This window comes from Musca domestica, unplaced genomic scaffold (assembly GCF_030504385.1).
Source record: "Musca domestica strain aabys unplaced genomic scaffold, Musca_domestica.polishedcontigs.V.1.1 4, whole genome shotgun sequence".
Taxonomy (NCBI): domain Eukaryota; kingdom Metazoa; phylum Arthropoda; class Insecta; order Diptera; family Muscidae; genus Musca; species Musca domestica.
The window spans coordinates 27512797-27581347 of record NW_026712328.1 but is presented as its reverse complement, the minus strand read 5'-3'; the positions used below and the strand labels follow the sequence as shown (position 1 = coordinate 27581347).

The window sequence follows — 68551 nt, the reverse complement described above, 5'->3', positions numbered from 1 at the left end:
AAGTATACGAAGTTCCTGCCAATTGCGAAGTATATGGCCATTTCTGAAGATATACTTGGATCAGGAAGATTCCATTGACAAATATGCCTTCCAGAACAATTCTGCCGATGCAATATGGATACCAACGGAAAGCTTCTGAAGCGTACTATCCATTGGCATTATGAAAAGTATACGAAGTTCCGACCAATTCCGAAGTATATGGTCATTTCTGGAGATATCCTTGGATTAGAACAATTCCATTTAACAATATGCCTTCCAGGAGAATTCTGCCGGTGTGGGTACCAACGGAAAGCTCATGAAACGTACTATCCATTAGCAGTATGAAAAGTATCCTTGGATCAGGATAATTCCATTGACTAATATGCCTTTCAGGATAATTCTGCCGATACAATATGGGTACCAACGCAAAGCTTCTGAAGCGTACATTGGCATCATGAAAAGTATCCTTGGATCAGGATAATTCCTTTGACCAATACGCCTTCTAGTACAATTCTGCCGGTACAATATGGGTACCCGCGGAGAGATTATGAAGCGTACTATCCACTGACATTATGAAAAGTATACGAAGTTTTGAGGTATATGATCATTTCTGGTCATATCCTTGGATCAGGATAATTCTATTGGCCAATATGCCTTCCGAGACAATTCTGCCGGTATCATGCACTCTATAGCAATGTTATTTGGCATAAAAAATACAAAGGTATCCGTCAAATTTGGTGAAAATCGATTCAGAATTACATATGGCTCCCATATATGAGTTCCCTCTGAAACTAAATTATAACTGCTCTAAAGCCAAAGGATGATAGGTTTTATGATCTACTTCAAATAAATGATTTTGTTACGGGAGCTCTACTAAATATGCATAGTGGTGTAGGTTATCACATAGTCGGCCTCGCCCAAATTTTGACTTTTCCTTAATGGTTTGTATTTGTTTTTATTTTTTCAACACAAAAAATGTTTCAATTATCAAAGTTGAAACTGTTCAACTTTGAAATTTTTTAACGCCCGACGTATTTGGGTAACATTAACATATATACATGTGTTTTACTGTTATACCAAATGGAATTATGGTAGCTCAGGCCGTTCATATAATACCAAATGGTATCAAATTTTTTTAGTACACTTTTAGTACACGGGATATTCATCTTACATCTCATCAGCCACCCTCGTTCCAAATTTCACAATTCAAACTCTATCGATTGGACGAATACAATGGATTCAATTTTTAATACATTTTAATACATTTAGTACACTTATATGTCGAATTTCAAAAAAAAAAAAACATGAGCCTTATCTCACTCCTATACATCAACCACCATTTCGCCTGGGCGTGGATGATTCGTCCACTTAGTAATCACGCTATTTTTTATATATAAAGATCAAAGGCAAAGTTAATATGTTTCTGGGGTGCAGAGGTCAAAAAACGGTGTATGGTTCCCTCCATCAGTACACAGTTTATTTGTGTTTTTGTGATAGCTTTATCAATTCAAGCATTTATATACTACGTCACACTGAGGTACAAGGTATTATGTCTTTCTGCATTTGTTTGTAACATGCAAAGATAAGGAGATAAAAAATAGTTCCTTTGGCAATTTGCATAGGTTTCTAAGAATTCACATTTATTATACGATTAAGGCCCTTACCAAATGGTCATCATAATCATTGTACAGCCGAATTAATCCAATACGCCAGGACCATAACTCCAATCAAATCAACCAAAGTTTAGAAATTTTGAAAAATAGTATGTGACCACTTATTTATATACCTTTTTGGGTGACATACCAAAAGATTGGACCTATCTGTCTTTTACTTTTCCATTAATATATAATATGAATAAAAACAAGTAAGCAAAGGCTATAGTCGTGCGGGGCCGACTATGTTATACGCTACAACACTACAATATGTTAGAAGCCCCCTTATGACCAAATCCATATTGGAAGATTTCGCTTTTGAAATTAGAAGTCTAGGGACATTTGCCCAATATATATGCACTCTTTCGGGCTGTTAGTTGTTGTGGTCCATTTTACAGCTAAATATAATCCAATTGTTATCCAAAATGCTAGAATTCTTCCCTGTCCTTAACTCTCTTCACAGGTGTGTCGATTGGCTTCAATTGTGTGATCGGAAAAACATTTCTGTTTTTGGTTAATTTGAACTCCTAAATATTTTGCAATCACCTCCAAAAGCAAGAAGCCCCTCTGTATCTCCAAATTTAGACTCATCTATATGATTTGCTTGTCTACGATATTTGCGCCTTTTGTGTATTTCGGATATCGCCAGAAATAATGCTGGTATTTTTTCACACAAAATTAATGGTCTCCTAAACTCTAACCTTTATAACGGCTGCAAAATCAGGAAAATTTTTAGTTTTTGGTCCATTTCAACACCTAATATATTGTGGACATCTTTGAAAACAATAGGCCTAGCCCTTCTGATCCCAACCCTACCCTACCTTGCAATATTTATATAATATCCCCAACCTGTGTTGTAAGGTGAAAAAATATTACAAAATATTATAAGTCTAACTGAAAAAATCGCATGCGATACAAAAAAATGTGAAAAAATAAAAATATGTCAGAAAATACTACAAAATCTACATTAACATCATTATTGGCATACTTTTCTGCGATTTTTATACTTTTATGTCAAGAGGGCATTCTGAATTGATACAATTTGCCAAAATCGGTCCAGCCATTCTTGAGATATAAGCATTTTAGGTAACATCCCCTTCCTTTGTATATACATATTGTATATATTTTGCTATATATAACCGATATATTTACTATCGGCATCTACGTAATGAATTGACCTTTTATTCTATTTGTGATTTCACCGGGATTAAAAATATTCGCGGTTTAATGGAAAATTTGACTTTTATTTAACACAAAAATTTGAAGGCTTCTGCCCAGCCCTAAGCTCTAGCCCCATGCTCACTTCCGCTTTGATTGGTCTATAATTGCGACCCGTAGAGCAACTGCAAAATCAGGATTTTTTTCCATTTCAACCCCTAAATATTGTGCGATCATGTCCAAAAGAAATAGGGTTCTATTCTGATCCTAGCCCCACCTCCATTCTAAATTTCGTGAAGATCGGGCCATAATTGCGACCTGTAGAGTGATTACAAATTAACATGGTATAGTCCCCATACAACTATACCTTCAGGTGATCTGTGTCAAACTTTTTACAGAAATATTTCAAATTTGGAATTTGAAATTCCTAATGGTTACTATAGCCTATGACAGAACATTGCACATGCAGGTCCACTTCTTTGTATGATCCTCATATGACCTCCATATATTCGGTATTTTGAGAATTTTAGCGACATTATTAACTGGAATTGTTTCAAAATTTGGTATTGTATGTTCGTAATAGGTACTAAAGGCTGTAACAGAAAATTACCTATGCGAGTCCATGTTTCGTATAGGTTCCATATCTCGGTACTTGTATGGGAATTCGCACTAACTTCCTCGTTGTGCAAAGTCATACTATGTACTCATTAGCAGTGATATTTGGTACACATAGGGTAAGTGTACCAGTAGTCGGCACTTTTAGGATTTTCGATTTTTCAATCTTTCATCATTCTGAGTGCAATCCTTCAGTTGCTAAAAAATAAAGTTGTTCAGATTCCAAATTTTGTTTAGTTTTCCAAATAATAAACAAAAATGAATTTGTTTTTATTAAATTGGCAAAATTTGCAATTTCAATAAAATAGTAGTTTTTTGCCAGTAGTCGGCACCATTTTCCAATGCTCGGCATGTCTATTTGCCAGTAGTCGGTATATGGTATTTCAGTAAAAAAAAATATTATTTTGTATATTTTTTTTTATTTCAAATAGTATAAAACAATGCTATATTACTAATTCACAGTTTAATTCAGAATTTGAAATTAATTTCGTTTTTAAATAGTGTTTTATTTAATTATCATTACTTTCAGTAACGTATGAATTTTCAGTTAAAATAAAAATGAGATTTAATAAAAAAAGTACATTTCTTATATTTGGAATTTGTGAATTGATCTTTTTCCTTTAGATAGCCAACATTTTGTTTTCAAAAATGCCACCGCCATTTAAAACGTCAAATAGCTGATTTTTTTTTTGTTCCTAATGTCGGCATTAAATAATATAACAGAAAAATGCTTGATTTGTATGTTTTTATACCCTGCAACACTATGTGTTGGGGGTATTATAAGTTTGATTGGCCCAAAAATTATGTAACACCTCGAAATATTGGTTTCCCACATAGGAAAGTATATATGGATCTTCCTAGCTCGCCGAGCTGAGTCGATCTAGCTATGTATGTCCGTCCGTCCGTCTGTCCATGTTAATTTGTAATCACTCTACAGGTCGCAATTATGGCCCGATCTTCACGAAATTTAGAATGGAGGTGGGACTGGGGTCAGAATAGAACCCTATTTCTTTTGGAGATGATCGCCAAATGTTTAGGGGTTGAAATGGACCAAATACTGAAAAAATGTCGGATTTTGCAGTAGCTATACAGGTCGCAATTATAGACCAATCGACGCGGAATTTCGCATGTAGCTAGAGTTTAGGGCGGGGAAGAAGCCTACCAATTTGGGTGGTCATCGGATAACATTTAGCGGGTAAAATGGACCATATCTTTTGTGTTGAAAAAATTCAAAATTTTTCATTAATATTTTTTTTAAATATTTTAAATCCCGGCGAAATCACAAAGCCATGACAAGGTTACTTCTGATCTTTACACTGATGTTAACATCCAACAAAACGGATATATAGCAAAATATGTGCGATATATATGTTTATCAAAGAAGATATGCTTGAAAAATCTCTTATATGTCGAGAACGGCTGAACTGATTTCGAAAGTTATCATTAGTTTAGAATCTCATAAAAATATCTCTCTAAAGATGAAAATATTGATTTTGTAAAATTTTCTCATATTTTTTCAATTTTGTCATATTTTTGGCATATTTTCATTTTGAATTAAACATTTGGTAATATTTCTACAGCTAACAAAACTAAGTAGTTAGGATATCAGGATATCATATGCAGATCGCATTTATGGCCCGATCCTTACGAAATCTTGCATGGAGATAAGATGAGGGTCAGAATAAAAGCCTACTCTTTTTGGAGATGATCGCCATATATTTAGGGGTTGAAATGGACCAAAAAACTGCAAAATTGTCGCCCGATCCTCACGCACATTTGAATGGGGGTTACCGGACATTATAAAAGCCAAGCAGTTTTGGATGGCCATCCAAAAATATTCAATGTGTGAAATAGTTTGCCAAATTTTGTAGACAAAATACGAAAATGTCGATTCCAGTGACTTTTTGGAGAATTCACAAATACAGGAAAGACGCACTTCTGACTATTTCGTTAATGCTGATTTCGTTGAAGAATATAGTCAAATGTCAGTTTCTCATTTTTTTGGGAAATATTGGTTCCAGATCTAGGAAGACCATTTACGTGCAACATCTACCAATAAATTGGAAATGAGCAAATTAGTTTAAGTTGCTATCATTCGAAAATTAGAGAACGAAACCTGATGGTTTTCTTTTATTATTTGTCACAAAATCTTGTGGAATTCTTTCGAGTATCTCGCCTATATCAACTGTATGGTTTATTATAGTGTCGTAGGGTATTCAACGGTCGGCCCCGCTCGACTGTAGCCTTTGCTTACTTGTTAAGTTATAAAATGATCTTTAGACTGTTATTTACTATTGTAAAATATTTCTGATTCCAAAAGTATTAAATTTAATTTACTTAAATCGGTTATTAAGTTGACGCCACCACTATTTTTTTCTTTACAAACAAGCACTATCGCACGCGTTGGAAGACACTCACTGACGAAAACCGTTATTCGCTCGTAATAAATGATCGGAGGTCATTGTTTTTTTTACAGAAAGAGAGCAGAGAACACTGTTGAGTTTTTTTTTGCATTTATTTCATAATTTGGTCAATTCTATTCTCAGTTATTTAAGTTTAAATTTCAAAACTGGCGACTACTATGACATGTCGAACTTAGGCACACTTACCATATAGCTCTGCCAAAATTTAGTGGAAATAGAGTTCAACTAAAGTCGTAATATGCATTCAATAACTCGCATTGTTGTTACGATTAGTTAAAAATAATTTCCAATATAAACGCATAGAACTGTTAAATACAATGCTTAGTGTAGGTCGTATCATATAGTCGTCCTCACTCAACTCTTGTCCCTAACTTCACTGCCTTCAATATCTATTCCTTGGTACTCACAAAGTTCGCAAGTTCGTACAAACACACATACGTTGAGCACAAATAAATCCATTAACATTGTTGGGTTCAAAGTTCGTTATCAACAACGACATCAATACGACCGTTATGCACTTCTTTTTCGAAATTCGAAATGTGGGTGTTTGTCACAGGAAAACATGGTTCAATTAAATGTGGTATCTACCTACCTACCCGTCGACACATATATATATATACATACAAACATAAGCATGTATTTATTAGCTTGTTCGTTTTTAGCGACACGACTGCCTCTTTGGCAAAATCTTATTCCCATTGTTTGGAAAGTCTGTCCAAAAACAGTTTTCTTTTTGGCTTTAGTGAAATTTCTGCATTTGCATTTTGTGTACCGTTAGAAAAAGGGTAACGTTTCCGGTTTTATGAATACGCCACAATATCTACTCCTTTTGTCTTGCTTGGTTTTGCTGACTGACTCCTTGCCAATTGGCAATGTTTTATTTTTAGGTTTTGGGTGATTTTTTGTTGGAAACAAAGCTGCCGATCGTGTGCTGTTGATTTTCGTTTCCCAAAAAACCTCTAGTTGTACAACCACACGGTGTAAGGGTATGGGCAAAACCTTTGACTGCTATTGAAGTTGATAGGCGTTCTTGTTGTTGTTTTGTGTATTCTCTTTTCTAAAGAAATTGTTGCTGTTATTGGAGTTGTTGTATTCTATTCGTGATTTGTGTATTTTCTTGTTATTATTCTTGTACTAAATTCGGTCGTTTGTTTATGTTTTGATAAGGTGGCCATATCAAAGATGTTTGAGCAGTAATCACTTGGCTGTTGGAAATAAATTAAAACCAATGAACATGATTACTCGTAGAGCCATATGCAATCGTTATCAGGAAGATAAGACCTCTCTTTCTTGCCAAACTTTTGGATATGCTAAACAACTTTGGTTTTCTAAGGTCTGATGAAATATTTAAAAAAAAAATTAAAATTGTGGTACGTTTAGTCCACGGATGCTAAATAATAAAAAAGTGTCGTTCCACCGTTCGCGGAAGCATAGCTATGTGATATCGGGTGCGTCCACAGGGTGCGGATAGTGGAAAACCCAATAGATATATTGCGAATGAAATAAGCAAAAGAGCACAGCTTATCGGTTTCCAGGGGAATGCAGTTACACGCCTTTGTATAGCCATCAAATAAAGATACCTCCCGATATTATGTATATTGATGATTTTAGAGTCATTTGTCGGGGGAATTGTTTCCGACTTCGTATTTAAAGTTCGTATTGGATTCTTCCATCTATGACAGAAAATTGTCTGTGCAGGTAAAGTTGCAAGTTCCTTCCAAATGGTGGAGGGTATTAAAACTTCGGCCAATCCGAACTTAGCTGTTTTTTACTTGTTACTTTTGCTTGGGTTTACCTAACTAAAAATTCGTTCCCCATTTGCCATGATTCTTTGTACCAATTTAGACAAACTAGAAAAGCGAAAGTGGAATCACCACGTTTTATAACCAATTTAACTTTTTTAACTTTTAAATTTTTTTTGTAAAAAAATTTCTTCAAAACTAATAAAGTTTAACTCCGTAAGCTTAGGTTCTAAAGATTGTCCACCAGTTTCTAAAAGTGAGGACTTTTTTTTTTAAATAACATCAAATTTTAGAATAAGTTTAGATTTGTTCGAATTGGTCACCTTTGGCACGAATTATGGCCATCAAACGGTCAATGAAACCGTCACACGCTGCCCGAATGTAGCTCTGCGGTATTTTGGTGTATTCCCGGCGAAGCGCTTGCTTGAGATGATCGACTCGAATGGTATTTTTAGTGCCAACCTTGCTTTCCAGAATACTCCAGACACAATAGTCCAACGGATTGGTATCCGGAGATTTTGGGGGCCTTTGTGCGCTGGAAATGAAGTGAGGAACCTCATTTTGTAACCATTTTTGGGTGGCGCGTACTGTGTGCGATAGTGCTGAGTCCTGTTGGAATGTCCAAGGTCTGCGGCCAAAATGTTAGCGTGCCCAAGGCTTTGATACACCCTCCAGAATATTTTCGCGATAATATTCGGCATTTATTCTGATGCCAAGGTCGATTAATACGAGCGGAGAGCGACCATCGGCGGCCCACACCATCAACATGGCCGGCGCTTGAGTTCTGGTGGCGAAACCGATCATTTCGTTTGTTTACAAACTGCTGCACAACGAATGTTTTCCCATCGGAGAAAACCAAATTCGGCAGTTCACCACTTTCGGCCAAGCGCAGCAATTCCTTAGCTCGTTTGAGTCTATTTTCTTTCAGTTGCGGTGGAAGCTCTTGCACTTTTTAGAATGTCAATGGCTTTACACCGAGCTCATTTTTCAATAATTGCCCAATGGAATATTGCGATATGTTCAGCTCACGAGACTCTTTAGGGCCACTGCGATGCGGGTTCCGATCAAGTCGCTTCTTTACTTTTCGAACCATTTCTGCTGATGTTGCTGTTTTCCTCCGTCCACTTCCTTGACATCGGGCTACGCTACCAGTATCACGGTAACGAGCGATGGTACGAGACACAAAAGATTTATTCACATTTAAATGCTGGAGTGTTCTAACGATAGTCACTAGTGGTTTTCCAGCCAAATATAAAGAAATCAAACTATCACGCTTAAATTTCATCACGAATAACTTTTTTCTGGAAAATTCTCATCAAAATGCTTTTGTACGCTTGTAAATCAAAAATAATGAGATATCTCTGGAATAATTTTAACAGCTGTCGGAGTGGTTTTGGAAATGACAGCAGTCTGAAATTGGCTGCAATTTTTCATCTCACCCTTGATCGGCAAAAAATTCTATGTCGATTTAACGATGTGTGTTAGGTCTGCAGGACGTTTCGTATTAAAAATGGGCTATATAGGTCCACGTTTTGGTATAGACCCATACAACGGTACCACTGTTTTTTTGGTTTATGGGTGTTTTTGTCACAATTTTAAACCGAATTTGCAGCAACTTGGCAGTATATTTTCCCATTATGTAAGAAACATAGAACGGTCAATATAGGTCTTAGTTTTGGTATAGACCCCATATAACTGTACTTCCAGATACAGCCCATGCCAGAAAATTGCATATCTAGGTCCAGGTCTTCATATAGCCCTCATACAATGGTACCTCCCTATATTCGATATGTTGATATTTGTACGACATTATTCACCGGAATTCTTTCAAGTTTCGTATTTGAATGTAGTAATGGCCTATGACAAAAATTGCCAATGCGGGACCACGTCTTTGTGATTTCGTACTTTTTATAATATTCAAAATAATTTCGAATTTTTTTCTTTTAAATTAAAATCTAAATGTACAGCTCATGGTAGAATTAAGAAGGTAAAAATATTTATTTGACAACATCTAATTGTCAAATAAATCCGTTGTATACACCTAATTTTTAGATTGGAACCTAATTTTTATTTAGTGAAATTTAACAAGATAAATTGTAAAAACTGCAGAGATTGATTTACCTATTTGAAATGGCTTCACCTTTTTTTTAACTTTTACCATTTGTGAGAATCGATACAAACAAAATGTGGTGTTTTACAATCCAATTCCAAAAAACATACACATCTGGTCACCTTATATATCACAGATATTAACGTTATTTCGGTCATAAGTACCTTATATTTGTTCTTTTGCGCAGCTGTTGTTGTTGTTGTTGTTGCTGGTTTTGTTTTGTTCATATGACTTGCCTGAAAAAAAAAAACAAAAACAACGAAGCGGCGGTGTTTCGCTACAGATGATGATAATTATGAAAACAATAAGAAAATCGTAAAACGACGAAGAACATTTTAACAGCCAACGGCCAAGTTAAGATGATCAAGAAGAAGAAGACAACTAAGACGGCGAAGAACTCTCATGCCCATGGTAAGACACAAAAACACATCAACATTTATTTATGTAGTGCTTGCTGTGCGATCTTCATTTGGTTCGGTTCGCCGCCGCTGCTGCTGTGGCTGTTGTTACTGTTAGTCAGTCTGTCAGTCAGTTAGGTAGATAGATCTGTTTGCAGCCGCCACCTTGGTTGGGTGAAATAAAAAAAGGAAATCTCATCGAAATAATAAAATATAAAATAAAATCATCATCGCCGTCGATGTCGTCGTCGTCGTAGTCTTCTGTGTGCCGTATGACACACACAGTCAGAAAAACCGTCAACAGCTAGCAGCTATAATAAAAACAAACAACAAACAGAGAAAAAGAAACAACATACAGAAGAGAGTCAGTCGGAACAGACAAACGTACACAAACACACGAACCCCCCATACAAACAGCTAGCCAGTCATTCATGAGAGTTCGTAAATGAAATAAAACTAAATGAAAAGTAAGTAAAAGACGACATTAAGTTTGGAGTGAGTCGAACTTTAGGTACGCTTCACTATTGGAAATTAATGGCAACATTGATTTCCAAATTAATTTGCTTTTGTCGTATGGTTAATATTATCGTCTCAATATAATATTATGCATACGCAACAGGGAACAGAAAAGAGGGAGGGCTAGATATTTGTTAAATTTTACTTTAAAGAAGTTCGGGGAGATTTACGTTTTATCTGGGCGAACGTTAATTTTCGGAGACAATTAGAAAACGCCGTTTATACCTCTGTATAATTAAATTACACCAAATGAAGTAATTGATTGTCGATGAGGGAAAGAAGAACTTGAAATTTCTTATGAATATCACCTAATAGGACAAAACACAGTGTTATCGGAACTAAACTTCTGTCTTTTGAGAGCTATCATTTAGAATTTACATGTATGTAGATCAATTCATTAACTATTCGGTACCGTGTCATATACCCACTACAATTATGTTATGATTATGTCAAAAAAAAAAAAAAAAAAAAAAAAAAAAAAAATCGGTCATAGTCCCCAGAAATCGCTCGTTACCGTGATACTGGTAGCGTAGCCCGACGTCAAGGAAATGGACGAAAGAAAACAGCAGAAATGGTTCGAAAAGTAAAAAAGAGGTTTAATCAAACCCGCGTCGTAGTGGCCAAAAATGTCTCATGAGCTGAATATATCGCAATATTCCATTAGGCAAATATTAACCAGAAAAGAAAGTTTTAAAGTCGGGCGTGGCCGACTTTATGATACCCTACACCACTTTGCTGCGCATAACAATTAAAAGTTTTTATGGGAGAATTCAATCATACACGCTATGATTATAATTATAATAATAATAATAATGATAATAATAATAATAATAATAATAATAATAATAATAATAATAATAATAATAATAATAATAATAATAATAATAATAATAATAATAATAATAATAATAATAATAATAATAATAATAATAATAATAATAATAATAATAATAATAATAATAATAATAATAATAATAATAATAATAATAATAATAATAATAATAATAATAATAATAATAATATAATAATAATAATAATAATAATAATAATATAATAATAATAATAATAATATATAATAATAATAATAATATACTAATAATAATAATAATAATAATAATAATAATAATAATAATAATAATAATAATAATAATATAATAATATAATAATAATAATAATAATAATAATAATAATAATAATAATAATAATATAATAATAATAATAATAATAATAATAATAATATAATAATAATAATAATAATATAATAATAATAATAATAATAATAATAATAATAATAATAATAATAATAATAATAATAATAATAATAATAATAATAATAATAATAATAATAATAATAATAATAATAATAATAATAATAATATAATAATAATAATAATAATAATAATAATAATAATAATAATAATAATAATAATAATAATAATAATAATAATAATAATAATAATATAATAATAATAATACTAATAAGAATAATAATAATAATAATAATAATAATAATAATAATAATAATAATAATAATAATAATAATAATAATAATAATAATAATAATGATAATAATAATAATAATAATAATAATAATAATAATAATAATAATAATAATAATAATAATAATAATAATAATAATAATAATAATAATAATAATAATAATAATAATAATAATAATAATAATAATAATAATAATAATAATAATGCCGAAGCATTTGTATCTTTTAAATTCGGACTTGTATTGCCATTTGGTGCACAATTAATTTAAAATCTGATGAAAATGTATATAAAATTTGGCAAAGATATTTCTGAGCTGTATGTGATATATTTCCCTGAATATCGTTGTTACGGAGAGCATATTACGGCTGTGGGTAACAAATATGACAAATCGGATGAACAGTATATATGGGAGCTATAGCTATATCTGAACCGATCTTCACCAAATTTGACATACTAGCTTCTAGACTCAATTCGGTCGTAAGTGCCAAATTTGGGCAAATATTAGACGTTTGGTGCACAATCAAAAGTAAATCGGATGAAGTTATATATGGGAGCTATATCCAAATCTGAACCAATCTCGATAAAATTTAGCAAATGTATTTCTGAGCTGTATTTGATATATTTCCCCAAATATTGCTTTTGCAGAGTGCATATTATGGCTGCGGAGGACAAAAATAACAAATCGGGTGAACAATATATACGGGAGTTATATCTGAACCGATTTTGATCAAATTTGGCATACTTATTTTCAGGTCCAATCTGATCGTACGTGCAAAATCCAATACTATTCGGACTGATATTACACGTTTGGTGCACAATAAAAGCCAAATCGGACGAAGATATATATAGGAGCTATATCTGAATTTTGACCGATTATCTCCAATTTCAATAGGGTTTATCCTTGGGCCAAACAAATGATTTTTGCAAAATTTCATCTGGATGGGACAATAAATGCGAACTGTACTTTGTTTACAAAAATACATGGACGGACGGACGGACATGCATAAATCGACTCAGAATGTGATTCTATGCAGATCATCAAAAGGAACTATGGGTCTATCTTGTTTCCTTTTGCCTGTTACAAACAAATGTACAAAGACATAATACCCTGACCACCTTGTGGTGTGGGGTATAAAAATGAGCTCGGGGGTGCAAGATCAGAAAGAAAATAGACTCAAAAGAGCTAAAGAGTTGCTTCGCTTGGCCCAAAAGTGGTGAACTGCCGAATTTGGTTTTCTCCGGTGAGAAAACAATCGTTGTCCAGCAGTTTGTAAACAAACAAAATGATCGTATTTACTTGCCAAAGAGGTCAGCTGAAAATGCGCACCTTCGGTTGGCCACCAGAACTCAAGCGCCGGCCATGGTGATGGTGCGGGTCGCCATAACAGTCGATGGTCGCTCTCCGCTCGTATTAATCGACCGTGGCATCAGAATAAAGGCCGAATATTATCGCAAAAATATTCTGGACGGTGTGTGTATTAAAGCCTTGGGCACGCAAACATTTTGTCCGCAGACCTTGAACATTCCAACAGGACTCAGCACCATCGCACACAGCACGCGCCACCCAAGAATGCTTACAAAAAGAGGTTCCTCCAATACCAATCCGTTGGACTATTGTGTCTGTAGTATTCTGGAGAGCAAGGTTGGCACTAAAAAATACCAAAGTGTCGATCACCTCCAACAAGCGCTTCGCCGGGAATGGGCCAAAATAGCGCAGAGCAACATTCAGGCAGCGTGTGACGATTTCATTGGCCGTTTGAAGACCATAGATCGTGCCAAAGGTGACCAGTTCGAACAAATTTAAACTTATTCTAAAATTTGATGCTACTTCCGACATTTTTTTCTTTCATTCAATAAAATAAAAAAATGTAAAACTTATGTCGTTTGACGTTGTTGCAGATTTTTTTTTATTTCACCCTGTACAAAAAAAAAAATTACTTTTACTTTACCAAGTAATGAGTAACAACGCCGCAGGGGTCACACCTCCGAATGCATAAGGTCATTGGCTGAAATCCCCGCGTCAGTAAACAAACAAAAAACAAGAAAACACGAAGAGAAGTTAAATAACAATTCACGTTCGGTACAGTGGCTGAGTGCCAATCAGAAGATCACATGTTTAGCCCTTCGGTGTCAATCAGATGATCTCATGTTTAACCACTCCAAAAATTCAAGTGTGGATAATTTAAACTTATTTATTTGCTCTTGGGGACAGTGGGGGTAAATACTTCCTGCCAAATGTCGATGATAAGATAAGGAGTTTGTTTGGCAGCTTTTTTTGTCAAAATGCAATTTTCTATAAAACCATTTATAACTCCTTTTGAGTAAAGACAACCAAACAACATGAGTAACCAGATATATTCCCTAAAAAGTTATAGCTCATCATACAATCAGACTAAAAACAAAAACAAGGTAACAGCAAGAGCAAACAACAATAACAATACATACAATCAAAACGTTCGCATTTAGAGTGCACTCAACAGAAATCAGTTATTGTGGTATTCGTCGTTGTTCGGTGTCATTCATAAAAGTGCTTTTGGTTCGAACGGATACGGTTACTTACAAGCAAGCTAACCAAAGTTATCATTTTCGCTGCGACCGTCGTTTGTCGTCTTCGTTGTTATTATATTTTTTTATCTCATTGTTTTTATTTTTTCGTGTTTACTACCACCAAAAAAAAAACACAAAAAAAGCCCTTTACCACCTCCCCCTCAAACAACAATAATACCGACAAAATACATAGAGAGGTACCTACAACATAGTGTAGCTTGCTATTGCCGGAGCTGAAACAAACAGACAAGCAGCAACTAAAACAACAGCAACAACAACAAACACACACAAAAGCCTACCTAAGAAGATAACCGAAACCAAATGTTCAAACTGCTGTGGCGCTGAACCAAACTTTTTGTTGGTGGCTGGATGGCTTAAACGGACTGACTGACATATAGTCTACACTACTTTATAAAGAGTTTATTGTTGTTATTTTGTTACCGTGTTCTTCTCGCATGCTGTTTGTCGGAATAGTTAGTTAGTTAGCTGGCTGCTTGGCTGGCTGTTTGTTTGACTGGTTGCCTGCCTGCCTGCCTGCCTGCCTGGAAGTTGTATTGTTTGACAACAAAACCAAAGTGGTACAAAAAAGTTTCTTTCAAATCACAAAAAGCTAAACAAAAACAAAACCAACAGCAACAAATCTAAGGCAACACACATCCAACAATAATAACAATAACAACAACAACATAAAGTGTGAGGAGGATTTGAGTGAGATTTTGTTGCGGCCTCTGCCACCACGGCTGTTGATGTTGCTTGCCGAAGTTTGTGTTGTAGTTGTTGTCTCGAGGAGAGACCTCCAAGCTACGACAAACAAAACAAACAATAAAACATAAAAAAGACAATAATAACAACAACAACAACACCAGCAAAAGCTACGAAATTGCATGAAATGAACTTTAGACTCCTCCAATGTCTGTCTGAACACGATCGACCGAGAGACCAAAACCAAGTTCTTTATTACAATTTCGGAAACGAAAACATTAGTGTTTAATGGCAATTGCTAACCAATGGTTGGGAAAACCGAACCGAACCGAAAGATAGACTGACAGACTCTTAGCCAGCCATCAGAATGGTAAGCAACAAATGAAACGATTTGAAAAGAAACTGCCCCGAGATCCACGAGACCAACCATCATAACCGGAGCATTTGTTATGATCGATCACTTGATCGGTTGAAAGAATACTACAAAAATAACAATAACATTAACAATTACACCAGCAATAAAAGAAAATAAACGGAGCGGAACTGAATGGATCGTATCGACTGACCGAAAAAAAACGATATTCTTCATAACCGAACAAAACAAACAGACAAGTATTGAAAAAAAGTGATTTCAAAAAGTTTTGAAATCCTACCTACTGTTGTGAAGTTTAAATCAAATGTTAACATTCTAAATTTAATTAGTGTAACAAACAACTCCACCACCAACAACCACAACAACAATCAATCAATTATCGCCAAACACAAAAAAGTGACACAAGTCTCAAGTTAGGCGAAGTGAAGTGTGAAAAGTGATAAATTAGCGATAAAAAATAAGGCTTTTACTTTTTCCTGATTATTTCTGGACAAGTTTGTAGTCAATGTCCGGCAATTGGAGTTCGTGCTAAAGGAAAGTCCAAACATTATTATTAGTGTTATTATAATAATAATCATAAGAAACAAAAACGAAAGGTGGTCTGGTGGTGCATCCATCTAAGCGCCGTTAAATACAAAACAAACAAACAAACAAACTGCCAAACTAACCTCTCTCTTAGTGTGTCTCACTCTCTCTCTCTCTCTCTCTCTCTCTCTCTTTGACTCGTTGTCGCGGCGGTTACTTGAAACTTTCAATATTTTTGTAACGTTTGACTGCTACCGTTTATTATAACTGTCTGCCAGCCTGAGATTATTATGAGCAACACAATGACCGCTCATGAACCCATAAACTATCTGGACAGCATCCTTAACGAAGAGGAGAAACGTTGCGAGTACAGTCATCAATGGCGGAATTTCACCATATCACGTTCAGGTCGTTTCAAATCGAAAAACAAACATCGCAATGTTGTCGATGGCAAAATGTTTGATCGCAGCACTGGCTCATCATCATCCACATCGTCGTCGTCGTCGTCGTCATCGCCATCCATTAACAACAGCTCACAGCAATCATCAGCATCAGCCGGTGCTTCAATGACATCCTCATTTGATAAGGATAAAAAGGTAAGTTAAGTTTGAAAGGAAACGTTTGATGTGTTGTTTCAAAATTTAGGAAGATAAATGCAAAAATGAAGGTAATAATAAAAACTCCAGAATTGCCAGCTGTAGTTTTTAATTTTAAAATATACAAAAATGTTAAAAATTGTTCACTTAGAAATACACACATTTAGAACAGGGTTAAACAAGATACCATGGGGTAGTTTAAATTCTTCAGATACTCTGGACAAAAGTAAAGGACGTTGTGCAAAAATAAAGGACGTTGTGCAAAGTAACCAGTAAGGAAAGGTGAAAAGTCGGGCAGGGCCGACTATAACATACCCTACACCACTATGCGTATTTATTAGAGCTTCCGTAGCAAAAAAAATATATTAGGATATTATGTGAAGTAGATCATACAAACTATGAAATAAATGAACTAAACCATATTTATGGGAGCTATTACTATTTCTGAACCGATTTTCTCCAAATTTGATGTACAGGGTGAGATAAAAAAACTGCAACTAAGTCAAACGCCCTAATTTTTACTTTTTTTTTCAATTTTATTGTATGAAAGCAAACCATATCGGAAATAGCATTAAATTTTAGAATAAGTTTAGATTTGTTCGAATTGGTCACCTTTGGCACGAATTAAGGCCTTCAAACGGCCAATGAAACCGTCACACAATGCCCGAATGTTGCTCTGCGGTATTTTGGCCCATTACCGGCGAAACGCTTGCCTGAGGTGATCGACACTTTTGGAATTTTTTAGTGCCAACCTTGCTGTCCAAAATACACAATAGTCTAACGGATTGGTATCCGGAGATTTTGGTGGCCATTGTGCGCTGGAAATGAAGCGAGGAACCTCATTTTGTAAATATTCTTGGGTGGCGCGTGCTGACTGCGATAGTGCGGAGAGAGACCATTGGCTGTTATGGCGTCCCACACTATCACCATGGCCGGCGCTTGAGTTCTGGTGGCCAACCGAAGGTGCACAGTTTTAGCTGACCTCTTTGGCATATAAACGCGATCATTTTGTTTGTTTACAAACTGCTGGACAACGAATGTTTTCTCATCGGAGAAAACCAAATTCTGCAGTTCACCACTTTCGCCAAGCGAAGTAACTCTTTAGCTCTTTTGAGTCTATTTTCTATCTGTTGCGGTGTAAGTTCTTGCACTTTTTGGAATTTCAATGGCTTTACCCCGAGCTCATTTTTCAATATTTGCCGAATGGAATATTGCGATATGCTGAACACTTCACAAGCCATTTTTCGGCCACTGCGACGCGGATTTCCATTAAATCGCTTCTTTACTTTTCGAACAATTTCTGCTGATGTTGCTGTTTTCTTCCGTCCACTTCCTTGACAACGGGCTACGCTACCAGTATCACGGTAACGAGCGATGGTATGAGACACAAATGATGTATTCACATTTAAATGCTGGAGTGCTCAAACGGTGGAGTGCACTTGAGGTTTTCCAGCCAAATATAAAGAAATTACACTATATGACTTCCATCACGAAATAAAAAAAAATTCTCACCAAAATGCTGTTGTACGCTTGTAAAAAATATAATGACCTGTCTCCGGAATAATTTTAACAGCGGTCGGACGAGTGGCTTAGAAATGACAACAGCCTGAAGTTGATTGCAGTTTTTTCATCTCACCCTGTACTTGCTTCTAGAATGTATTCGGTCGGATGTGTCAAAACTCAGGTCATTTGGACTGATTTTGGCCATAAATCGACTCAGAAAGTGATTCTAGTAACTATGAGTCTATCTCGCTTCCTTCAACATATTACAAAAAAATGTACAAAGACATAATACCTTGTACCGCTATGTGGTGCAGAATATAAAAACTGCCGAATTTTGTTATTAAATAATTGTGGGAGAAACCTTCAAAATATCGAAAGTCTTGAGGTATCGCTATATGGGGACTGTACCTATTAGTGGACCGGAATCGCAGATTTTTTTCCAAATAGAGAATTGACATACCGAGAAGCTCAATGGCCAAGTTTCAGCTAATTTGGTTTGAAATTGTGGCAGAAGCCTTCAAAATACCGAAAATCTGAGGCAACGTTACGTTATCAATAATAATCACTCACAATCAGCGAACCTTACTAAATCGACTTACAGGAATGACAAATTTAATATACCCTCCATTGTATAGTGGCAACTCATTTTTTTGATGTCTTGGCTCTGGAATCTTTCATAAAAAAACAGTAAAATTGAATTCATAATAAAAGTTCCCCGGCGGTACCTAGAATCATTTTTCCATTTTGATTTGGTTTTAGTTAGCAAAGACAGTGTGAGTTGGCAACTCTAAGAGCCACAATCATTAGCGAGATAGATCATTATGAAATTACCAATTTTTGAATTTATTTATTTGATCTAAATTCAAATTATCTAAAATAGCAATTATACGAGACAAATCAATTTTTGATGTCTTGTTTGATCAAGTTTTTTTGTTTTTTGATTCCAACTCTCAGTTTTTGGTTATATTTAGCATATATTCAAACTTATGTGTGTATTAATTCACATGAGAAAATGTGTGCGTTTTTATGAGAGTATATTCATACACACATATTTGCATAAATACAGTGGTGAGCGATGTAGAAGCAGAGATAACTGGAGCGAAGAAAGAGCGTTTGACTTCGGTGTAACGCGAATAGGCATTCGAAGTTAGTTCAATAAGACTTAGGAATCTACAGGGTGAGATAAAAAAACTGCAACAAAGTCAAACGCCATAATTTTTTTATTTTTTTTTAATTTTATTGAATGAAAACAAAAAATGTCGGAAATAGCATCAAATTTGAGAATAAGTTTAGATTTGTTCGAATTGGTCACATTTGGCACGAATTATGGCTTTCAAACTGCCAATGAAACCGTCACACGTTGCCCGAATGTTGTTCTGCGGTATTTTGGCCCATTCCCGGCGAAGCGCTTGCTTGAGGTGATGGACACTTTGGTATTTTTTAGTACCAACCTTGCTTTCCAAAATACTCCAGACACAATAGGCCAAACGGATTGGTTTCCGGAGATTTTGGTGGCCATTGTGCGCTGGAAATGAAGCGGAGAACCTCATTTTGTAACCATTTTTGGGTGGCGCGTGCTGAGTGCGATTGTGCTGAGTCATGTTGGAATATCCAAGGTCTGCGGCCAAAATGTTTGCGTGCCCAAGGCTTTAATACACCCTCCAGAATATTTTTGCGATAATATTCGGCATTTATTCTGTTGCCACGGTCGATTAATACGAGCGGAGAGCGACTGTCGGTTGTTATGGCGGCCTACACTATCACCATGACCGGCGCGTGAGTTCTGGTGGCCAACCGAAGGTGCACATTTTCAGCTGACCTCTTTGGCAAGTAAACACGATCATTTTGTTTGTTTACAAACTGCTGAACAACGAATGTTTTTTCATTGGAGAAAACCAAATTCGGCAGTTCACCCCTTTCGGCCAAGCGAAGCAACTCTTTAGCTCTTTTTAGTCTATTTTCTTTCTGTTGCGGTGTAAGTTCTTGCATTTTTGGAATTTTAATGGCTTTACCCCGAGCTCATTTTTCAATATTTGCCGAATGGAATATTGCGATATGTTCAGCTCACGAGCAACATTCGGACAGTGGACTTCTTGTGGTTTCATTGGCCATTTGAAGGCCATAATTCGTGCCAAATGTGACCAATTTGAACTAATCTAAACTTATTCTAAAATTTGATGCTATTTCCGACATTTTTTTTTGCATTTGACTTTGTTGCAGTTTTGTAATCTCACCCTGTATGTAAGTGTGTGACATCAAGAATTATAACAATTCTGATATGCACACACGAGAATGCACAAGGATAATAAGAGTGACAACATATATGTAAAAGCATATCGACTGATAGTAATTTTAGATTAACCATTCGATTGATTTTCCCTGACGTATTAGTGACGTATATTTGCAAATTTTTAAGTAAGTTTCAGGTGGAAAAAGCAAATATCTGTTTTTACCTGAAAATTGTCATAATATTGATTAATTGATATTAGTTTTTTACCTTTTTTTATTAGAGTATCTCCACTTAAACACAAACAAGTAAAAAAGCAGTAAGTTCGGCCGGGCCGAACGTTGAATACCCTCCACCATTTGGAACGAATTTGAAAATTTAAAATAAATAAAATCCATTGAAAATTCTGTTACAATCTTTTAAATACCTAAAATCGGAAGGCGCCGATATATGGGGGGATATACGATATTGTGGACCTATATAGACAAATGTATGTCTGGGGTTAAAGTAGTCACAAGAACTCCTTGTGTGGATTTTCAGACAATTCCGTTGAAAAATGTGGCTAAAATCATCAAAATACCGAATATCGGAGGTACCGTTATATGGGGGCTATACGATATCGTGGACCGGTATAGCCCATCTTCGAACTTGGCCTGCCTGCAGACAAAAGAGAAATCTGTACAAATTTTAGCTTCCTTTCTTAATTCGTTTAGACTGTAGCGTGATTACAACAAACGGACAGACGGACGGACAGGGCTAAATCGTCTTAGAATTTTACGCTGATCAAGAATATATATACTTTGTTGGGTCTAAAATGATTATTTCGATGAGTTACAAACGGAATGACGAACTTAATATACTCTCCATACTATGTATGGTGGGAGGTATAAAAATAACATGAGCGAGTTCCGATTATTGAGTTCTAATTGATTTAACTTAGTTTCAGAATTGACCATGTGTCGCCTATTTATACAGTATTTTTGCAAACTATTCGTACATATTTGCTAGCGACTGTAGCTTAAGATGTCGTTATGTTGTTGTTTCTGTTTTTATAGAGTTTATTTCTTTATTTGTATGATCAGTTGTGTTTTTTTGTGAGATTTGTCGGTTCGGTTGCTGTTTAGATGTGAAACAACTAAAAAGGGAGTTTTATGCAGATTTATATGGCTTCTGGTATAAACCGACAGACCAACATACCCTGATACAAATATAACAACTTTTTTTTCGTATTTCTTTTTCATATATCTTTTTTTTGATTTCGTTTCGATTGGGTTTTGTGGAATATGCACAGATGTACGTACGTACGTTCGCTCGCTCGCATGTCCGTCCAATTGATTGGCTTGTCCATAGATCCAATATGAGTGAGTCACCAATTTTTCTCGAAAAATATAAAAAGACAACACGGAGACATTATCATTATTAATAATATTATTTACATGCAAATGTCTGTCTGTCGGTCTATAAATGAATTGGCTAAGAGATTGAAATGAGTTTTTAAGCCTCATAAAAATCCACAATATTAGCACAACATTTGCAGTTTACTACTGACTTTGCTGCTGCCAGTTGATTCAAACCTAATGCGATTATCATTGTTGTGGTTGTTGCTGCTGTTTTGATCTTGAAAAGATTTTTATGTATTCCTCCCTCATTGTTGTTTCAGCATGGAAACAAATCTGTTTGTTTAGTTTGCATTGCTTTTTATTTAGTTTTTTTTTTTTTTAGATTGAGTTCATTAGAATATATGTGGAAGTGTTCGGCTTGTTTTGAGGTTATTGTTTTGATGATCCAAATAAAGCGTTTTGAATGAGCTCATTTAAGATAAGTTTAGTTTAGCTGTAGTTGTAGGAGTGTGAAAGTTTAATATATTGCAGGAACAAATGTTTATGGGTATAGTGTTGACAAATTGTTTGCGCTTCAAGTTAATTTGCATAATTTTAAAACAATCTCGTACTTATATGGGGAAGAGATTTAAAAAGTAAAATTTTCTTGAGAATTTTTGATTGAGCAGACTAGAAGCGATCGTAGGTAAAATATTCTCGCAGAAGATCAACATGGAATATTTTTAATTGAGGATTTTCGGTTAAAAAATTGGGAATAACATGCAGTGTCAGGTTATTGTTTTAAAAGGTGTCAGGAGTTGACCTTTTTAGAAGACCAATAGATCCAGTGAATGGTCTTATTATAGAAGATTTGTTTTTGATTGGTCTACTCACACGGGACCAATAGAAAACCAGTAAGGAAAGGTCAAAAGTGGGGCGGGGCTGACTATATGATAACCTACACCACTATGCGTATTTAGTTCATCTACCTTAACAAAAAAATATTTATAAGGGGGGTTTATGTAGATCATATCAACTATGAACCTTATTGGAATGCGTATCACGGCTTTAGAGTATTTGGGAAATATATCCAAACGAAACGATTTTCAACAAACTTGACGGAGGCTTTTGTACTTCTAGTACCATATAACATTACTGTATAAGTGCATGATACTACTTTAATAAAAATTATATTAAATAATACTTATTGGAGCAATATACCGGACCGAGTTTCAGCAAATGGAAAAATTCAGTTGAATACGACAAAATCTAACCAATTTTGGCTGATATTACACATATAAAATCGTGTGAAGATGTACTGGGTGAGATAAAAAACTGAAACAAAGTCAAACGCGCTTGAGTTCTGGTGGCCAACCGAAGGGGCACATTTTTAGCTAATCTCTCTGGCAAGTAAACGCGATCATTTTGTTTGTTTACAACGAATGTTTTCTCCAAAAAAAAAAATCTTTATCTCTTTTGAGTCTATTTTCTTTCTGTTGCGGTGTATGTTTTTGCACTTTTCGCAATTTCAATGGCTTTTCCCCGAGCTCATTTTTCAATATCTGCCGAATGGAATATTGTGATATGTTCAACTCACTACCCATTTTTCGGTCACTGCGACGCGGGTTTTCCAACAAGTCGCTTCTTTATTTCTCGAACCATTTCTGCTGATGTTGCTGTTTTCTTCCGTCCACTTTTCTACCAGTATCACTTTAACTTAGACACAAAGATTTATTCACATTTAAATGCTGGAGTACTCTAGCGATAGCCACTTGTGGTTTTCCAGCCAAGTATGAAGAAATACCACTATTACGCTTGAATTCCATCACGAATAACTTTATTTTCTGGAAAATTCTCACCATACTGTTTCTGTAGGCTTGTAAACAATATAATGATTATTGGCATATTTTTAAGCGATTTTTTTAGATTGCATTCTTTTATGTCAAGAGGACATTCCAAATTGACAAAATTTGTCAAAATCGGTCCAGCCATTTTTTGTATATACATATTGTATGTATATCGGTATATATATCCGATATATTTATTATCGGCATCCACGTAACTGCCTGAATTGGCCCTTTCATCTATTTGTGTTTTCGCCGGGATTAAAAATATTTGCGGTTTAATTAAAAATGATACTTTTATTTAACACAAATGTTATGGTCTATTTCACCCACTAAATATTATCCGATGACCATTAAAATTGGAAAGCTTCTGCTCAGTCCTAAGCTCTAGCCCCATGCTAACTTCCGCATCGATTCATCTAGAATTGCGACCTGTAGAGCAACTGCAAAATCAGGAAAATTGTGCGATCATTTCCAAAAGAAATAGGGTTCTATTCTGGCTCTAGCCTCACCTCTATTCTAAATTTCGTGAAGATCGGGCCATAACTGCGACCTGTAGAGTGATTACAAATGTACATCGACAGACGGACATACGGACGGACGGACATACATAGCCAAATCGACTCAGCTCTCTTTCTCCCTTTCTCTCTGAAACCAGTTCAATTAATCCCATAAAGTCTTATCAATGTTATTGCCGAACATACATTTGGATTTGATATATAAATTGGAATTAAGCAATTCAATATGAGTTTGTTGATTTTCGATTCATTTGATTAAGAAGGGCTTCGTTTACATTTATTGCTATTTATTTGCAATTTATTGCTAATTGATTGTCAAGTGAATCTTCATTAAATTAGAAAAAAAACTCGTTTTTTTATTTCTCTACGATAAGCATTCGAGTTTAATTGGTTATTCGTGTTTAGAATATTTATTCATATATAACGATTCTAAGGCGCAAATTCGATTTTATATTCACACTACTTTTTTTTACACATGAAAGAATGATAGATTGAGGTACGTATATTTGGATCGTTCATAAATCATCCAAAAACTCTTTTAATTACGAAACAATAGTAGGATATAAGAGTGATATTGTCATAGAACATCAGATAGTCGTCCTTTTAATAAAAAACAGTAAGACGGTTTCTTTAATAAAATCCAAGAAGTGACCCTTAAACAGAAGAGTAGTACACTGTTTTCACACAATATAATATAAGGCTATTCTATTCTATTCTATTCTATAGATGATCTTACTAAACTCTTTTGCTCCACTCTGTTTACTCTATATTCATCTATGATATAAATGTGAATTTTTCCACCAACTTTATGGTACTTTATAAAAGATAAGCCTTTTATTTTTCTTCACACCAATTTGTAACATTGTCATAAAAATAATATATATATATAAATATATATAAAAATAATATATGTTTTATTATGACGTCTTTGTCGGCTAAGGTATATAGGGGACAACTTTATTTCCACTAAATTAAAAAGGTATGAATTTAATTAAAACAGCTATGCTATTTACGTGTGTACGTTAGGGTGTACCAAAAAAATAAAAAAGAAAATACAAGGTGAAAAAAATGCATAAAAGTCAAAATTAAATTAAATTTTATTAAATAAAAGCAAAAAATGTCGAAAATATCGTCAAATTTTAGAATAAGTTTAGATTTTTTCGAATTGGTTGCCTTTGGCACGATTTATGACCTTCAAACGGCCAATGAAACCGTCACACGCTGCCCGAATGTTGCTCTGCGGTATTTTGGCTCATTCCCGGAGAAGCGCTTGCTTGAGGTGATAGACAATTTGGTATTTTTTAGTGCCAACCTTGCTTTTCAAAATACTCCAGACACAATAGTCCAAGGATTGATATCCGGAGATTTTGGTGGCAATTTTGCCTGGGAAATAAAGTAAACCTCATTTTGTAACCTTTCTTATGTGGCGCGTGCTGAGTCCTGTTGGAATGTCCAAGGTCTGCGGCCAAAAAGCGTGCGCGTCCCAGGCTTTAATACACCCTCCAGAATATTTTCGCGATAATATTCGGCGCTTATTCATGGTCGATTAATACAAGCAGTGAGCGACCATCGGCTGTTATGGCGGCTTACACCATCACCATGGCCGGGGCTTGAGTTCTGGTGGCCAACCGAAGGTGCACATTTTCAGCTGACCCCTTTGGCAAGTAAACACGATCATTTTGCTGGACAACGAATGGTTTCTCATCGGAAAACCAAATTCGGCAGTTCACCACTTTCGGCCAAGCGAAGCAACTCCTTAGCTCTTTTGGGTCTATTTCCTTTCTGTCGCGGTATAAGTTCTTGCACTTCTTGTACCCTCCACCTTTGAAAGGAGGGTATATTAACTTTGTCATTCCGTTTGTAACATCCTTATATATTCGTTGTAGACCTCATAAAGTATATATATTCATAATCAGCATAAAATTCTAAGTCGATTTGACGATGTCCGTCTGTCTGTCCGTCTGTCTGTTGTTGAAATCACGATACAGCCTATATTATTTGACGACGATCACCAAAATTTAGCAGATCAATTTGTATTTGGATTGTTGGTATTGAAAATGACATATATCGGTCCACGTTTTGGTATAGTCCCCATATAACGGTACCTCCTGATATTCGGTATTTTGATGATTTTTGCCCCATTTTTTTCTCGGATTGGTCTGGTATTTGTAGGTTATAAGGGGTCCTAGTTCATGTGGCGAGTCATTGTATGTATAGGTCCAAGCTTTGGTATAGCCCCATATAAAGGTAACTCCCGATATTCGCTACTTTGATTATTTTTGCCGAAATATGTCTAAAAATTTGTATTTGTGGGTCATAATGATCTCTAATGTTTCCTTTACCCTAAGGTGGAGGGTATTAAAAGTTTGGTATGGCCGAACTTAATGTTTTTTCAGAGTGCTGTTTTTGGAGTGCTCTAACTATAGCCGCTTGTGGTTTTCCAGCCAAATATAAAGAAATCACACTATCACGCTTGAATTCCATCACGAATAACTTTTATTCTGTAAAATTCTCACCAAAATGCTTTTGTACGCTTGTAAATATAATGAGCTGTCACTGGAATAATTTTAACAGCTGTCGGACGAGTGGCTTAGAAATGACTACAGTCTGAAGTTGGTTGCAATTTTTTCATCTGACCCTGTTTATTCTTTGTGGCGTCTAAAATGTATATTTTGAGGTGTTGGAAATGGAATGACACCAGACAATGGCGGAGTGTATTACAAATGATGAATAAGTCGATTCAGTTACATGAGTATACTTTTAACTGGATGTTTACTTTTTTTTCAACATAGTAACTTTGTCATATGGTACAATATTTTCCCAACATCGTTTGCTGTTTGTGTTTCAGTCCATCTTTCGAGATGCTATTCCTTTTTGCATGCTTCGTTGCATTAAATGTCTTAAAATTGCTCGTAAAAGTTTTTAATTTTAAATTGGAAACAAATTAAACCGGGATATTTTTTGTACAAAACTTGTTTTGTATTTTAATTGGCACATTGTTGTGGTGTGTGTGTGTGTACACACCGGTGCTCACCGGACACAGTGTGTTTTTATGGTGCAATTACATCTGTGATAAAAAAAAAACGCATTTGCAATATACTTTTCCACAGTTCACTCAAATCCTTTTAATGAAGTAATAAAGTTGGTGCGACACTCTTATCGGCAGCTAGGGTACGTTACCTTTTCAGAATCTGTTTTTCTTTCTTTCTGACTAAAGTACTTTGTATTTTTTTTTTGATACAAACTTATTTGTTAATTAAATTTTATTACAAGCCATAAAAATTATTATTCTCAATAAATGTTATAATATTTTTTTGCTGAGATTAAATGTGTTAAAAAATTTCTTTTGTTTAAGCGCAAGAAGTGTCAGATTTTAGGACTAATGAAAAAACATAACAAAATTTCTGTTTACTGTCTTATAAAGACATTCATCAACCGCGATGGGCAATTTATAATTGTTGTATTCATAAATTACTCTCGATTTTAATTTTGCCTTTACCGCAAAATTCGGTGATTTTAAACGCGAAATGTTCATATTAGATGTGAACAAAAGCAGGGAACATTGTTTTTATCGCTAGGCCGTATCGACTACTTTATTTTTGTCGCTAGACTCACAGGCAAATGGTCTTTTCCAGACCTGCAAAAATGTAAAAATTTTTACTACGATAACCGATTTCCCCTTTATGATATCGAAGAAAATTGCTAAACTAGTAGATTCTTGCAGGTACTGGAACGGGTCAAAAATTTGTGATCTCAAAAACCTACTGATAGGTAACAATCGACCATATTCTGTTTGGCGTCGCCGTCAATTTTGAGATGATATCACATGTTGTCGACGTTGACACTAAGTTGATATTTCGAAACGGTGTCGACTAATTACCGATATTTTGAATCTGTCATCTCTAATATTTGCGACAGCTGATTTACTTTGTTTACAATTTTTGTTGAAAAACTGTGTTTTGTTTCTGAATGTAATTTTGAATCGAATGCTAAAGAATAAAAAAGCAGTAAGTTTGGAACGAATTTGGCAATTTTCAAAACAATAAAATCCGTTAAAAATTCTGTTAAAATCTTAAAAACACCAAATGTAGCAGTTATATTAGGTTCTATATGAAGACATGGACCTGTATAGGTAACTTTTATCATAAGCCATATTCAAATATTCAAATGCGAAACTTAAAAAAAAAAATCATCAAAATACCGATATCGGGAGGTATCGTTATATGCAGGCTAAACGAAGACGTGGAGTTGCACAGACAATATTCTGTCATAGGCTGTAGCATCCATTTCGAACTTCAAATACCAAATTTTGAAACAATTCCGGTTAATAATGTCGCTAAAATCATCAAAATACCGAATATTGGGAGGTACCATCATATGGGGACTACATATAATATACATTTAATTAAAATTTTATCAATCGTTCGGAAGCTAGAGTGATTTCCACAGCCGGATAGGCGGACGTCGCTAAATCGACATAGAATTTTATGCTGATCAAGAATATATATATTTTGTGAGGTCAAAAATGTATATTTCGAGGTGTTACAAACTGAATGACAAACTTAATATACCCTCTATACTATGGTGGAGGGTATAATAAAAGAAATTCGATAAGGACAAGAAGACTTGTGGTGCAGAAATGGAACGTATTTGAATTTCCGGATGAAAAGTACGCAGCAAAATCAAGGTTATCTAAAGGTTCGAAATCTATTTACGACTGAACAAGGCTGCATTTAGGCACATATTGGAGACAGTATCATCTCATTTGGATCAACGTTTACCATCATATTGGCAGCAACGTTGCGTTTTTTTTTGCCTTGGGATTGGAAAGGATTTCAACTTGGTACTATCACAGCCAGTCGTGTTGAAGATTCTGTCTGAGACTCTGCATGTCATGGAAATTACAGTCAGCCGTTTCCAATGCTAATGCAATGCTAAATGCTCAGATTCGGGGTATAGGCTTTGACATTGCCCTCGATGAAGAGATTCCTCATGTTTTATTTGTTTCTGGAATTGGAGCAGATTAGCCACAGCTTTCTCTAAGGGACTGAATGTCAGGATATTCCGCCTCCAGTAGCCTTGATATGGAAAACAACTTGGCTTTGTTGGTAATGAATTTTTGTTGAACTTAACATTTTAGATTCCGCCAAAACTGTACGAAGAACTTTATTAAACGACCTATTTTTCTAAAACATAATTTACTTTGGTGGCTCCTTGAAATCATTTGGAACGGAACCTCTGCAAAATCCCCTTTGTAAGAGGCGTATTTTTTCCAACTCTTTAACTAATATATTAAATTGACCTGAAATTGTTGTTTTTATTTTGGAATGTTCATTTCTATTTAATTCTGGAAACCCATAACTGCAAAGTCAGAGCCAATACAAGCCCACGTTTTCCTAAATAATTCCCAAAAAAAAAACTCACAAATATTGATAAATAGTCATATTGACACCAATAATACCGATTCGATAGAAAAAAGGCGAGAATACATAAAAAGCCTTTTTCACTGGCTTAAGTCATTGGCTGGCTTCTTCGGAAAAGAACAAAGGAGCGGGGAGACATAATCGAACTAAGTCAACCTTAAAGTCCATTGTTCCTCTACGAAGAAGCCAGCCGATGAAATAAGCCAGCCAAATAAGCGATTTATGTATTCCCACCTTTAAGTCATCTTCATCTAAGTAGGCAGGTTAAGTTCGTAAATGGGCCATGTAGGTCCACGTTTTCATATAGCCTCCATATAACTGTACCTCCCATTGTTCGGTATGTTGATGATTTTAACGACATTATTCACCGAAATTGTTTCAAATTCGGTATTTAAAGTTCGAAATGGATACTACAGCCTAAGACAGAAAATAATCTGTGCAGGTCCACTTCTTCGTATAGCCCCCATATAACGGTACCTCCCTATATTCGGTATTTTGATGATTTTATCGACATTATTCTTCAGAATTGTTTCAAATTTTGTACTTGAAGATCGTAATAGATACTTCAGCCTATGACAGAAAATTGTCTGTGCAGGTCCACGTTTTCATATAGCCCCCATATAACGGTACCTCCCAATATTCGGTTTTTTTGACGATTTTAGGTTTACTATTTACCGGAGTAGTTTCAAATTATGTATTTATAGTTCGTAATGGGAACTACAGTCTGTGACAGAAGGTAGGTCCAGGTCTTCGTATAGGCCCCATAAATCAGTACCTCCCAATATTCGGTATTTTAACGATTTTAGGTTTATTATTCACCGGAGTGGTTTCAAATTACGTATTTATAGTTCGTAATGGGAACTACAGTCTGTGACAGAAGGTAGGTCCAGGTCTTCGTATAGGCTAGGTCTTCGTATAGGCCCCATAAATCAGTACCTCCCTATATTCGGTATTTTGACGATTTTAGGTACAATACTCAACGAAATTGTTTGAGATGTCCTATTTGAAGTTCGTAATGGATGCTACAGCCTGTGACAGAAAATTATCTATGCAGGTCCGATATAACGGTACCTCCCTATATACGGTATTTTGATGATTTTAGCTACATTATTAACAGTTTATTGCAAGTTTCGAATTTGAATATAGTATAGTAATGGCTTATGACAAGCAAAGCCTACGTAGGTCCACGTCGTATAGACCCAACATAACGGCTATATTCGGTATTTTTAAAATTTTAACACAATTTTTAACGGATTTTTTTTTTTTTGAAATTGCCAAATTTCTTTCCAAATGGTGGAGGGTATTCAAATTTCGGCCCGGCCGAACTTACTGCTTTTTTACTTGTTTTTACATGAAACCGATTTTTATCTGTAATGAAAAATGTTAGAGATTCCCATCACTATTAGAAATTTTATGTAATGATTTTCAAATCTTAAACGTTGCAGCATTTCCTAGGATAAAATAATTTAAAAAACAAAAATAAATTACAGCGTTTCCCACAGTATTTCCGGAAGTCTCAAGATCATACAAATGTGGGTATATATGTTTGTGTGTTTATTTTTTTTCACGCAACGTATATGGTTTGGTCGTGTGTGTCATACTTATATATCGATAAGAATACAAAATTAACATTGTTTTTAATGCTGTTGTTTTTTATTTTTTTTTTTTTTTTTGAACAAATAACGACAACGTGATATTGAACTTAAATGTTCTTTTTCCCATTGTTCGCGCAAAACAGCATTTCGGTTATAAAAGTACCGAAACGAAGAACAACAAAATACACATTATGATATTGTTACTGATAAGTGATTTCGAAATGGAAAAGAACGACAGACAGATAAATTGAAAATGGTACTATAAAATAAAAAAAAGATCCGAGAAAAGGAAATGCAATTAAGTGATATCAGAATATCAGTCAAACGTCGAAAACTAGCACACACACGCAAATATTGATATTTAGAGAGAAGGGGAGAGGAGAATGATCATTAAAAAGTAGAAAGGCAAAATAGAATTTAACATTTGAATGTTATTCCATAGGAAAACATGGACCCGGACTCGGGGCCAATATTCAAAATCATGGTATAAGAATATGAACTGCAAGTGTACAACAAGTGTATAACAATTCGAAAGTGGTAATACATAAAAGTCCCTTTGACTGGCTCATGCCATCTGCTGGCTTCTTCGGAAAAGAATATGGAAACGTAGGGTCAAAATCGAACTCAGTAAACTTAAAACACCTTTTTATACCCTCCACCACAGTATGGAGAGTATATTAAGTTTGTCATTCCGTTTGTAACACCTCGTAATATAGATTTTAGACCCACTAAGTATATATATTCTTGATCAGCATAAAATTCTATATCGATTTAGCGATGTCCGTCCGTCCGTCTGTGGAAATCACTCTAGCTTCCGAACGAAATGAAGTAGATTGATAAAATCTTACTCAAATGTATATTATGTCTGCAGGCATTGAAAATGTGCCATGTAGGTCCACGTTTTGGTATAGCCCCCATATTACGGTACCTCCCGATATTATTTATTTTGATGATTTTAGCGACATTATTCATCGGAATAGTTTCCAATTTGGTATTTGAAGTTCGTAATGGATACTACAGCCTAAGACAGAAAATTATCTGTACAGGTTCACGTCTTCGTGTAGTCCACATATCAAGATATTCGGTATTTTGATGATTTTAGCTACATTTTTCACCGATTTTTTTAAGTTTCGCATTTAAATATTGTAATGGCTTATGAAAAAAGTTACCTATGCACAGAATTTTAATTTTAACGGATTTTATTATTATTATTATTTTTTTTTTTTTGAGAATTGCCCAATTCATTCCAAATTTTGGAGGGTATTCAAAGTTCCGCCCGGCAGAACATAAAGCGTTTTTACTTGTTTCCTCTAGGAAGAAGTCAACCAGTCAAGAAAGCGTTGAATGTATTCTCACAATAACTCTTAAAGAGTTAGCACTTGATGGCGCCAAGGAGGATACATCAAAAATTTCAGGGCATTATCACAGTTATATTTTTATACCCTCCACCATACTATGTCATTTCGTTTGTAACTCCTCGAAATACTCATTTAGCCATGTCCGTCTGTCTGTTGTAATCACGAACAAATTGAGACAGAAGGCTAAAATTTTGCACACATGTATATTTTGCCAGCAGGTTAAGTTCGTAAATGGGTCATGTAGGTCCAAGTTATCATATAGCCCCCATATAACGGTACCTCCCGATATTCGGTATTTTGATGATTTTAGCGACATTATTCACCGGAATTGTTTCAAATTTGGCATTTGAAGTTCGAAATGGATACTACAGCCTAAGACAGAAAATTATCTGTGCAGGTTCACGTCTTCGCAAAGCCCCCATATAACGGTACCCCCCGATATTCGGTGTTTTTATGATTTTAGCCACATTATTTACCGGAATTGTTTCAAATTTGGTATTTAAAGTTCGTAATGGATACTACAAGTCAAAAAATGAGCCATGTAGGTTCACGTCTTCATATAGGCCCCATATAACGGACCCCCCCGTTATTCGATATTTTGATGATTTCAGCGACATTATTTAACGGGATCGTTCCAAATTTGGTATTTGAAGTTCGTAATAGATACTGCAGCATAAAACAGAAAATGGGCCATGTAGGTCCACGTCTTCGTATAGCCCCCACATACCGTACCCCCGATATTCGGTATTTTGATGATTTTAGCGACATTATTTACCGGGATTGTTTCAAATTTCGCATGTGAAGTTCGTAATAGATAATTCAGCCCATGCCAGAAAATTGTCTGTGCAGGTCCACGTCTTCGTATAGCCCCCATATAACGGTACCTCCTATATTCGGTATTTTGATGATTTTAGCTACATTATAAACAGATTTTTATGACATTCGGTATTTTTAAGATTTTAACAGAATTTTTAACGGATTTTATTTTTTTTTGGAAATTGCCAATTTTGTACCATATGGTGGAGGATATTAAAAGTTCGGCTCGGCCGAACTTACAGCTTTTTTACTTGTTTTGTGTGTCTTCCATACGAAAAGAAGCGATTGATTACACTTATTTAAGAATTGAACACATACTTTACCTGAGAATTATAAAACACTGTAATACGTGCGTTGACTGACTGACTGAAAAAGTACAAAAGAGCGTTGGTCCATAATCGAACTAAGTTAACTTAAGACCCCTTTGTTCCTATGTTCCAGTCAAAAAAGCGTTTTGTGTATTCTTACCTTAAAGTCTATGAAAGCGAAGTTTGGAAAAAGAAACAATAACAAGTAAAATAGCAGCTAAGTTCAGCCGAACCGAAATATTAATACCCTCCACCATTTCGAAAAAAAATTGAAAAATTTAAAAAATAAAATCCGAAAATTAAAATGAAACCGTTATATGGGGACTATACGAAGACGTGGACCTGAAATACGAAAATTTTGTCATAGGCTGTAGTGCCCATTACGAACTTCAAATACGAAATAATGTCGCAAAAATCATGAAAATACGGAGCATCGGGAGGTACCGTCATATACGAAGATGTGGACATGCATACGATTTTTTTGCCATAAGTTGAAGTACCCATTAAGATCTTACAATACGAAATATTGAAATGATTTCGATGACTTATGTTCCTGAAATCGTCAAAATACCGACTATCGGAAGGTACCATTATGTGAGGGCTATAGGAAAACGTGGACCTTCTTATAAAAATGATTGTCATAGGCAGTAGTACCCGTTACGAACTTCAAATACGAAATTTTAAGTAATTCCGGTAAATAATGTCGCTAAAATTATGAACTTACCGAATATCGGGGGGTGGCTATATGAAAACGTAGACCGACTATTTACAAACTTAACCTGCCTACTGGCAAACTATGCATGTATGCAAAATTTTAGCCTTCTATCTCAATTCGTTCGAAAGATAGCGTGATTACAAAAGACAGACAGACGGACATTGCAAGATCGTCTTAGAATTTTACGCTGATCCAGAATAAAATTTGTAGGGTCTATAATGCATATTTCGAGGAGTTACAAACGGAATGACAAAGTTAATATACCCTCCATAGAATGGTGAAGGGTATAAAAATAAGATGAGATGGAAAAACTGCAACCAACTTCAGACTGCTGTCATTTCTAAGCCACTCGTTCCAATGACAGCTCATTATATTGTTTAAAAACGTACAAAAGCATTTTGGTGAGAATTTTCCAGAAAAAAAGTTATTCGTGATGGAATTCAAGCGTGATAGTGTGATTTCTTTATATTCGGCTGGAAAAACTCACTTAGAGCACTTCAGCATTTAAATGTGATCAAATCTTTTGTGTCTCGTACCATCGTTCGTTTGCGTGATACTGGTAGCGTAGCCAGACGTCAAGGATGTGGACGGAAGAAAACAGTAACATTTACAGAAATGGTTCGAAAAGTAAAGAAGCGACTTCATCGAAACCCGCGTCGCAGTGGCCGAAAAATGGCTCGTGAGCTGAACATATCGCAATATTCCATTGAAAAATGAGCTCGGGTAAAGCCATTGAAATTTCAAAAAGTGCAAGAACTTACACCGCAACAGAAAGAAAATAGACTCAAAAGAGCTAAAGAGTTGCTTGGCTTGGCCGAAAGTGGTGAACTGCCGAATTTGGTTTTTGTTTGTAAACAAACAAAATGATAGTGTTTTCTTGCCAAAGAGGTCAGCTGAAAATGTACACCTTCGGTTGGCCTTCAGAACTCAAGCGCCGGCCATGGTGATGGTGTGGGCCGCCATAACAGCCGATGGTCGCTCTCCGCTCGTATTAATCGACCGTGGCATCAGAATAAATGTCGAATATTATCGCGAAAATAATCTGGAGGATGTATTAAAGCCTTGGGCACGCAAACCTTTTAGCCGCAGTCCTTGGACATTCCAACAGGACTCAGCACCAATGGCCACCATAATCTCTGGATACCAATCCGTTGGACTATTGTGTCTGAGGTATTTTGGAAAGCAAGGTTGGCACTAAAAAATACCAAGGTGGAAGACTTAGGCCCAGCCCTAAGCTCTAGTCCCATGCTAACTTCTGCGTCGATTGGTCTATAATTGCGACCTGTGGAAGAACTGCAAAATCAGGAAATTTATCAGTTTTTGGTCCATTTCAAAATATTATGCGATCATCTCCAAAAGAAAATAGGCTTCTATTCTGCCCAAGCCCCACCTCCATTCTAAATTTCGTGAAGATTGACCTGTTTTTAACATGGATCGACGGGCATATCTAGATCGACTCAGCTCGGCGAGATAGGAAGATCCATATATACTTTCCTATTTGGGAAACCAACATTTCGAGGTGTAACATAATTGTTTTCCAATCAAACTTATAATACCCCCAAAACATAGTGTTGTAGGGTATAAAAATATCAATATAGGTCTACCTTTTTATACAACCCTTATATAATGATACCTTGATTTAAGTTATTATTTCTCCTACATTACGCTTTAGATTTGTAAGATTACAAATTCAACCTTGAATTGAAGAACTTGAGAGAATGACAAACACCACACTTATGAATCATGCTAACATTATCCCACCCTTCAAATTTCCGACTGACACTTATTCTTGTTACAAATAGAATATAATTTATTGAATTCATTACCCAATTGGAGATATTCAACTTTAAATCTCTAACGAGAACTTCATCATCGACGACGCAAACAATAGAACGAGTCATCTACCCATCCGCACTACCTACACTACTTTTGCAAGGAATTAAATAAGTTGTATAATTTATTGATTTACGATTTAACAACAACAACAACAATAACCAAAGAATAACAAACATTCGTAATGCAATTTGTGGAAATAAAAGGACAAATAAATAAAAATAAAAACAATAAAGTGTTAAAGTTTAAAAATAAACTATTAACAATACAAACGTCGTTATCTATATCAGAGCACAAGCAAAACACGCTGACTTAAAGAGGCATTAAGCATTTCCAAAAAAAAAAAAAAAAAAATTGAAAAAAGTAACCAGACAAAACAACGAAAATAAAACAACGAAATTGAGCAATCATTTATCGGGATTAACTAAAAATATAAATGAATACAAAAAGTGTGACAGACGCACAAATACATTCATCGATCCATCCGTTCATCCAACCCACCATATATCGAATATCAATTCACCAAAAAATAAATATATATATGTATATGAATGGAAAAATATTAATGTGGGTCATTTTCAGTACATTTTACATATAAAAACAAGTAAGCAAAGGCTACAGTCGTGCGGGGTCGACCGTTGAATACCCTACAACACTATAATAAACGATACTGTTTATATAGGCGAGATACTCGAAAGAATTCCACAAGATATTGTGACAAATTATAAAAGAAAACCATCAGGTTTCGTTCTCTAATTTTCGAATAATAGCAACTTAAACTAATTTGCTCATTTCCAATTTATTGGTAGATGTTGCACGTAAATGGTCTTCCTAGATCTGGAAGCAATATTTCCCAAAGACCTATAATCTCTCAGAAGTGGCAAAAGATTAACATTTATTATTGGTGTTTGACTGAAACGCATCTATATGAGATACAGACATTTGACTATATTCTTCAACGAAATCAGCGTTACCAAAATAGTCAGAACTGCGTCTTTCCTGTATTTGTGAATTCTCCAAAAAGTCACTGGAATGTACATTTTCGTCTTTTTTCTACAACAGTTGGCAAACTATTTCACACATTGAATATTTTTGAATGGCCACCCAAAACTGCTTGGCTTTTGCAATGTCCGGTAAGCCCCATTCAAATGTGCGTGAGGATCGGGCGATAATTACGACCTGCTAACAATTTTGCAGTTTTTTGGTCCATTTCAACCCCTAAATATATGACGATCATCTCCAAAAAGAGTAGGCTTCTATTCTGACCCTCATCTTATCCCCATGCAAAATTTCGTAAGGATCGGGCCATAAATGCGACCTGTATATGATATCCTGATATCCTAACTACTTAGTTTTGTTAGCTGTAGAAATATCACCAAACGTTTAATTCAAAATTAAAATATACCAAAAAATATGACAAAATTAAAAAAAAATATGAGAAAATGTTACAAAATCAATATTTTCATCTTTAGAGAGATATTTTTATGCGATTTTTTTAGAAGTTTTTTCTTTCCTGCCAAAAGGCCATTCTGAATTAATGAGAACTGTCGAAATCAGTTCAGCCGTTCTCGACACATAAGAGATCTTTCAAGCATATCTTCTTTGATAGGCATATATATCGCACATATTTTGCTATATATCCGATTTGTTGGATGTTAACATCAATGTAAAGGTCAGAAGTAACCTTGTCATGGCTTCGTGATTTCGCCGGGATTTAAAATATTCGCGGTTTAATAAAAAATTTTGAATTTTTTCAACACAAAAGATATGGTCTATTTTACCCTCTAAACATTATCCGATGACCACCCTAATTGGTAGGCTTCTTCCCCGCCCTAAACTCTAGCTACATACGAAATTTTTTCAGTATTTGGTCCATTTCAACCCCTAAACATTTGGCGATCATTTCCAAAAGAAATAGGCTTCTATTCTGACCCTAGCCCCACCTCCATTTCAAATTTCGTGAAGATCGGACCATAATTGCGACCTGTAGAGTGATTACAAATTAACATGGACAGACGGACAGACGGACAGACGGACGGACGGACATACATAGCTAGATCGACTCAGCTCGGCGAGCTAGGAAGATCCATATATACTTTCCTATGTGGGAAACCAATATTTCGAGGTGTTACATAAATTCTGGCCCAATCAAACTTATAATACCCCCAACACATAGTGTTGTAGGTTATAACTAAACAATTGATCAGAATGGAGGTTCAGATATATTTGGACTATATCGTCTACTTCCTACACTTTATATGAGATATGTGCAAATTTTTAGAAAGTGTGGAAATATACGTGAGATGCCAGATATAGCGGAGAAATATTTAGATATAACAACTGGTATAGAGTCGCCGAATTGTTCCACAAGTTATGACAGATATAAATATTGGAAATTGTGACACTTTGTGGGTGAGGTACCAGAAATTGTGGCCCTTTGTGTGTGAGGTACCAGAAAGGGGTTGGCAGATTTTGCGTTAGCAATAGTGTTTCGGATGTGTGAAATTTGGAGAGACCTGGATGCTTATTTCGCATTTTATGAGGGTTTTGATTTTCAAAATGTTGAACCCTTTGTGGGAGAGGTACCAGAAGGATTGGACCGATACATTCAATCTTCACAGCAGATCTTGTGTTAGTAAAAATAATGAGATGAGTGAAATATACAGAGATCCGGATGCCTATTTCGGATTTTTTTTATCGTTTTGGTTATTCAAAGCTTTGACCCTTTGTGGGGGAGGTACCAGAAGAAATGGTCCGATCTCCACAACCTTTAAAACAGATCTTGTGTTGATGGAAATATTGAAAGGTGTCATGTCTGAATGGAAACGACTGTTAATTTTGCGATTTATGAGCTTCATGGATATTTAAAATTTTGATCCTTTGTGGGAAAGATACCTGAAGCAGTGGACCGACATATATCATCTTTACACCAGACCTTGAGTTAATAAAAAATATTGTGATGTGTGTAATTTGAAGAGATGGATGCTTATTTCGCGTTTTATGAGCGTTTTGCTTTTTAACATTTTGAACCCTTTGTGGGAGAGGTACCAGAAGGATTGGACCGATACATTCCATCTTCACAGCAGATCTTGTGTTAGTAAAAATAATGAGATGTGTGAAATATACAGAGATCCGGATCCCTATTTCGGATTTTTTTTTATCGTTTTGGTTATTCAAAACTTTGACCCTTTGTGGGGGAGGTACCAGAAGGAATGGACCGATCTCCACCACCTTTAAAACAGATTTTGTGTTGATGGAAATATTAAAAGGTCGCGTTTTATGAGCTTCATGGATATTTAAAATGTTGACTCTTTGTGAAAGACATACCTGAAGCAGTGGACCGACATATACCATCTTTACATCAGACATTGGGTTAATAAAAATATTGTGATATGTGTAATTTGAAGACAATCGGACTCTTACATCGCATTTTATAAGACTTATAATTATTCACAATTGTGATCCATTGTGGAAGAGGTACTCTCACCTGACCTAGCATTAATGCAAATACTAGAATTTGCAAAATTGGAGCACAATTCGATTATCCTTTCTCTTACTGTGCAGTAAAATATTTTATTGAAAATTTCGACCTTTTGTGGGGGAGTTACCAGAATGAGTACACCGATATTGCTCATCTCCGAACTCGATCTAAGTTTGATTATAATATTTCGATGAACCAAGTTTGGACCAAATCGGATAGTCCCTTCCAGAGTTATAGACATCACTAGATAGACTCCAAATTTCCTGAAACGGATTTCATTAAGGCACGTTTTGGCCGTATCATTTATTCTGATGCCACGGTCGATTAATACGAGCGGAGAGCGACCATCGGCTGATATGGCGGCCCACACCATCACCATTGCCGGCACGACAATTTTGTTCGTTTACAAACTGCTGAACAACGAATATTTTCTCATCGGAGAAAACCAAATTCGCCAGTTCACCACTTTCGGCCAAGCGAAGCAACTCTTTAGCTCTTTTGAGTCTATTTTCTGTTCGTTGCGGTGTAAGTTCTTGCACCTTTTGGAATTTCAATGGTTTTACCTCGAGCTAATTTTTTAATATTTGCCGAATGGAATATTGCGGTATGTTCAGCACACCCACTGCGACGCTGGTTTCGATCAAGTCGCTTCTATACTTTTCGAACCATTTCTGCTGATGTTGATGTTTTCTTCCGTCCACTTTCTTGACGTCGGGCTACGCTACCGGTATCACGGTAACGAGCGATGTTACGAGACACAAAAGATTTATTCATATTCAAATGCTGGAGTGCTCTAACGTTAGCCGCTTGTGATTTTCCAGCCGAATATAAAGAAATCACACTATCACGCTTGAATTCCATCACGAATAACTTTTTTTCTGAAAAATTCTCACCAAAATGCTTTTGTACGCTTGTAAACAACATAATGAGCTGTCACTGGAATAATTTTAACAGCTGTCGGACGAGTGGCTTGAAAATGACAGCAGTCTGAAGTTGGTTGTAGTTTTTTCATCTCATCATGTATATACCCACTCTAGCCATATGGCTGAAGGTATACATATTTTTGAACGGAATAACGAGATATTTTCTTAAACATTAGCTCAGACTTCTTTCAAGAAGTTCTCCAATATCTAACTTGGGTGTTGTCTGAGATACCTTAAGAGTGGTTTAATTTATAATAAGGGTTCAGAAAAAATTTTTACCCTAAGAAAAGTTTCAATTTTACCGAAATATTTGAAAACTTACACCAAGTTGAAGTACACATACATTTCATGGCTGTAATACCAAATATAGACATGAATCTGAGGCGACAACATGGCATGCATCATCATTACTCATTATTAGTCAATGAATTAATGAATAATCAGAACAATTGTTTTAAAGAAACAATGGAAAATGACTTTGTTTCACAATCACAGCCACACTCACACACACAAAAGAAAGAAGGAAGTACGCTTAACACAATAAACTGGGTAATTTCCGTATAAATTTAAACCTTACAAAAGATGTGGAAATAACAGGAATACCAGTTCTCGCACATTTCACCTATATATTAATTAACACATATTGAGAAGATGAACACGTCAAATCACCTTTAAAGTCGGGTAATGTGTAATTTGCGTTTTACTCAGCAATTCTCGTATATTTTATATACTATATAATCTCTTTATATATAAAAGAGTAGTGAAATAACTGGCTGGCTGTGAAACGACATTCAGACGAAACGGCTGAAACTAGAATCTGAAAAATTTGCACGAGTGTCAGTCTTGGTCGTAGGCCTGGGTTTTTGTAAATTCGTTCTAAAATGTTACGAAAAAAAATTAAAATGTACCAAAAAATATTGAATACTTTGTATTGGACAAACGGAATGAGCTAAAATTCTGAAATTTGGTATGAGAATCATGGTTGAAAAGTAGTTTTGTGACATGAAGATGGTGTTTTTTGGAAATGTGTACTAAGTGTACGAACTGTACTAAATGTTACTAAGTTTGGAACATTTTGATTTAGGGTAAACGGAGGGAGCAAATATGTATTACAAGTGTAAGAAAAGTTCTAAATCGTACTATGTTTGGTACAATTTGGTATTGGGTGAACATGTAAAAATTGGTATAGTATGGAGAGCATATTAAGTTTGTCATTTCGTTTGTAACACCTCGAAATATACATTTTAGACCCCATAAAGTAAATATACTCATGATCAGTATAAAATTCTATGTCGATTTAGCGATGTCCGTCCGTCTGTCCGTCTGCTTCCGAACGAATTGAAGTAGATTGATAAAATTTTGCTCAAATGTATGTAATGTCCGCAGCACTTTTGGTATTGAAAATGGGCCATGTAGGTCCACGTCTTCGTATAGCCCCCATATAACGGTACCCCCGATATTCAGTATTTTGATGATTTTAGCGACATTTTTCACCAGAACTATTTCAGATTTGGTATTTGAATTTCATAACGAATACTACAGCCTATGACAGAAAATTGTCTGTCCAGGTCCACGTCTTCGTGTAGCCCCCAAATAACGGTACCCCCGATATTCGGTATTTTGATGATTTTAGCGACATTATTTACCGGAATTGTTTCAAATTTCGCATTTGAAGTTCGTAATGGATACTACAGCCTATGCCAGAAAATTGTCTGTGCAGGTCCACGTTTTATAACCTCCATGGTACCTCCCTATATTCGGTATTTTGATGATTTTAACTACATTATAAACAGATTTTTTTTCAAGATTCGCATTTGAATATTGCTATAGCTTGTGACAAAAGTTGCCTTTGCAGATCCACCTCGTCGTACAGACCCTAATATACGGCTACATTCGGTATTTTTAAGATTTAAACAGAATTTTTAACGAATTTTATTTTTTTTTTGAAAATTGTTAAATTTGTACCAAATGGTGGAGGGTATTCAAAGTTCGGCCCGGCCGAACTTACAGCTTTTTGGAAATGTGGACTGTAAAGCACAGAATGGTATTTGTACGAAAAGTATTAAATTTGGTATTGGGGAAATGGATAGGGCTGGAATCCTCAAATTTTATATGGAGGTCTCTGTTGGTATCTAGAATTGAGATATGTAGGTGGTTTTAAAAATGTGTATGTACAATAATTGTACGAAAAATACTATGTTTGGTATTGGAAAAAGGGATAGAACTGAAATTTTGATATTGGATTTGCATATGGGGACATTGAAACAGTTTAGGACAGAAAATTGGATGTTTGTCCATTTTGCAATGGTTTACGAATATCCTCCTCGGTTTACTTCAAAGTGAAAAATTTTGAAGACTTTGTTGGTGTAAAAGGTCAGCATTTTCCTATTTTACTTTCCGAATATCTTGTCCCGAATATCGTTGTTATGGATTGCATATTAAGGCTGTGGTGGATTTAATTTCATATAAACATATATTGGATATCTGAACCGATTTTTACCAAATTTGACATACTCGTACCTACAATTGTAAAACCATGCTATTTGGGTTAATATTACACATATGGCGCCCAATAAAATCGAAATCGCGAAATGTGAGCTATATCTAAATTCAATTCAATTTTTGCCAATTTCAATAGGGTTCGTCCATGGGCTAACCAAATGATTTGTAACAAAATTCCATCTCAATCGAAGAATAAATGCGACCCGTAATTTAACACAAGGAAATGCATACATTGTTTCAGAATGTGATTATATGGATATCATACTGATAAAAATGCCTATACGAAGACCTGGACCTGCACAGACAATTTTCAGTTACAGGCTGTAGTATCCATTACGAACTCCAAATACCAAATTTGAAACAATTCCGGTGAATAATGTGGCTAAAATCATCAAAATACCGAATATCGGGAGGTACCGTTATATGGGGGCTATATGAAAACTTGGACCTACATGGCCCATTTACGAACTTAACCTGCCTACTGTTAAAATAAACATATGTGCAAAATTTTAGCTTTCTATCTCAATTCGTCCGAAAGATTACAACCGACAGACACACAGGCAGATAGACAGACATCGCTAAATCGACTTAGAATTTTACGCTGATCAAGAATATATATACTTTTTTTGGTCTGACATGAGTATTTCGAGGAGTTACAAACGGAATGACAAAGGGGAGGGGGGCCTTTATATGGGGGCTATACGATATCGTGGACCGATATAGCCCATCTTCGAACTTAACCTGCCGGCAGACAAAAGACTTATTTTAACAAGTAAAAAAGCAGTAAGTTCGGCCGGGCCGAACTTTGAATACGCTCCACCATTTGAAACAAATTAGAACATTTTCAAAAAAAAAAAAAAAAAAAATAATAATAAGTAATAAAATCCATTAAAAATTCAGTTAAAATCTTTAAAATACCTAATATCGGAAGGTGCCGATATATGGGGGATATACAATTTTGTGGACTTATATAGTCAAATCTATGTCTGGGTGTAAAGTACTCACAAGGAACTCCTTGAGTGGAATTTCAGACAATACCATTGGAAAATGTGACTTAAATCATCAAAATACCGAATATCGGGGGGTTCCGTTATATGGGGGATATACGGTATCGTTAACCTATAAAGAAAATTCTCTGTCAGGGGGTAAAGAGCTTACAAAGAACTCCTTGTGTAGAATTTCAGGCAATTCCGTTGAAAAATGTGGCTAAAATGATCAAAATACCGAATATCGTGGGGTACCGTTATAGGGGGGCTATACGATATTGTGGCCTACGTAGATAATTCAAGCAATAAACCGCAAGCAACTCCTTGTGTGGATTTTCAGACCATTCCGTTGAAAAATGTGGCTAAAATCATCAAAATACCGAATATCGGAAAGTACCGTTATATGGGAGATATACGATATCGTGGACCTATATGGACGATTCTCTTTCAGGGAGTAAAGTGCTCACAAAGAACTCCTTGTGTAGAATTTCAATTCCGTTGAAAAATGTATCTAAAATCATCAAAATACCGAATATCGTGGGGTACCGTTATATAGGGCTATACGATATTGTGGACCTATATAGATAATTCTCTTCCAGGGGATAAGGTATCCACAAGGAACTCCTTATATGGGTACCGTTATATGGGGGCTATACGATATCGTGGACCGATATAGCCCATCTTCGAACTTGACCTGCCTCCAGACAAAAGACAGATCTGTGCAAAATTTTAGCTTCCTATCTTAATTCGTTTTGACTGTAGCGTGATTACAACAGACGGAAGGGCGGACAGGGATAAATCGTCTTAGAATTTTACGGTGATCAAGAATATGTGTACTTTGTTGGGTCTAAAATGATTATTTCGATGAGTTACAAACGGAATGACGAACTTAATATACCCTCCATACTATGTATGGTGGAGGGTATAAAAAGAAATTTGTCCAGCAAAAATTTGCCTTCTTTCATTCCAAGAACAAAAAAATCTATCTCGAGTCGCCTTCTTTTGCAGAACTTTTGTTTTAACAGACGACCTTACTACAGAATTAATATGTAACGCTAAAACTCTAGACTTCGGTCAAACTTAACTACTGTTTCATGTGTCTTCCATACATTCCTGCAACTTTTATTTGGTCAGGATCAATTTTTAAAATTAGTTGTACTACATATAAAATAGTTATTGGTAAAAAAAAAAGAATACGTCTATTTTATTCCATCAAAATAATCAAATTTCACGAAAAAAAATCCCTTATCTTAACAAGTAATAAAATGGCTATATTTTTGCTATGTTAAATTTGTTTGTTTAGTTGTCATTTTTAAATAAAAATTTATTGTTCAATTATTTTTAATTTTTTGTAGAAACAGACTTTTTTTGGAAAGGTTTGCATTATTTTATGTCAATAATGTCAATTTATTGTTTTTCTTTTTCTATAAATTTCCATAGTGCTTTTTACCTTTTCTTTTTTTTTTTGTGTTCTCTTTTTGATTGCAGCTGCGATATTGAATTTGTTGTACATTTGCTGATAATAGAAAAAAATATACAAGACAATAATGTTTTTTTTTCGCGAAATAAGCGCAAAATTCCAGGTATCGATATTGATATCAGTAAACTTTCTTCAGAACCTGAAGACTTTATTGTTGTTGGTGGTTGTGTTTTGTTTAGACACTTATTCTTTTGCGGAGTGCGATATTATAACGAGTTCATTTGAAGTACATATGTTCGTAATAATTATTCTGCTGTCATGTACCCTACCCCATTTGTTTGGGGGATTTTATTTCAAATTGTGCAGTACAAATAAAAAGTAATGGAGTCACGTTGTGTTTACTTTTGAAATTTCATGTGGTTCTTCACATAATCAAAGATGATGTAATTGAGAATAAGTAACAAGACATTAAGTTCGGTCGGGTCGAACTTTTAATATCCTCCACCATTAGGTAAAGAAAACATTTTTATACCATACACCACATAGTGGTAAGGGTATTATGTCTTTGTGTGTAACATAGAGAAGGATGCGAGATAGGCCCATAATTACTTTTGAGGATCTTTATAAAATCTCTTTCCGAGTCGATTTATGCTTTTCAGTCCGTCTGTCCACGTATTTTTGTGAACAAAGTGTAGATCGCATTTATTAACTGGTTGAGATAAAATTTTGCAAACTATATTTCTTTGGCCCAAGGACGAGCTCTGTTGAAATTGGTAAGAATCGGTTTAAATGTAGCTATAGCTCACGATTTCGGGTTAATTGTGCAACAAATGACCAATATCCGTCCATATGACCTGAATTTTGGCACACCCGACTGAATTCATTCTAGAAGCAAGTACATCAAATTTGGTCAAAATCCATTCAGATATAGCTATAGCTTCCATTATTTGTTTCATCCGATTTGGTGTTAAAGTTCCTTAAATTCGTAATATGCACTCCACAGAATTAATATTTGATACCAGATATTAGATACAGCCCAGAAATATCTGTGGATAATTTCTCTCATATATATCTTTTTCCGGTATCAGTTTTATTGTGCACAAAATGGCTAATATCAGCCTAAATGGGCTGAATTTTGGCACTTGCAACGGAATTCAGTCTAGAAGCAAGTACATCAGTTCAGATATAGCTACAGGCCCCATATATATGTTTCATCACATTTGGTGTCTTACATAACAAGGATATTAGATACCAGACTTCAAATAGAGCTCGAAAATACCTCTTTTTTAATATAATGCTTATCGAAGTCATATCATGCACAAAACAGCAATGTTAGTTGGTACTAGAGGAACAAAACCCTGCTGCAAATTTGTTGAAAATCGATTCAGAGTTGGATTATTGTGACTACTCTAAAGCCATGATACACATTCCAATAGGGTTCATAGTTGATATGATCTACTTCACATAAATTCCCAATATAAACTTCTTTTGTTACGGGAGCTCTACTAAATACGCATCATGGTATAGAGTATCATATAGTCAGCTCCTTCCGACTTTGGAACTTTCCTTACTGTTAATAAAAAAGTATCTGGATCCATTGCGAAAAACAAATACCACTTAAAAACAAAAATCCGTGGGAAAATGTGCCTAAAACCATCAAAATGCCATGTATCGGGAGGTACTGTTATATAGAGACTATACGAAAACGTAGATTTACATATGTAATGTTCTGTCACCGTAGCTAGAACCAATTACGAACTACAAATACCAATTTTTAAACAAAACCAAAAATCATCAAAATACTGAATATCGGAAGGTATCGTTATATGGAGGTTGTAGCAGAAGGTGGACCGATATATTTCATTTTCAATACCAACAATCCTAGACACAATACAAACTACTGTGCCAAATTTTGCAGCTTTATCGACAATTTAACAGACAAACAGATGGACATCGTTATGTTGATCGTGAATATATATACGTTATGGGGTCCCTGACGAATATTTTGAGGCGATACAAACGGAATGACAAATTTACAAACGGCGATACAAATGACAAATTTACAAACGGCGATACAAACGGAATGACAAATTTAGTATACCCTCTTTTCCAAGGTGGCGAGTATAAAAATCAGTATAATATTGGTAAAATGTTAAAAATGATGTAAAACCATTTAAGGAGATCGTAAGTCCAGTTGATTAAGCCATAAGTAATTGCTTTTAAACTTCAAACGTTTCAAAAAGTCTTTTTGGTAAACTATTAGGCTTTCTTTCCAATTAATCACCATCAACTTCTGTTCAATAGTTGCTTACGGTCAAAATTTAATTTATAATTTATTTTAGTGCATTAAATTATACACAAAATACAGAAATTTCCAATGCCATCTTCTGAAAAAGTATTACACCTAGATATACAGGGTGAGATAAAAATAGTGCAACCAACTTCAGACTGCTGTCATTTCTAAGCCACTCGTCCGACAGCTGTTAAAATTAATTCAGTGACACCTCAATATATTGTTTACAAGCGTACAATAGCATTTTGGTGAGAATTTTCCAGAAAAAAGTTATTCGTGATGGAATTCAAGCATGAAGGGGTGATTTCTTTATATTTGGCTGGAAATCCAGCACTTCAGCATTTAAATGTGAATAAATCTTTTGTGTCTCGTACCATCGCTCGTTACCGTGATACCGGTAGCGTAGCCCGACGTCAAGGATGTGGACGGAAGAAAACAGCAACATCAGCAGTAGTAAGTAAAGAAGCGACTTGATCGAAACCCGCTTCGCAGTGGCCGAAAAATGGCTAGTGAGCTGAACATATCGCATACATATTTCATTCGGTAAATATTGAAAAATGAGCTCGGGTTAAGGCAATTGAAATTACAAAAAGTGCAAGAACTTACACCACAACAGAAAGAAAATAGACTCAAAAGAGCTAAAGAGTTGCTTCGTTCGGCCGAAAGTGGTAAACTGCCGAATTTGGTTTTCTCCCATGGGAAAACATTCGTTGTCCAGCAGTTTGTAAACAAACAAAATGATCGTGTTTACTTGCCAAAGAGGTCAGCTGAAAATGTGCACCTTCGGTTGGCCACCAGAACTCAAGCGCCGGCCATGGTGATGGTGTGGACCGCCATAACAGCCGATGGTCGCTCTCCGCTCGTATTAATCGACCGTGGCATCAAAATAAATATCGCGGAAATATTATCGCGAAAATATTCTGGAGCGTGTATTAAAACCTTGGGCATGCAAACATTTTTCCGCAGACCTTGGACATTCCAACAGGACTCAGTACCATCGCAATCAGTACGCGCCACCCAAGAATGGCTACAAAATGGGGTTCCTCGCTTCATTTCCAGCGCACAATGGCCACCAAAATCTCTGGATGCCAATCCGTTGGACTATTGTGTCTGAAGTATTTTGGAAAGCAAGGTTGGCATTAAAAAATACCTTGTTTTGTCATAGAAGTTATTTTTAAAATAACTTCTGGGGAGAATATCCCAGACAAAAACAAGGGAACTGATGAGGATTGGTGGCTCTTTCCGAAACCTAGGTATTCCCTGCCTTACCCCCTGGTAAACATTACCATCGTTCTCCACTAATAAACAAACGTTGTTTTTATAAAAACAACAATAAAGGGATAAGCCTGACCATTTTGCAACAACAAAAAGTAATTTTTTTGTCAAATACGAAATTTGAAACAATTCCCTTAAATAATGTCGCTAATATAATCAATTTTGAAACAATTCCGGTGAATAATATTGCTAATATCATAAAAATACCGGATACAGGGAGGTACCGATATATGTGGGCTATACGAAGACGTGGACCTGCATAGGTTGTAGTACTCATTACGAGCTTCAAACTTTAAATACGAAACAATTGCGGCCAAAATGTCGCTAAAATCATCAAAATACCGAATATCGGGGGTACCGTTATATGAGGGCTATACGATATTGTGGACCTATATAGACAATTCTCTACTAGGGGGTAAAGTACTCAGAAATAATTCCTTGGCTACAATATAGCCCATCTTGGCTTGATACAAAAGACTGATCTGTGCAAAATGTTAGCTTGCTATCTTAATTCGTTTTGACTCTATCGTAATTACAACAGATTTTTTTTCTGTTTGGGGAATTCACTATTCTTCTACCCTATATGAATGTACCCCATGAACCCATTTATTTTATTAAATAGTATTTTTGCAATAGTTTCTTTCAAAACTAAATATCTATAATCTGTTATAGTTGAAAATTCAATGCTGAGTAGTTGTCAAAGACATTCCTCAGAATTACCGGCTTTAGCGCTTAGTTTTTGCAACATAATTTTTAATTTAATTATTATTATTTTCTTTTTTCTACTTTTTTCCAGATCTCATCACATTACGGTTCATCAGCCTCTATGAAATCCTATCAAACACAAACACCAGCTAAGGCGATCTCATCATCATCATCATCGTCGTTTACCTCTTCGACGTCTAATAACCGGCAACGTGACAAAGTGGATTCTTACAAAAGTTACTACGAAACGAATTTATAGATTCCAACCATAGCACGAAGCAATGTCCATAGTTGGCAGCCACATTATAACTAATACTTTATATATTTTTTAATTTATTGTTAAAGCCAAATTCCAGAATAAGAGAAAAACAAACAACGATGACTTATTTTTTATTTCCGTTAATTGTATTGAAAAAAAATATTATGATTTTTTTCCACGATTTGTTCTAATTATATTTTTTCTATAGAAAATAAGAATTAGTTAAAAAAAAGCGATTCAATATTGTGAAAATGCGAAAGATATAAACGAAGCGGTCAATGGAAAGAAGTTCGCGAGAGTAGAGTTTAGAAATGTTCAGTACTTGCACGTGGTGGGATTCTTTGCGGCAAAAACTATCTAAGAAAGTATATCAGTTACTAAGCTTTTGTTTAAGAAAATGTTCAGAATTTGTAACATAAAAGAACATGCCCTGGTAGATTCCGTCGATAAAGGATTTATCTTACATCTTTTCATTTCATTTTTTATAAATAATTTCTGACGATCTTGGAATATCTCAGTCTCGTTAAAATCTGTAAACTTCAGGCTCAACGACATACAAGAGCGTGCTAACCAACAAGGGCGTCATTACATTTTTCCAATTTATGTACATGTTTTTTACTCTTAATCCCAACAAAAGGCTTCCATTAACTTCCTATCTACAGGGTGAGATAAATAACTGCAACAAAATCAAACGCCACGAATTATGGCCTTTTCACGGTCAATGAAACCGTCACACCCTGCCCGAATGTTGCTCTGCGCCCATTCCCTGTGAAGCGCTTGCTTGAGGTGATCGACACTTTGGTAATTTTTTGTGCCTACCTTGCTTTCCAAAATACTCCAGACACAATCGTCCAACGGATTGCTATCCGGAGTTTTTGGTGGCTATTGTGCGCTGGAAATGAAGCGAGGAACCTCATTTAGTAACCATTCTTGGGTGGCGCGTGCTGAGTGCGATGGTACTGAGCCCTGTTGGAATGTCCAAGGTCTGCGGCCATGTTTGCATGCCCAAGGCTTTAATACACCCTCCAGAATATTTTCGCGATAATAATCGGCATTTTATCTGATGCCACGGTCGATTAATACGAGCGGAGAGCGACCATCGGCTGTAATGGCGGCCCACACCATCGCCATGGTGGCCAACCGAAGCTGCACATTTCGGCTAACCTCTTTGGCAAGTAAACACGATCATTATGTTTGTTTACAAACTGCAGGACAACGAATATTTTCTCATCGCAGAAAACCAAATTCGGCAGTTCACCACTTTCGACCAAGCGAAGCAACTCTTTAGCTCTTTGGTGTCTATTTTCTTTCCGTTGTGGTGTAAGTTTTTGCACTTTTTGGAATTTCAATAGCTTTATCCCGAGCTCATTTTTCAATATTCGCCGAATAGAATATTGCTATATTTTCAGTTTACGAGCCATTTTTCGGCCAATGCAACGCGGGTTTCGATCAAGTCGCTTCTTTACTTGCTACTGCTGACGAGCGATGGTATGAGACACAAAATATTTATTGACATTTAAATGTGGAGTGCTCTAACGATAGCCACTTGTGGTTTTCCAGCCAAATATGAAGAAATCACACTATCACGCTTGAATTCCATCGTGAATAACTTTTTTTCTGGAAAATTCTCAACAAATGGCTTTTGTATGCTTGTAAACAATATAATGATTTGTCACTGGAATAATTTTAACAGCTGTCGGACGAGTGGTATAAAAATGACAGCAGTCTGCTTGCGGGTTTTTCATCTAGGCATATTAATGTCAAATTATGAAATGTTACAAAATATGCCTAGCCATGACTTCAAGCTTCTTATGTACTTGCAGCTTAAGGCTGGAAATACATAAAGAGCATATTTGGTTGGCTTAAGTCATCGGCTGGTTTCTTCGTAGATGAAGAAAGGAGTTTTAGGTTGACTTAGTTCGATTTTGGCCCTAGGCTCCTTTGTTCATTTCCGAAGAAGCCAGCCGATGACTTAAGCCAGCCAGATAAGCCCTTTATGTATTCCCACCTTAAGGATTGTAATGCTAGACTTTTGTTTTTAATACTAGAAACACATAACTGACCTCTTTGATTCCACGGCGCATGGAATGGATTTTGTCGGTAAGAAAGGGTAAGGTTTGCTTTACATCCAGCTGGTATAGTCTCCTTGGAATAAGCTCAGAATTTAAAATCCTTCTTTCTTTTTTATCGAGATTCTTATTTCTTATGAAAAACAATCGATCGATATAAATATACGTTTTAGAGAACGTACATATTTAACTTGAAATACTTTTCAAAATACATATTATTTAAAAAAAAAAAAATATTTAGTACTTAAGCAAAGTATGTGAATAAATAACATTTTAGAATTGTCCAACAAGCAATGTCTATCACTGCTGAAACATGTGCTGCCTGAACAACTGTGCGGCCTATTAGAATTGCCAAAAGAAAAACTAAGAAATAAATATCAACTAAAATATAAGTGTACTTAATTGCTATAACTTGGAATATTTCTTTTCAAAATATTGAAATATATTGATTTAAGACGTTTAAGAATTTGATAAGTATTTTGTTTGAAAATAAACGTGATAATAACCCCTTGATAGTTAATATAACAATAAAAAGAATAAATAAATAAATCAAAAAGCAATCCCATATTATGTTTTAAGACTTCCAATTAGTATAGTAAAAAGTATATATATTTTTTTTCTTTTGAAATTGTATTATACATATGTTTTTAGTAAAAAAATAATCATTCTTATATTATAGAGATACATACATACATTTTTTTTTTAAATAAATAAACTACACACAAACACAGATTTGATTGTTGTTTTCCTTTATTTTATTATGCCATTTAAGATAAATGCCTACAGTTGGGCGCCACTCAGCCTATTCAGAAAATTTAAACGCATGTATATAGTAACTTGTCGTGTGAAGTGCTATAGGATAGAATAATCTCAAAGGAAAAGTAAAAATAGAAAATATTTATAAACAGTTATTTATAACAATGAAAAGTCCATAGAACAGTTGTTGCAGTAGCAGTTTCAATATATATGGATTGAAAAGATTCGGTGTTAATTTAAGGAGGTATTAACTTCGAACTTTTGATAACCTTCTCCATGGAGAATGAAAATAGTTGAAAAAAATTATGGAATGCGCTCGTTTCGAATTATTTTTACAAGGCAGTTCCAATACCCTTTTAAAGTTTGTTTAAATCTTTCAAAATATTATACGATGTTGGTACCCTTACCGGTGGAGTCTATGAAAATACAAAACTTGATAATCATAAAACAAAAAAAAATGACAATGAAAATACCGAATATTGTGGAATACAATTTTATGGGGAAACATTGACATATATAATTGATTTCTGACGTTACTTGAAATTCGTAACGTCAATTTCATTCGGAAAATGTGACAAAAATCATCCAAATAGCTAATATTGGGGGTTCAGATATATCCGGGTTATACTTAATAGAGGATCTACATATACAATTGCCTGCCAGAGCAATTGGCTCCAATTACAAATTTCAAATGTCAAATTTCCATTGAGGATCTGGCAAATATACTAAGAGATCCTACATATATGTATATTATATACAAAAAATTTTCAAAATATCGCTCGTATTAATTGACCGTGGCATCAAAATAAATATCGCGGAAATATCGCGAAAATATTCTGAAGCGTGTATTAAAGCCTTGGGCACGCAAACATTTTGTCCGCAGACTTTGGACATTCTAACAGGACTCAGAACCATCGCAATCAGCACACGCCACACAAGAATGGTTGCAAAATGAGGTTGCTCGCTTCATTTCCAGCGCACAATGGCCACCAAAATCTCTGGATACCAATTCATTGGACTATTGTGTCTGGAGTATTTTGGAAAGCAAGGTTGGCACTAAAAAATACCAAAGTGTCGATCACCTCAAGCAAGCAACATTCGGGCAGCGTGTGACGGTTTCATTGGCCGTTTGAAGGTCATAATTCGTGCCAAAGGTAACCAATTCGAACAAAACTTATTCTAAAATTTGATGCTATTTCCGACATTTTTTGATTTCAATCAATTAAATTAAAAAAATGCAAAAATTATGGCGTTTGACTTTGTTACAGTTTGTTTTATCTCATCCTGTATTGTCTGCCAGAGCAATTGGCTCCAATTACAAACTTCAAATAACAAATTTCCATTGAAGATCTGAGAAATATACTAAAAGGTCCTACATATATGTATATTACATTCCAGATAATTCTGTAGAAAAAGCTAGTTAAAATTATCAAAATATCGAATATCTGAGTAAAATTTAATCCAAATACTTTATTCAGTTTGGAAGTTTGAGTAATTTCCTCAGGTGGACATGACTAAATCTACAGAATTCGATAGAGAATATATATACTTTGTAAGATCTTAGATGGTTATTTCGAGGACTTGCCCTTAAGCTTCATTTTTTATTAAAACGTAATATATATATTCCCTTATCTTTAGGTAAGACCCATCGCTTCTGATTACTGGTGCATTCGGGAGCACACCTCAGGTCGCACTATGAACCCTACTGTGCTTAAGTCTCATAAGTCCTCACGTAGAGGAAAAGGCAATCAGGTGTGTCCATGACTCCTTTGAACGCTCTGCTATCTTAGGTCGTGTGGGATGTATAAGGGGAGCAGTCAATACTAGTGACTACATATCAGCACGGTTGAACTTCGAAATCTGGAATCGTAACAATCCACCTTTATAGCTGTCTATACTGACGGTTCTAAGATGGAATGTGGGACGAGTGCTGGGGGTCTTCTGTGATATCCTTAATATTAGCAAATATTCCAGGCAGAAAAATTGGCGACTATAGATCTATTGACAAACAGGAACAGTGAAGTTAACGGACCGGTGACCATATACGTCGATAGTCAGGTGTCACTGAAGGCAGGACGAGGGGAATTAACTGACATTGAAGTTGAGAACTCGGTAAGACTCCTACCACATCTTTACTACGGGAGATTCGAAAGCCGAAATGTAGCGTGAAAACTGTTTACCGTAGGCTCCGCAAGGATGAGGAAGAAATAGAGACAATTCAAATTTATTGAATCTTTGTCTTTTTAACCTTTGCTCTGCACAGTCCCATCTCACCAATGAGGGACACAGGTTTGTGGGAGAGAAAATAACACATGATCTGTCTTCATTTTCTGAAACAGAGCCTGCAGCTAGCCAGAAGATATAAGTGGCGAAAGATGAATAGTCGTTGATTGCCTTTTGTTTTTTATCTTTTTTCTCCAATCTCTTTTGTTTTTCTCTTTTATCTCAAATGACTCAATGGACCAGCAGATCTCCAAGTGGGCGGCTACCTTAAGGCAACCGATCGTCCTTTATCCTAACAAAGTCTGCTTCCTTACTGTCCGGCCAGGACAGTCAAGCTGTAATCGAAAATTATTTCTACACGAAACACACTTCGATTCCAGCAGAACTGTTAAAAGAATGCAATCCGATACCCGGCATGTAGTTGACCCCTGTTCGAAGAATGGGATGAATAAACAAGACCGTCCTTATCCAAGTTCCCCATGGCGGAGTGTTATCTTTTATTATTCACCATCTACAGGCTTTCGATTGCACCATATTGGTATATGATAAATTCAATTGAATAAAGAACTTAATCCGTAGACGTAAAAACTTCTAATTATATCTTATAGATTATGCGTAGTAACTTTTGCCACCACATGTTGCAAAAGCGTATTCTTACATTAAATTTAAATTTGAATGCAATGATTTCCATTATTAACCCCGAAACTCTTCAGTCCATATCATAGTTATAGTAATAAGAGTATTTCATTTAATGAAGTTTATAAATTTTTAAAATTGAAAAGTAAAAACTGGATATTTATATTCACTACGAAAAGATGTATATGTTTTGAACACAGTTCTTCCTTTTTTCCTAGTTTTTCGTGCCGTTTTTTCTTTTTTTTTTTGGAAAATGCGTAACTATAATTTAAAACATAATCACGTTTGATTATCATTGCCACTGGCCGGTGCGTCTGTATCACTGAGTGTTGTTGGTGTCACAGCAGGTTTCTCTATATAACTTACATCTAATAAACAAAACTTAGCCCTGCACATAGGACATGTACATTTCTGTTCTAACCACACTTCGCGTTCATGATCATTTTGTCGGGCAGCAAACCAACGTGCCAAACACTCAACACACCACATTGGACGACAATAACAATTTGTACAACAATTATCTGCACTTAACGGTTGACCATTTCGATCAACGTCTAAACATTGTTTATGGATTTTTATATTAGGCTCAGCCACCATGCAGGCAAAACATTTCTCTGCTATACGATCGGCTTTATAGATGGGATTAAGGCTAACCTGTTCCTTGAATACATCAATGAAACGATCGATCACATTTCGATGAAATTGTATATTGGATGGTATAAGAATTGGTCGTGTTATACGTTCTTCAAGATTCCGAAATTCCAAGGCATTAATGCGTATGTGAAAATCGGGTACACCAGCACGATTAGTCTTCACCATGATACTGACCATTTGCAGGGTGTCATTGTTATCCTGAGACACGTTGTATGTTTCCGTCTGTAAAAAAAGAACATATTTACAATTTTAGTGACGACAGAAGCAACAAAATATATATGTAGTAAAATTCAAAAATGGAGCTAAAAACGATTTTAAGGTGATTGTGGTTGGTTAAAGGGTCGGCGTGCAACATTGATATCTAGGGACTAAATAATATGTTGAAAGAAACCAAGTGAAACACAAAGGGGTTCTAGAATGAAAATTTGTTGTTGGCTGACTTCCAAAATCTTATTTGTTTTTAAACAACGTCATAGAATATCAAAAGAGCATTTTTTATATTAGATGCTATTGCAAAAGTATGTACTGACGCAAAATCTACATACAAACTCTCTATGACACTTTTTATACCCTCAGCCATATGGCTAGAGAGGGTATATATCATTTGATACGGTCAAAACGTGCCTAGTCGAAATAACTTTTTTAGACCCTAGGTATCTTTGGAACAAATCCGTTTCAGGACATTTGGAGTCGATCTAGCGAAGTCCGTCCATCTGTCTGTCTGGCTGGCTGGTGCGCACGGTAACTCTCGAAGGGAGTATCCGATTTGGTCCAAACTTGGTAGATGGTTATATTTTTGTCAAACTTCGATCGAGTTCCGAGATGGGCGATATCGGTCCAATCCTTCTGGTACGTCCCCTAAAAAAGTTCGAAATTTTCAAAAAAAAAAAAAAAAAAAAAAAAAATTGCCAAAAAGATAAACGATAACCCGATTTTGCTCCAACTTTGCAAATCCACTGAAGGCAAGACGAGGGGAATTAACTGACATTGAAGTTGAAAACTCGGTAAGACTCCTACCACAACTTTATTACGGGAGATTCGAAAGCCGAAATGTAGCGCGAAAACTGTTTACCGCACAGTCCCATTCTCACCAATGAGGGACACAGGTTTGTGGGAGAGAAAATAACACACGATCTGTCTTCATTTTCTAAAACAGAGTCTGCAGCTAACCAGAAGATGTAAGAGGCGAAAGATGAATCTGTCTTCATTTTCTAAAACAGAGCCTTCAGCTAGCCAGAAGATATAAGTGGCGAAAGATGAATAGTCGTGGATTGCCTTTTGTTTTTTTTTTACCTTTTTTCTCCAATCTCTTTTGTTTTTCTCTTTTATCTCAAATGACTCAATGGACCAGCAAATCTCCGAGTGGGGCGGTTATCTTAAGGCAACCGATCGTCCTTTATCAAACAACTTTGCAAATCCAAATGTTTGCGTCAGTGCTAGGTCAGGTGCGAAAATTAACAATATCGGTCGAATCGATCAAGTACCTCCTCCACAAAGGGTCAAAATTGTGATTAATTACAACTCTTATAAAATGTGATGTAAGAATCCAATTGTCTTCAAATTTCACATTTCCTTATAATTTTTTTAACTCAAGGTCTGCTGGTAAAATGGTACCTCCCCCACAAAACAGTTCGATTGTCTTCAAATTTCACACATCCCAATAATTTTATTAACCCGAGGTCTGGTGTGAAGATGGGATATATCGGCCCTCTCCTTCTGGTATCTCCCCCACAAAGGGTCAACATTTTGAATATCCATGAAGCTCATAAAAAGGGAAATTAACATCCGATTTTATTCAAGACTTGGTACATCTTAATATTTCCATCAACACAACATCTTTTATAAAGATGGTAGAGATCGGGCCGCTTCTTATGCTACCTGCCCCACATAGGTTTCAAAATTTTGAAAAACAAAACGCTCAAAGAAAGCTATATAAGCATTCAACACTCTTCAAATTTCACATATACAAACATTTTGCTAACACAAGATCTTTTGTGAAGATGATATATATTTGCGAACCCCTTCTGACACTTCACTCACAAAGGGTCACAATTTAAATATTTTTATCTGTCATAACTTGCGAAGCAAGTCAGCAATTCTTTATAACATGCTATATCTAAATACATCTATCTTTGCCAGAAACCTGAGATGAATATGAATTTTTATCGGAATTTGTGATTTTGCAAAAAATTATATATAATTGTTCGATTTTCTTGCATTTTTGCCCATACCAACTTTTTTATCTGTAATATATGAAGTATTAAAATTGAATACTTTTGTCGGCTATATATAAATCATTTTAACATTTTCTAAAAATTATTATATATGTATGTCATGTAAAAAGAAGGAAGTTACCAATATAGTCCAAACCTGTCACGTCGCAATATTTATATTATATTTATTTAGGTCCGATATGAAATGGGCAATATTGGGCTATTCCTTCGGAATCTACTCCATAAGGGATTAAACATTTGAATAATCATAACAGAAGTCAAAATTTTTTAAATTAATGGTTCATTGGCTGATGTATACATATATCGGCAAACCCGACAGATACTTTTTAACTTGTTTAAGATAGCAACCGCTTCCACAATCGGTTTGGTATTTTTCTGTTTTTTTTTGCAAAGTAATATAAAATAGAGCTAAATTATTGCAAAATGCAATTTAGCTTTTAATGTAGAATGAACTACAAGTGAAGTGATTGCGGACCACATCATTTTGGGTGAAAGAAGTCACGACTTTCACACGGACCTGGTACGGTTAGGAATGTTTCTTGGACTGATTCGAATGATGCAGAGAAAGTCTATTTCACCTTTGTATTTGCAAGTCAATATCGAGTTCAGCACAAGTATAACTCAAAGAAGAGATATTGAAGAAATAAGTTGTATTCATAATCCCGGAATGGAGTCTAAAAATCGAGGCTTATCGTGAGCACAAATGATCTGGGACTACAGATTAGACATACATTTATGCCCCAAGACCGGGAGCTCTTTTACCCTTTATTGCATTACTATAATCCTTCTACCTTCAGGACATTTTCGTATCATTGCTGGCAGACTCATTACCAAATTTACTTAATAACATACCTTAGCTACACTCAGAACGGTATCACTTTGATGGGCAAAATTGACATTGTACAGCGAGGTTTTTATAATCCAATTTTCTGTAGCGATTACTGTCGATATCGAATTTAATTTCTTCTTGTAAATATCCGGCCTAAAAGTAAACAAATAATAAAGTATTACTTTTTGGCAAATACACAAAAGTATACCTGCGGAATTCGTTGCCTATATCCGATTCAACATCTGATGTACTGTTCGGCGTATTGGAAAACTTTTGTAAGGTTTGTGTTATGGGATGTCTCTTCCAATTCTGTTGATACCAATTAAATATCAAGGCCGGAACGGCTAGAACAGCCATCAAACTAAAACGTTGTGCCACTTTCCACGTGAGTGTTTTAAAAGCCACTGCCTCTTGCGGCATAGGGAAATCTGGATCCAATTCAGATTCTTCTTCGGTATCATCGTACTCCGTAAAGACAGAGAATTTAAAACGATGTATGAGAAAGTAGATTGCCGGCAGACAACTGTGTATGAAGAGATTCAATGAGGTGCGTCTCTGATGGTAGCGAACAAAATTCAGATGTTCTTCGCCCAACCAATTGGAGAACAATTGTTCAATGGTGAGACCCAAACGTCCAAATTCCTCTGGTGGATAGATGATACACATACATAGCAGCAGATAGAAGAGATTGAATAGGAGTTCTGACTCGTCCATGAAAATTGTGGAAAAACGAAAAAGAAAACAAAAAAATGTACACTGTTCCAACGTAAAAACACACACTTGCCACTTGGCAATGTTCTTGTCGTGTTTCTAATCTTTCTAAGGTCAACGGGAAGAGATATTTAATGACTCGAAGGTGAATGTTCTCCAAAAACGTCGTAGAAGTTTTGTTGTGTCGTTCCGATTCTGATTTGGTTCAACGGTATTGTTCAAGGAAGGGTATTATGTGAACTAGTTCTAGTTGCAAGGCTAATTTTAGTTACAGCTGTTTCAGGGACATGTACGTCGAATATTAATAGTTAAAAAGTAAAACCACAGATAAATTCGTCCGGTCTGAACTACTACAATATCCGGAGGCTGAAAGAGCTACCATGGCAGAAGAATACAGGTAGATGCATCAACGCTTGGGAGCATTGATATGTCAAAAAAATTTAAATGTTTTTTCAAATATAAGTAGATTTTTATATGTTTTCTTATACTACGTCATTCGGAGGCTATTATAATTTGCGTTTTTCAACAATTTTTACAAATTTAAATAATTTTTCAATCATCATTTTCAATTCCAAAATTGGTTTGACAGTTCATTGTCCCAGCAGCTGCGTCGACGCGTCTACCTATATTCTTCTACCATGAGAGCTACCTTCCAAACATGGTACAATAAAAAGGTAAGGTAGAGCTACCAGCTGATTACAAATTCTTCTAAGTGTGCCCGACATATGTCAATTTTGTGTATGTATTTATTGCTTTGAAAAATGAAAACAAAATATTTTAAAAACCAATGATTGGAAGACACATAGATTGCGGCTCGCACAATTAAGCTATTAACCAGTTTAACCATGAAATTGAACAGTTTGTATCATTGCATATAATTTTGAATGTGTCTGACGGGAAGAGGGCGCAGCCTCAGGGCTGTATTTCTGTAGTTTTACAAAGCTGTTCTACCTCCTTATTGTACCATGCTTCCAAATAAATTTTTCCCTGGAGTACCATGGTATAATTATTAAATGTAGAAGCAAAGCAAACTGCAACTCATTTGGCTCTATAGTAAAGCTAGTGTGAATTTCGATATGACGTTTTGATATACAATAGGTATACACTTTTGTGATATAAAATTTCACTGCAAGGCAATGTGAACATATTTTTTGCCTAATAGTTGAAAAATTGGATATTAAGCTTAACAAGACGCCAACAACGATGATGCGAAAACTTTTTCAGAGTTAAGGAACAGTGACGCCACATAAAGTAATAAAGGGTGAGAAAAAAAATACTGCTACAAAGTCAAAAGCCATAATTTTTTTTTAAATCTTATTTAATGAATGCAAAAAATGTACGGAATTTATTCTGATGCCACGGTCGATCAATACGAGTGGAGAACGACCATCGGCTGTTATGGCGCCCACACCATCACCATGGCCGGCGCTTTAGTTTTGGTGGCCAACCGAAGGTGCACATTATTAGTTGACCCTTTTTGGCAAGTAAACACGATCATTGTGTTTGTTTACAAACTGCTGGACAACGAATATTTTCTCATCGAAGAAAACCAAATACGGCAGTTCACCACTTTCGGCTAAGAGAAGTAACTCTTTAGCTCTTTTTTCCTATTTTTGGAATTTCAGTGGCTTTACCCTGAGCTCATTTTTCAATATTTGCCGAATGGAATATTGCGATATATTCATCTCACGACCAATTTTTTGCCACTGAGTAGCGGGTTTCGATCAAGTGGCTTCTTTATTTTTCGAACTATTTCTGCTGATGTTGCTATTTTCTTCCGTCCACTTCCTTGACGTCGGGCTACGCTACCAGTATAACGGTAACCAGCGATGGTACGAGACACAAAGGATTTATTCATACTTAAATGCTGGAGTGCTCTAACGATAGCCACTTCTGGTTTTCCAGCCAAATAGAAAGAAATCACACTATCGCGCTTAAATTCCATCACGAATAACTTTTTTTCTGAAAAATTTTCACCAAATACTTTTGTACGGTTGTAAACAATATAATGAGCTGTCACTGGAATAATTTTAACAGCTGTCGGACGAGTGTCTTAAAAATGACAGCAGTCTGAAGTTGGTTTGCAGTTTTTTCATCTTACGCTGTATATGCAGTTTGGCTTCAATTGGACAGGGATGTTGCTTTTTCTACGATTTTCTAGAGTATGCTTGAAGTGTTAATTTTTGGGAATAATCCCCACATTGCATTCATGTTTTGCATTCTGTTAAAATTTGTAAAATAAACAAAACTAATTGTTGCATATTCAAAGTCTATTTGACACTATAAAACCCCGGTACAGAGTTGCATTTTTTCCTAGTTTCGTGAAGTTGAGCAACCTTTCTGATTGAGCCATTATAGTACACAAATGTTCTGCTACTACTGTAACAACATCAAGTTGATAGATGATTTCTGATTCCACATAGATATGTAGGTAAGAGTTTTTGATGGTAGGTTTTAGGCGATGCAGCGCCTTCATTACCCCACATCTTCTTACATTACTTCATACGTTTCTTTTGGATTTTTGGCTATATGTTGCAGTGGCTTTAAAATTTGGCATCGCTGATTACTTTGTTTCTAGGATTGTTGGTATTGAAATGAGATATCGGCCCACGTTTTGGAATACCCCCCTTATAACGGTACCTCCCGATATTCGGTATTTTGATAATTTTTGACACATTTTCCACGGATTTGTCCAAAAATTGGTATTTGTAGTTCATAATGGGTTCTAGCATCGGCACGGCATTTAGGGTCACGTTTTCCTATAGCGCACATATAACGATACCCATCGATACTCGATATTTTGATAATAATGTTTTGTATGGTATACAAAGGCCTCATCCACTTTATGTTTTTTTTTAAGTTTAACAGTATTATCCAAATGCTTTCACTGGCAGTAGTTTAAAGTGCAACACTTTTGAATTCAGACACTTTTATATAAAAATGTTTTCTTTACCTAAAGATGGAGGACCGAACTTAATTTTTTTACTTGTTTTTAATGAATGTTGTTTGATAACTTCTTGTAATATTTGTACGAGAGATAGAGAGAGAAAATTTACTCAGCAAGCCAACTGACTACCAAATTTAATGTCAAAATGCATTATTGTGGTTGAAATCACAGAACAAAATGTAAAAAAAAATTGACATTAAATCTGGTTTTTATACCCTCCACCTTGGAAAGGAGAGCATATTAACTTTGTCATTCCGTTTGTAACATCCTTAAATATTCGTCTTAGACCCCATAAAGTATATATATTCATAATCAGCATTAAATTCTAAGTCGATTTAACGATGTCCGTCTGTCCGTCTGTCTGTCTGTTGAAATCACGATACAACCCACATTATTTGACGCTGCAGAGCTATTTGCATTGTGTCTAGGATGGTTGGTATTGAAAATGTGATATATCGGTCCACGTTCTGGTAGAGTCCCCATATAACGGTACCTCCCGATATTCGGTATTTTAATGATTTATGCCACATTTTTTCACGGATTTGTCTGAAAATTGGTGTTTGTAGGTCATAACGGGTCCCTGAGCGTATGGCGAAACATTGCATGTATGGGTCCATGATTTGGTATAGCCCCCATATAACGGTACCTCCCGATATTCGGTTTTTGCAACATTTTTTCACTGATTTGTCTAAAAATTGGTATTTATGGGTCATAATGGGTCCTAGTTCGTGTGGCGAAAATAACGGTACCTCCCGATAATCGGCATTTTAATGGTTTTTGCCACATGATGTTCTTCTAATGTTTCTTTTACCCTAAGGTGGGAGGTATTGAGAGTTTGGCCCGGCCGAACTTAATGTTTTTTATCCACGCTTGAGAACATTTATATGCAAAAAAATTGAAATGTTTTGTCAAAAATAAGTTGATTTTTATATGTTTTCTTATACGACGCCAATCGGAGGTTATTAAAATATGCGTTTTCAATAATTTTTCTAAATGTGCCCGACTTCTGCCAATTTTGGGTATGTATTTATTGTTTTGAAAAATGAAAACAAAATATTTTCAAAATCAATGATTGGAAGACACCTACATAACGGCTCGCGCATTAAAGCTATTCAATAGTTTAGCCATAAAATTGAAAGATTGAACAGCTTGGATCATATTTTGAGAGAAAATCTCGGTATTTCATACATTTTTCGGATTTTTTAACTCATTTTGAAAATGAGGAAAAAAAATTGCAAACAACTTATACATACATAATTTTGAATGAGTCTGACAGGAAGCGGGTATAGTCACATGACTGTAGTTTTACGAAGCTTTTCTATCCTCCTTATTGTACCATGAATCAGTCCATCTCTACCCGATATGGTGACGACGATGTTGACTCTAAAATATTGTTTAATTTCTACCAAATTTAATGCAAACCGCTCTTAATGAGAGCGGAATTGATAACAATTGATAACATGGTTGTGATCTATTGCCCTAATTTCAGTATTATATATTAATCATAATTATACACAAAGTAGAAGAATACAGGTAGTCGCATCAACCCAGCTGCTGGGACAATGAACTGTCAGACCAATTTTAAAATTGAAAATTATGAATGAAAAATTATTCAAATTTGTAAAAATTGTTGAAAAATGCCCATCACAAAAACCTCCGATTGGTGTCGTATAAGAAAACTTATAAAAATTTACTTATTTCTGAAAAACATTTTACAATTTTTGACCTATAAATTTTCCCAAGCCTTGATGCTTTCTAACATGATTATACAATTCTATTTCGTTTTATTTGAATAAATTTCAAATGTATTAAATGACCGCAAAAAACACACATTTAAATAAGTATGTTCAGTGCTTTGGTTGAACAAATCAATTGTATTGCTATCGTCCAATAGATGGCGCTCACACATATTTTATAAGGAAAATAAACAAAACATATTTTACTATAATTATTTGAACATCTTATAAATTGAAAGGGCACGATCTAGTTTTAGTTAAATTGTTTCTTTCTACCTTTAATAAAATTGTAAATATACTAGGAAATTTGGCATATTTAACTTAAAATTAAAAGCCGTTAAAATCAACTGGTATTGTGTATGTTTAGTTGTGGAGTAAGTGGCAGTTAAAATGTAAGCATGCGTCTGCTATAATTCACTAGATGGGGTACATCATTTACTAAGAAGTATCAGAATCCAAAATAAACATTTTTACCCATTAAAGGACGACATGAAATTTTGGGACGTCGTTACTCCTCTTATATAAAACTAAATTAGAACTGATACTTTACTTACACAACAGATGTGATAATTTAAGAAAAAATACCACCAGCAGTTAAAATTTAAACTTGGTAGCTGCTAAACAAATAAAAAAACCTTTTTACAATATAAAAACGACGCCAATGCGAATAAGACTGACTATTTCGAAACAATATAATAAAAAATATATTCACACTGCAAAGAATTAAAAAATACCGTTTTAAAACAATAAAATAAACGATGCTGGATGAGATGAAAAATACTGCAACCAACTTCAGACTTCTGTCATTTCTAAGCCACATGTCCGACAGCTGTTAAAATTATTCCAGTGACAGCCCATTATATTGTTTACAAGCATACAAAAGCATTTTGGTGAGCATTTTCCAGAAAAAAAGTTATTCGTGATGGAATTTTTTATATTTGGCTGTAAAACCACAAGTGGCTATCTTTAGAGCACTCCAGCATTTAAATGTCAATAAATCTTTTGTGTCTCGTACCATCACTCGTTACCGTGTTACTGGTAATGTAGCCCGACGTCCGGAAGTGGACGGAAAAAAACAGCAACATCAGCAGAAGTGTAAAGAAGCGACTTAATCGAAACCCACGTCGCAGTGGCCGAAAAATGGTTCGAAAGCTGAACATATCGCAATATTCCATTCGACAAATATTGAAAAATGAGCTCGGGGTAAAGCAATTGAAATTCCAAAAAGTGCAAAAAGAAAGAAAATAGACTCAAAAGAGCTAAAGAGTTGCTTCGCTTGGCCGAAAGTGGAGAACTGCCGAATTTGGTTTTCTCCGATGAGAAAACATTCGTTGTCCAGCTGTTTGTAAACAAATAAAATGATCGTGTTTACTTGCCAAAGAGAGTGTGCACCTTCGGTTGGCCACCAGAATTCAAGGGCCGCACCATGGTGATGGTGTGGGCCGTGGCATTAGAATTAGAATAAATGCCGAATATTATCGCGAAAATAGAACTGGATGGTGTATTAAAGCCTTGGGCACGCAAACATTTTGGCCGCAGACCTTGGACATTCCAACAGGACTCAGCACCATCGCACTCAGCACGCGCCACCCAAGAATGGTTACAAAATGAGGTTCATCGCTTCATTTACAGCGCACAATGGCCACCAAAATCTCTGGATACCAATCCGTTGGACTATTGTGTCTGGAGTATTTTGGAAAGCAAGGTTGGTACTAAAAAATACCAAAGTGTCGTTCACCTCAAGCAAGCACTTCGCCGGGAATGGGCCAAAATACCGCAGAGCAACATTCGGACAGCGTTTGACGTTTTCATTGGCCGTTAGAAGGTCATAATTCGTGCCAAAGTTGACCAGTTCGAACAAATCTAAACTTATTCTAAAATTTCATGCTATCCCCCGGAAATAGCAAATTATGGCGTTTGACTTTGTTGCAGTTTTTTTTTTATCTCACCTTGTAAATCATATAGGTTTTTAACACTCTTAATTTGAGTAACTGAAAAATAATATCAGCTATTCGACGGTTGGTGAAAATATATTTTAATTTTTGCCATGAATATTTATTTCTATTTAGAAATTACTATGGATTCATAACTTATAAAAAAAAAATCGTGCCACTTACATAAGTCAGATCTGTGATTTATTATGCTATAAAAAATATGCATTAAAGACTTTTAGTCCGGCAACGCGGACCGGGTCAGCTATTAATCACTAAAGAAAAGTTGCTAACGAAAATAGTATCAATGTACAGTAAACTAGTACTCTGTTCCAAAAACTGCAAGAATGTAAAAATGTTATAACGATAACGGTCTTTTCATTTGTGATATCGGAAAAAATGCACAACTAGAAGATTCAGGCAGAGTATGGACTTGTTTCAAAAATATGAAGATCTTTTAATAATTCCCAAAGAATAAAATGTTATTCAAGACCCCCTATAAAATATTGTTTAAGCTTGTCTTCTTTAAAATTCGATTTTAGACCATGTTTTAGTCAACTTGTTCTGCATTGAATTGCATTTATTCATTTCATCTTCATATGTTAATCAATCGCATATGAATTTGTACATTTGATCAACTTTCCAAAGATTTGTTGATTTCTCAAACCACAGCAACTATAATAAAATACTAAATACGAATAAAAAATTATTTGAATACAAATAATGTTCGACCATTCAATTCTATGGGCCGCAAAAGACTCATTTGAAGTTTAATTAACAAAAGTTCAATGAATTATACGCATGCATACACACACGTACCCCAGCACACGCACATACGTTCGATAGCTCATTATTTAGTTCGAAGCCATAAAGTCGAAAGATGAAAAAAAAAAAACGGATTTATTCAAAATGCATTCAAAATAGGGAGAGCATTAAAGGCAGATCTAGGGTCCATTGGGAGTAAGTGCATACACATCTCTCCTGCAGCATAGATTTGCATGTGGTTTCCAATGACCATTTTCACCAATTCCTGTATGTACTTGCAAACATACACATGTACATGCATTCGTACGCAATGGATTGGTAGGTAGCCATGGATTATATATGTCTGTCTTAGAGCCGAAGTCAATTGATTACTTTGCCTTAATGCATTGCATTTTGACTAATGATTTCATTGACCACAAAACAGAACTGGAAAATGCACAAAAATAACGAATATCAAAAACAAAACGAATTCAACAACATAAATAACACTTTGGCAGAGAGAAGTCCATTAGTAATTAAACCGGATGCGGATATAATTAAAATAACGGAATTGATTCAAATTCGTTATGAACAATTTTTAATTTGATTGGGTGGAACAAGGAACGAAATTTGGTTCTTATAGAACAGCCTGCATAACAGTGTCAGTGTTTTTTTTTAAAGTTAACATCGAAAAGTATCCACCCTCTTCCACACTTTTGGAAATTTTCGGATTACGATTTCTCGGAATAACTGCATTTAAGGTGTATAGTGATAGAAATATTTGTCCTTTTTAAAAAATATGGTTGAAAACTATCCTTAAACGGGATCGCCTCAAGCAAGCGCTTCGCCGGGCCATAATTCGTGCCAAAGCTGACCAATTCGAACAAATCTAAACTTATTCTAAAATTTAAATTTCCGACATTTTTTGCTTTTATTCAATAA

At 35.3% G+C, this 68551-nt stretch overlaps 2 protein-coding genes across 2 annotated transcripts; one reads left to right on the top strand and one right to left on the bottom strand.

The window, feature by feature from the left end:
• The first annotated feature begins 14560 nt into the window (after positions 1-14560).
• On the top strand, positions 14561-52764 carry LOC101893057 (uncharacterized protein DDB_G0271670). Its single transcript, XM_059126558.1, has 2 exons — positions 14561-16836; positions 49972-52764. The coding sequence occupies exons 1-2, from the start codon at positions 16531-16533 to the stop codon at positions 50137-50139; spliced, it is 474 nt and encodes a 157-aa protein (XP_058982541.1). The 5' UTR covers positions 14561-16530; the 3' UTR covers positions 50140-52764.
• Positions 52765-55651: 2887 nt separating this feature from the next.
• Positions 55652-60482, bottom strand: LOC101897097 (E3 ubiquitin-protein ligase TM129). Its single transcript, XM_005180844.4, has 3 exons — positions 59749-60482; positions 59564-59693; positions 55652-56699 (listed from the first exon to the last, which is right to left on the bottom strand). Exons 1-3 carry the CDS (start codon positions 60252-60254, stop codon positions 56103-56105), a joined length of 1233 nt encoding a protein of 410 aa, XP_005180901.2. The 5' UTR covers positions 60255-60482; the 3' UTR covers positions 55652-56102.
• Between the last annotated feature and the right edge of the window lie 8069 nt (positions 60483-68551).

What these genes read in the sequence shown, in the direction of transcription:
- LOC101893057 (XM_059126558.1), top strand. Translation starts at nt 16,531, where the DNA reads ATGAGCAACACAATGACCGCTCATGAACCCATAAACTATCTGGACAGC. An exon ending in CATTTGATAAGGATAAAAAG is followed by an intron (nt 16,837 to 49,971) that starts GTAAGTTAAGTT and finishes ACTTTTTTCCAG; the next exon opens with ATCTCATCACATTACGGTTC.
- LOC101897097 (XM_005180844.4), bottom strand. Translation starts at nt 60,254, where the DNA reads ATGGACGAGTCAGAACTCCTATTCAATCTCTTCTATCTGCTGCTATGT. An exon ending in ATAGGCAACGAATTCCGCAG is followed by an intron (nt 59,694 to 59,748) that starts GTATACTTTTGT and finishes GTTTACTTTTAG; the next exon opens with GCCGGATATTTACAAGAAGA. An exon ending in CCGTTCTGAGTGTAGCTAAG is followed by an intron (nt 56,700 to 59,563) that starts GTATGTTATTAA and finishes CTTTTTTTACAG; the next exon opens with ACGGAAACATACAACGTGTC.